Here is a 50,856-nt window from a genome sequence, read left to right on the forward strand (position 1 = left end):
CTTTCCTTTGGTTATTGGTTATGATTTCAGGCTAGAGATTTGTGTTTTGCTTGCTTTTATTTTCAGTTTGGGAACACTGGGGAACATTAGAGACTTTGGTTATTGATTGGGCATCACGCTGAAGAAAATAAACTGCCACGTAACATTTTCAGTTGTTGTTGGCCTTTTCCTGGGTGTGCTTGGAGTTGTGGCTCATGTTACATACAGGTTTTTGTGTCGTTTTTGTGCTGATGTTGATGTCAGAGGAGGTTTAGAAGTCTCCAGTTACTGAGTCAGCAGAGTCAGGTGCACCTTGAACTAGAAAGCTGATGAGCATCCCTGAGACTTTGATAAGACCACAGAACAGCTTAATCTTAAGCGATCGCTGGGCCACAGAGCACGGTCGCTGTGTGGAATCCAGTTTAATCTTTGCACTGCAGAGTTTAATTTGATTTTTGGAAGAATTCTGCACCCCAATCAGTGATTTCCTACAACATGGTCATGCTCTCTGTGGATGACTCTTTGACGTACCCAGTCTTAAATTAAATTAAAAGTCTGTGGGATGTTCCACTGGGTGTTTCTTTATGTAAATCAATGCATTCTATACAGTTCTCAAACTATTTCAGTGGGTTTGAAATGTCCACTGTCATTGAATAAACCACTCAACAGTGGCTAAAATTAGCTCCCTTCACCGCCATGTGACTGATCTCTAGCCGAGCATATCATCATGAAGAAAATGTGATGTCGAATCTCTTTGTGGGATTTAATAACAGGTTTTAAAGGAGTCATGTTCAAATGAATGTATGGCTCGCTGAACATTTCATACCACTAAATACAATGATGCTGCTAAAATAATGGAATCAATGCAGGGCTGTGTGCCAAAGTGTTTCCATGACTACAGAAAGTGTCCAGTCCCATTTACAAACTCTTCACCACTTCATCACTGAGGTTCCCCAGTCTTAATGCACTGATGGCACACATTAGAGCAGGACTACGTGAATGTATGAACTTGGTGTCTGGGGCAACTTTCCAATGAGGAGACAAAAAGTGGCACAACTAGGAAGTTATGGCTTCCAAATCTGGAAAGTGTTAATTGCAAGTTTCTAATGCTTTTAATGAAAAATAAAGTGAATAAAAAGAGGAAGCGAGGGTGAAGACGTCAGTCAACAACATCTGTGTAGTTTGCATTTATAAGAATAGCTAATACAGTCCCGATCAAAAGTTTAAGACCAGCTGAAAATGGCCAAAAATCATATTTTGCATGGTTGGATCTTAACAAGGTTCCAAGTAGAGCTTCAACATGCAACAAGAAGAAATGGGAGTGAGACAAAACATTTTTTGAGCATGCAATTTATTGAAAACAATGCTTAAATTGATCAAACGTTTTTTTTAAAAACCCGTAAAACCCCCAAAATAAAAAGTTTCAAACATGAACCCGGTAAAGTCTAGCTCCACTGTTAATGTTGATCACTTCAAAGACTCGTTGCGGCATGCTGGATACAAGCATTTCCATGAGATGAGTGGAAACATTTCTCCAAGTGGTGAAGACAGCCGCACTAAGGGCATCTACTGTCTGGAACTGTTGATCATTTTTGTAAACTTCCCTTGCCATCCATCCTCAGGGGAACACGCAGGATGGTGGAAAAGAGTGATGTTATTCTCCTGAAAGAAGTCCCTCGTCCTGCAGCATCTCAGGTGGGATCTGCTTGTCATGCCAGTAACATTGGAAACCATCAGGGTTAAACTTTCTTCCACCTTTCAAGTGTCCCATGTTTGGTGCTCTCTTGCAAAGTCCAAACAGCCAGTTCTGTGGCGTTCAAGGAGACGAGGTCTTTAAAAACATTTTTTATTCTTGAAGCGCTTCAGTCTCAGATGCCGTCTGATGGTTGTGGGGGACCAGTCTTAACCAGCCTTAATTTGGGTCAAGGATCGTCCAGTGTCTAGACGGACAGCCAATTGGCTCAGTGCTGGTGACATTTTTGGGGTCTTCCACTTTACTTTTCTGTTCCATAACCTTCAGGATCATTTAAGAAATTGTCTTACTGCGTCCCACCTCAGCAGCGATGGCGTTCTGCGAGAGACCCTGCTCACACAGTTCAACAACCTGACCACTTTCAGACCATCAGAACATCCTGACAGTGTGATTACCTGACCTAAACTTTTGATCAGCTGTAAAACAGCCTGTTTCAATTTAAGTGTTGTTTTTAATAAATTCCATGTTAAAAAATGTTTTGTCTCACTCCCATTTCTTCTTGTTGCATGTCGAAGCTCTACTTGGAACCTTGTTAAGATCCAACCATGCAAAATATGATAAGAGATGATGAGATGGCCTTTATTTGTCAGTTGCAGGTCTTTTGCCCACAGATGACAGACCTTGCCGACCGTACATACAATACACAAACATCACATTGGGGAGACAGGTCAGGCTAGGTAGCGAGGAAAAAAACATCGAAATGTGTAACACAGAAGGATAATACAGGAATGCACAGATATCAACACACCATAGCACAATAAACACAGACAGCAACATGGGAAAGAGTTCCAGTGTGTACATCTGATCTGGGACCGCTGCAATCTTTGACTGTGCCTCCAACTGACCCGATGTCCACATCAGAGGGGAGGTAAGCGTTGGAGGTGGCGTTGGATCCGGGGTAGGGAGGGTGATGTGTCGGTGAGTGCTTATCAGTATCAGTATATGTATGTGTGTGCGTGTCCAGAGTTCAGCTGAGACAGTGTCCTTCGCCCTGCCAGGCTAAGTAAACAGTCTTCCAGCCAACCCAGGTGGCCTTGTAGGGAACGGGAAGAACAGACTCAACACAGTCGTTATCAGGGAGTTTTTGTTGAGCTCACAGCTGGCGCCAAAGGGGTAGCCGGATTATGATGGTATTTTTTCTTTTGCAACAACTCAGGAGAATTTCAAAGCTGTTCCTTGACACTGGTCTCGCAATCTCCCGTTGGAGAACCGCGAGCTTCCCCATGATGGTATCAAACTTGCTGGTGTTTTCATTCTTTTGCCCAAACAGCCGATTCTGAGAACTCACGACTGCAGTGAGCTGTTCTACGATGTAATCCAACTTTCGCTCAAAGGTGTTATTTTGAGCAGGCCTCTCCTTGATGTATCCCAATATACGTTCAGAGGTGTTATTCTGAGTATTCACGGCAGCTGTAAGCGTCTCCAAGCTCTTAACCATGCTGCTTTCAATGAGCCCGTTCTGAGAAGTCGCGCCTCGTCCCATCGTTTCAATCCCAGCGGGCATTGGGGGGGTTTGAATAGCCGGTTCCGCTTCCTTATTTCTCCGATAAGTCAGGGCCAAGCCAGCTCCAATCAGCAAGAACGCTGCTATCATGGTTCCGAATAGGTAGATATCTTCAGCGTCCTCGATCGACAGTCCCACCAGGCACCCGACCCTCCATTCCTGCCACCCGTCCATTGTGTATCCGGCAGGGAAAGTCCCTCCAGGGCACTCGGGCTCTCCCGAGCCCAGACTTCTCGTTGAGAAAAGGCTGTCAATACAGGGCTCTAGAGTGCGACCAATTTGGTCGCAAATGCGACCAAATTTTTCAGTGGTGCGACTAAAAAAAAATATTTGGTTGCACCTGTGCGACCAACTGTTCAGGTAGCAAAAAAAAAAAAAAAAATCTGCAACCTTCCCTGTGGTCAACAACAGACACACATTATGCCCCTATCGTGGACTAAACCAATCAGAGATAGTAAGGGGCGGGACCTCTCTGATTGGCCGTGGTCCAGTTGAAAGTGCAGGTGGAAGAGAGAGGTGAGTAGCTTGAATAAAGCGATATCAATTCATTAAATCCTGAATCGACTTTTAAATATAACTGTGTTTTGCCAGAAACGCCAGATTCTCAGATTAAAGCTCACAAAACCATTTCAACAACAAGCAAACAGCAAATGAGAGCAGGTGCACGGATTCCACACAAAGATGTAAACACAGAGCGGACGCATCAGAATCAACTTTGTCTTTCTCGGCTTTCTCACCCGACGGCTCGTACACGGACACGCTGTCGGTGCTTAGCGATTCTAATGCGTCCGGTCCGCACTGTGATTACGTCTTTTTGCGCTGATTCTGAGCTGCAGGTTTTGTCTCTCCAACCAAAATTCACCGAGCCAGCAGCAAAAGAAGCAGCAAACTGCGCTTCACATTTGATCAATGTCGTCATGAATTTTGCTGTTTTGCTTCCACCATGATAAAAATCACACTCCATGCACAGCTCTCTCTCTCTCTCTCTCTCTCTGTACTTCAAGAACAGTTTCCCGTCTCCAATCTCTGTTTTCTGTATTATTCATTCGCCTATTTTTTCTGTTGTTCAATACTGAAGAAATTTAAACTTTATATGCAGAACATTGTAGAATATTTTTAAGGTTATCTGCTATAAAAAGCCAGGCCAGGAAAATCTCCTTCATGTTTTTCTGTGTTTTATTCTCAGTTACTTTCACACAAAGGCATCTGCTGTGATGTTCACAATTCTGATGAAGTCAGTATTGATAAATGATCAGAATTATAATATTTCTGACTGTCTGAGGCTAAGTTGAATCGAATCGGGACTTTGAAAACCGGAATCGAATGGATTATAGAAATCCGTGATGATACCCAGCCCTAGTGAGCAGCCTAGGCCCGACAGAAGTGGATGTAGCTGTAATAGGAAAAGAACTATTGCTAACTTTTCTGTTAAGTTAAGGCCTGATCCTTCTGAAATTCATAGCATGTGTTCTGACACGGTGTCATCAATCTTTGAATGCTGAAAAAGCACAGTGTATCCAGAAAAACACATTATATTATATAAATTATTATAAAATTTGTGTGCGCCTAACTTTTGTGCTGGTACGCCTAACTTTAAAAAGTTAGGCGTACCGGTACGCCCATGGCAAAAAGTTAGTCTAGAGCCCTGCAATAGCATTCAGAGACCAGTTGATCTAATCCATATTTCTCTTTAGGTTTTAGAAACAGACTGTGAGAGAGTGTTCCAGGGAAAGTAATACAAAAAAAACACGAGACTAGACAAAGACATAAGCAGGGAAGATAAGGGAGAGGAGAAAAAGTGTGTCCTCCTCCTCCGAGAGCCAAAGAGAAAAATATGATTTTTGGCCATTTTCAACTGGTCTTAAACTTTTGATCGGGATTGTAGTATCTACCAAATCTGACAGAGTGCTGTTCATGGATTAGTGCAAGTCTCCACCACTGCACTGATTAAGCGTCTTCACGAGAACACTTAGTTGGGGGGGAATCAATATTTAATCAGTGCTGTACAAAAGCAAGACAAGGATATTCACTTTTCTTTGAGCACTATAGGGGATCTTCCCATAGAGGTGAGTGCAGGTCGATCTTTATGCACCCTGAAACTATAGCAAACAAGCCATATTTATGGCGAGACACTGAAAGCGCGGCGATAAGCCAACAGTATGTAGCTCTAAAATATTTGCAATGCATCTGAAGCAGAAAAAAAGCACAGTAACATTTTCAGGGTGCTGTGGAAGAACGATGGGGCACAAGAGCACAAAGAAAAGAATCAAAAAATAAAATCTCTGACTTGTAACTGTCAGTGAAAAAAAGTCATGGGTGTAACTTGCACACAATGAAATATAAAAATCTGCAGTCGGTACAACAAACCACCGGGAGATTAGCTGAACATTTTGTCATCATTGTGCCACACTATGCAACACCTGGGACAATCATAACAACTCTTTAAATTATTATTTTAAGGTTAATATTCAGGCGGCAGTATGCCAATCACAACACTGAAGCTCATTACCTGCTGCAATTATAGGGCTGCTGCATTATTAGTTGATACTTTTGCATCTTCCAAAGACAGTTGTGCTTTATCCAGTTACCACGAGCCAACTAGTCTCAGGAGCTTTGGGAATATATAATTTAGCCACATTACCTCAGGTGTCACCTGTGCTTATTATACCTGACAGGTGTCTGGAGGCAAGAAGGTGGATGCACAAAGACCTGCAGAGGGAGCAGCAGGAGGTCAGCGTGCTTCTGACGGATTAATCACACCGCTGCTCGACAGCTTACTCGAGGTCCACTCTGTGTGTACTTAACCGCGAGTGTGCTAATAACATGAATCTCAGTCCAGCCTTATATATTTTTAAAAGACCATATTCGAGAGCGAAGTGCTCTAATAGGGTGATATGGTACTACAATGTCATTAAGATAAGATGGGCCTGATTATTTAAGACCTTGTATGTGAGGAGCAGGATTTTGAATTCTGGATTTAACAGGAAGCCAAAACAGGAGAAATATGCTCTCTTTCTAGTCCCTGTCAGGACTCTTGCTGCAGCATTTTGGATTAGCTGAAGGCTTTTCAGTGAGTTTTTTGGACATCCTGATAATAATGAATTGCAGTAGTCCAGCCTGGAAGTAATAAATGCATGAAATGAGCACATATCTTGTTTTATTGCCTCTTTTACATTTAAACGGCACTATAATTTACAAATTAACATCAGGCAGTATTTAAAAAGAGTTAGAATACCTCGGACGTGTCTTTTACTGAGGTCATGAATCTAGTGAGGAGTGCTGTCGTTTTCCCATAGGCTTTTATATAATTAACCACCAACACTGTGCTGAGGGGGATCGTACAGCATTTACATTAGGTTTACCTTTCAGAATGGGACACCACGTCTCTCTTTCATAAATCACTGGACTGAAGATTGATCCAACATTGCATCAGTGATTTTATGTAAGCTCTGGGTAACATGATGCCGTGTTGAGTCTATTTAACAAAGACAATAAAACACAGTTTGACTTTAACAAAAACGTAAAATAAAACTATTTCTTGCTTGTGTTGTGCCAAATGATAAAGAGAGGACAAGAAACAGCAGAATCTTAGGTTGCTCATTAAAACAGTGTAGTCTGTCAGTGACACTTAAGGTGAGCTTCTTTCAGTGTCAGGAGTGAAAGTTGCATCAGTGTACTATTGTGTGGGAGTAAAAGCGAGTATGTGCATCTTAGAGTCGTTTCATTGTGGGCAGAAGTGACTAGTTCTGCCAAAAGAGCTTTGGTTATTGCAAGAGCAATTAGCTTTTGACCCCAAATACAGTCAAATACTGAATATTATTACACTGCACTACAGAGGAGCCATGGTTAATATTAGAATATATGAGTACAAAAACAGTGGCTTTGCAGATTTACATGACAGATATGCTCGACGAGGGAGTGGTCACAGCTCACTGACTGTGCTCCCATCTAATCACGAGGGAGGGCTGCTCATCGAGAGACTGGTGAGTGACTGGCAGGAGAATTTCTTTGCATTTCATTTCATCAAACTGTGACATCCTTCAGCGCCACGTTGACATGAAATTTACTGGAGACTGGAGGCTCAGGCTGGTCACCAAAATTAACACAGTGTAATTTCTCCATAATTGCAATAATTTGGATGGGATGATGATAACATTCCCACTGCGTGTCACAAGAAATCAAAGAAATTGTCCTCCTAGTGCTGTATTATATGTTATATATATGGTTTAAATTTCAGTTGATGGAGCTGAGGAAAAAAAACAGTTTAATTCAGCTGTTTTTAACTATAACTGAAAATGCTGTGTTAAATACTTTATGTTAAAATATATAGACTATATATTTTGTTGATTGTATTTCCTCTGTAAATTATTCTTTAATTATATTATGTAGTATACTCTGTTCAATACTGGGACAAATCTGAAAACACAGATATATGAGATAACCTTTGATGTTTTGCATTACTATCTGCTGTTTACCATATATCAATTCAATTGAGTTTCATTTATATGGCACCAAATCACAACAACAGTTGCCTTGAGATCCTTTATATTGTAAGGTAAAGTCCCTACGATGAGGAAACAGAGAAAACCCCAAAATTCATATCAGACACTTGAGACCCGATAAGGTAGGGGTAGCAAGGGCGTAGATTTGGCATGGACGGAGGGGACGTGTCCCCACCAATATCCAGCGATTATTCAATTGTCCCCACCAATAATTTGATCTCTTCGAGTAAAGAAAAACAAACCCGATAAAAAGAAAAAAAAACAATCCGTCAACGTCTCGTTCACCCAGCGGTGCAGAAAGAGTTAAATTACGTTCTCTACTGGAGTCCTACCTCATGTGACAAATATGGCCAATGTGATTGGCTGTGCCTTTCAGGGAGCTCTGTTTAGTTTTAGCAGCTGCAAGCCTGCGCTACGAGGACCTGCAAGGAGGAGAGGAGGATGGCAGCAAAAAGGAAGAACCTGGATATAAAAAAGTATTTCGGAAACTAAATGCACAACAGGCAGCACTATTAGTTCTCTCAGTCTCAGAGCAGCATTTCTAATTTTGATTGAAACCGTCAGAGAAAACGGCAGCCTCGAGCAAGCCAGGATATTAGTTTACAAAGGCTGTTAAAATTATATGTCTAACGTTAAAATGTTGGTGACACAATAATTTCATCCTAATGGAACTGACATATTCATAGGGTTAATTTTTGAGACAAAATATCATGAGGTAGTTGTGATTTTGCAAATATTCCACCTTGTAGTGCAGTTTGCACAAATTGTTTTAAAAATGCACTCACACGACAAACATTACTGACGAGTCAAGATCTGCACAAACTGACAGAAACACTGAAGCAGCTCCACATTTTATTCTTATTGTCATGTATGTCCTGTTTGTCAGGGGATAGAGAGTAATGGTGATACAAGAATCACAGGTGAAATTGGATGATGACTTGATGGTTCATGACTGTATTTGATGCACATGTGTGACTGCATGTATGTGGAATGTCTCACTGTTATTTATCAGGTGACAGAGGTGAAGAGGCGAGGTCACAGGTGACTGACTGATGATTTGGTGCTATAGATTAACTAGTATTTATTATCATGACAGTTGTTAGGCTGCTGATGTAAATTGGTTCATTAGTGTATATTTGACAAAGAATCTGAATTGACACGTCTCACTTTTTATATGGCACGAATCAATGTGTTATTTTATCAGGTGGCAATATGTCCTAGTGCAGTCAGAGGGGAAGAGCCAAAGGTGAGGCACATCAAGCACAGAATAATAATTTTAATCTGAGGATAAAACGGAGGTACTGAGGCTGAAAGAAGCTTCAGTGCTCTCAGAAGACTAAAAAGATGGCTAAGGTCAACAATGACTCGAATGAGATTAAACAATGCTGCTGTATGTCCACCAGGAGAGACTGGACAGTATAGATGTAAAACCAATATGCCAGCAGTTCATTTCAGCTAACGAGAGGAGCAGGCATGTGTTTGGCTCCTTCACACAGTCCACATTGAGTTGTTGTGTGGGGCATGTAGTCCATGTCTGTAGCTGTAACAGTAGTTCATGTTTAGAATAAAACATCACAGCCCCTATCTGATAGAGGGCAGTAGTGCCTAAAATGTTGCATAATTTTGCTGAGAGATCTTTTGTGGTAATCTTAGATGAGTTTTATGGACAAAACCCACCAGGTCATTCAGTGTCCCCTTAGTGCTAATGTGTCAGAGATGTTTGTGTATTATAACTGAAGTAATGTTGTTAAGTCTTTAAAGTCATATTCTTTTATTGTCATGACTGTATTTGAAGCTATTTTTACTTTTGTATGATACCTGATTTGTATGGAATATGGCTGAAGTAAACTAAAGCCTGAAATACTTAGTCAGTCATTTGTTTAATAGTAATTTAACATCATATAATTCACATATAAAACTATGAATTGTAATTTTAAATGGTTTAAAAGCATGCAGAATAGCATATGTAGGCAAGTATATTTCTCCTTTTATCAAGAAGCAAAAACAAAAAGGGGGAAAAAAGAAACAGGGCAGGGTTCGATGGTTGAATCATCCGTCCCCACCAATGCCAAAACCAAATCTACGCCCTTGAGGGGTAGGGAACGTTAGTCCTCGAGAGCCGGTGTCCTGCAGGTTTTAGATCTTGACCCTGGGTCACCACACCTGAATCAAATGATTAGTTCATTACCAGGCCTCAGGAGAACTTCAAGACATATTGAGGAGCTAATTTAGCCATTTAAATCAGCTGTGTCAGATCAAAGACACATCTAAAACCTGCAGGAAACTGGCTCTCGAGGCCTGGAGTTCCCTACCCCTGCTATAAGGGCTCAAAAGTCCTGGAAAAATACAGTGAATCAAAAACACCAGCTTCTCACCCATGCTTATGTAACTCTGAATTGAATCCAGTACAAAAGTAAAATGTAACCCAGGTCCTAAAATCATCTCAAACAAAAAAGGGACACAGATTTATATATTTGTTTTGGTTGAACAAGGGTTAGGTTTCTCCAGGGTTGATGAGCTCTGATGAGAGCCTATTGTTTAATTCCACTCCTCGCGTGTCAGCCAATCGGTGAAGCTCTAGGCAGCTCTTGTCCCGCCTCAGTACCAGCTCCCAAGTTTTCAGTCTCTTGCTTCTACAGCCAAACAGAGCAGGTGGGCTAAAACTTGTTAAGCTGGAGAAATTAATCTCTTAACAAGTTTAAAAAACTCTTAAACTGATATTGTTCCCAAAGTATGGTTTCGCACTTGTTGTCATCGAGGTCAGAGCGAAACGGAGGGTTTACTGAGCTGTGGCGTCATGTAAACGCTGAGCATCCACTCAACAGCGGTAAGCTAAATGTGGCCAGTTAGACACGTGATGTACCGAGTGCGGTTACAGTTGTTGGGTGTGTACCCATATGGAAAAGAAATAGTAAAAACTTACATGATTTACTCATGAAAGTAGCCACTTTCTCATTACTTTCATATATTGTTTTAGTAAGTATCCAAAATATACAAGTTTCATTATATAATTTTTCAAGGGATCTTATATCTGTTTTTACTCTTGTATGCTTTTCATACAAGTTTCACACAAGACAGATACAAACTTTATAAGATTTATATATATCTTTTCCATATGGGTAGTTATGCTAGTCATATCGTTAACCAAGTCATTAACATGTGAAAAGCTGTAAATGGTTAAAGCAGCTGAAAATAAGTTTATGAGAGATAACTGTAAGCACACTTTATCCTGATACTGTTCTAATGTCAGTCGGTTATTTTACTATACTCAGTACTGAATACTTGGAGGTAACATATATATATATAATATATATATATATATGTAGTGAGTTATTTCTGCTGGATGTAATTCATTTTTACCATGAAAGTGAATTATATGGTGACTATAATTCCTGAATGTTTGAAGCCTTGTAGATCATCTTTAACATTACTGCAGATTACAACTGAATTTTGAATATTGATACTGTGAACTTTGAACCTTGATATTTTAATGTTGTACAACATGACTGAACTGATGATGACTGAGTTGATAGCTGATCTGAATAGTAGTTACTGCAGTGTGACACTAGTTTAATTTGTGAGAGTTCTTCTTAAATTGTTCGTGACATATATTTGACCATTGTTTATAGGTCAGGTTTTTATATGGGACAAATCCAAAGACCAGGTCAGCGATTCCAGATCCCAGAGTATTCCTGTGTTCGCTGGATGGCGAGCCAACCCGAGATCATAGGAGACGATATACATATACGCGCACACTCATTTGCACGTTGATGGACTACAATCCTCTAATGCTAAAGTAGTTGGGCGATCGTGGCTCAAGAGTTGGCAGTTTGTCTTGTGATCGGAAGGTTGCCGGTTCGAGCCGTGGTGTCTTGGGCAAGACACTTCACCTACCACCTACTGGTGTTGGCCAGAGGGGCCGATGGCGCAATATGGCAGCCTCGCTTCTGTCAGTCTGTCCCAGGGCAGCTGTGGCTACAACTTTATAAATGCAATCCATTATTATTAGTGCAGTAGGACATAGGGCTGTTCGATATAACGATATATATCGGATGACAATATAAAAACGTCTATCGCTTCATTTTACGCTATCGTTTGTTTCGTGATGTGGCAAAATAAACTGTTTACGGCAATATTTCTTCATTGTTTTGATGGTCACTGTAGTGGCTATATTAATTTCTTAAAGTTCTCTCTTTCTCTTATATTTAATATAACCACACTACGGACGAACAAGCCATCGCGTGTCCGCTTGTTTATGTTCCACATAAACCTTTCACAATAAAGCTCAAGATCCTGTTGAGACTTTTCAAAATAAACTGAACCACGTGAAAGAGCAGATTATTTATGGATGAGAAGTCAAAAAGAGCCGCCAGGTGCTAAAAAATAAACCTTAGACTCAAACATTAGAACAGGCTTTTCCCCGCAGCACGCCGTGTAATAAATACTCACAAAGAAAACAACTTATGTCTAAAAATGTATCGTTTCATGCATCGGTAAAACACTCGACTCCAGCTACATGACGCGCAGCTGGAAACACTTAACGCAAGTCGAGCTGCCCGAGATTCACCGAATTTACAGAAAATGTTACATTTTTGTGATTTATATCGTTATCGGGACGATAGACGTCTTATATCGGGATATGAGATTTTGGTCATATCGCACAGCCCTAGTAGGACAGACAATCACACACACACACTTCTCATTGGACGGACTCTGTTGCAATACACCCATTTGTCATGGGCCCCACCATTACCATTTAGACTTAAAAGGACTAATTCTTTTATTTGTGCACAATTTTATTTAATTCTATTTTTTTGCTACTTTGGGGGAAATTTTTATACTTGAAGTTCTGTTAAACATGTTGTAACTCTGTAGTTTAAAAAATTCTTTTAAAGGCTTAACATCACTAAAGTACTTTTAAGCCACACAGCTGTGTTTGTCTGGTTCCTCTGCCGTTAATGTACCAGAGCTTCTGATACTAGCCCAAATTACTCATTACCTTGGTTATTATCCATCGGTACTGCATATAACTCCACGTAAGTGCTCCAAAAATATTGCCTGATTTCATCACATATACTTTAGCTATCTTATACAAACACACACAGACACACAAACTCTGACAAAGTGAAATCAGAATGTCGCTGATGTAGCTGCTCATCCAGCCACAATCCATCACAATTTACAGTTGCCCGTAAAATGACAAATGCGACTACGACCTTGAGCTCAACCCATTAACTGATCACTGTGCGTGAGTTTAATTAAATCCTGACCAATGTTGTAGCGACAGGTAATCCAACTCTTAAACATTCAAATCTGGCGCAATATGAGAAAAACATTTAGGAAAAAAAGGTTTTAAATGTTAAAAAAAACAGAGTCTTTGACACAGTTTAATCCACTATGGAGTAAAACGGTTAAAGATTAAACTGATCCAAACTCTTGTTATCATATCTTTTAAATAACTGAGACTGGAAAGTGCACTCAGAGTGGATGACCTGGTGCCCTGCAAAGTCTGCAGACCGCCTTTTCTCAGGAAACACTCACAGATGTCACATGACGATGTGCTGTTCTCTCAGGACATTGCACGGTCAAGGATACATGTGGACAGAGCAATTAGACGCATTTCAGATTTTTCGGACATTTTGGAAATGTTTGTGACATTTTTGATTTTGCAGTATTCTCTAGCTGCCTCAAAGTCCATGTCTGCCCCTCTTCTCATGTCTGCAGTCTGTCTGATTCCTTTGAGGATTTTTTTCTGAGAGACACTACAGAGTTTCTTCCCTCACAAACCTACCTCTCTAAAACATGAAGATGTGATCCTTGGCCTGCAGAGCTGATGCCACTCCTGGTCAGGTGTCTGTTCTCTTCTTACTGACTCAATCTTATGTGCCATGTCCACTGTGACAATTAAGCTTTTGAGGTGGACATGTTCCTCCTCAGTGCACACCTGCACACACTCTGTGGGGTCCAGGCTGTACTCACTTAGTGGCCATGAAGGCTAAGAAGGAGGATCTTTGTGAATCCTCACAGACTTTATGGGTAGTAAGGACTGCTGGTAAGAGAGCACACTGACCTTTTGTGCTAAGCCTAAAGCTGTCTCAACAAGAGTGTTCTCGTCACTGATGGACATAGTTGCTGCTAGAGGTCACACATCAGAGTCTTTGTATGATTCTCCAATCTTTAGTGGGTCACCAACCAAGCCCTTGTACAGTGTTCTTCTGGAAAAGACAATAATAATGTGAGAAGGTAAAACTAGCCAGCGAGAAAGTCACCTGTGCGACAGGGTGATGTGCAATTCGATTAGCACTTTGACATTCACAATTCAATTCAATTTTATTTATACAGCACCAAATCACAACAGCAGCCTCAAGGTGCTTTATATTCTAATGTAACAAGTGTCACCTGACAGTTTGTTGCTCTCTGCCAGGTGAGGAGCTTTGAAAGGGTAGTGGCTGTGGGGTGAGGTTAGCACTCGTCTGTGGGAAATTCCAGAGGCGATTAACTCACTCTGGTGCGAGTGGGTATATTGTTCGGTAAGAGGCTTTTGCCATTTTGTTTGGGTCATTTATTATTGTAGTTTCTCATTTTTAATGCGTGTTGTTGGACTTTTTTAGTGTGACCACGAGTTTTAATGGAGGAATTGATCAAGTTCTAGATCGACTGCATGCAGGGAAACTGATCAATATTGTAGGTATATTGAGTGTTTGTTTTAGTTTTGTGATTTTTGAATGGTTTAAGAAAACCATGTATTCTGTCATCTGTAGTGGAATACATTTTAAAAGTAACCATCCCAACACTGAATATATATACTTAAAAACCACTGCACCCAAAACTTTCGCACTTGAGCACAGAGTACTCAAAAGGCATACCAGGTGAGAATAAAGATTTTACTTTAGTAAAAGTCGAACTAATTTAGATAAATATTACTTAAATACAAGTATCAAAAGGTACATTTACTTAGACTGTCAAAACTACAAGAAAATATTTTTCTAACGTCCCATTTTTTGTGTATGATTCCTATGAAAGCACATTTTTGCCAGGTTAATAAAACAGTATTTTTATCTTCTCTTTCTCAAACTTAAAGCTTGAGAAACGAAAGTCGACACTATACTAATGAAGAGTTTACGATAATCAAGGGGATTGGTCATGATCACTTACCCTGTGAGGCTTGATAAATACTGTCCCTGAGCTGGAACAGGTGAAAAATTGAACTGGACAGAACCCTCAACCCATCCTTTACACTTCTCTCAGCCTGTGTGGCATTTGACCTTTACGCATAGACAGCACTCGTCGACATGTCTTTGTTCGATACTGGATAAAAAAAGTGATAAGCAATCATGTATATGTCATTGTAAGAAAGCAATCGATCCAGAATGACAACATTTTCAGTCAGCTATGATAGATGTAATTGAATACTGATTTGGAGAACAAAATTACAAAGCTAATACTAAAGTGTACTGAGCTAAGCTAAAGTACATATACATACACATTCCTTTGTAGTCACATATAGTTTAAACCCCTTATCCATTTTGGTTGCAGGAGTTTTAAATGTCTCCTTGCATATGAGATGGGCATCAGAGATGCTCATCTTCAGCCGCTCCACGAGGCATTTTGTATAAAACAAGGCTATATTAGTCAATTGCTATTGCATTGCTTTCTCCTGCTATTAGGTCACAGGGCTTGCACACGACCTGGACCAAAAGGAAGTAGTTTGTCCCGTTTGGCCTAATACCTAATAAACCTATATGGAGGCTTATCACTGCCTTCTGTATCTGTTAAGGTTCTGGACGCTGGACTGGGGTCTGCATGCACTAAAGCTTTGACATCAATTCTGGGGTTTTTTGTTAGCTTTGTGTTAGCATGCTATCTCAAATCAAATCAAATCACTTTTATTGTCACATCACATGTGCAGGTACACTGGTACAGTACATGTGAGTGAAATTCTTGTGTGCGAGCTTGACAAGCAACAGAGTTGTGCAAAATACAATAACGTAAAACAAGCAAAATATAAGAATGGCTAAATCTGAGACTAATAAATATATGTACAATATAATATTGTACTATCTGCACAGATGGTTACAGAAAGCCAAACTTTTGCATTTTGCATTTGTTTCTGTCCTGGATGCCGTTTGCATTTTATGGCATATCCATCCCACACTTGTGCTTTTGTGCAATAAAACATCTGCAGTCAAGATTTGAAGACTTGTTGACCACTTCACCCTTTTGGAAACAAACTGAAATCAGCATGAGAACCTTTGTAACACGAGTAACAGCATAATTATAACTGTAATGTGATAACTGAATTCAACATTCAATTAGTTACTTAGTTACTTTTTAAAACATGATTTACACCCTGAATAGGTAATAAAGCAATAAATCTTTCAATTCTACTTTTTCTGCATAATCCATCATATAAAATGTAATCAAATGAAAAAGTCTCTTTTTAAAACTTGTTTTATTAGTTCTAATCTTTTAACTTTACGCATGAAGCAAAAATATAATTATATGCAACATTCTCTGACTGGAAGAAATTCTTTTAACATTTAAACCTATTTTCTGCACATTCCAGCACATAAAATAAAATATTTTTTTGTGTTTACACTCAGTCTTTCAAATAGATGCAAGTGAAACACAGCAGAAAATAAATAAAGTCAAAGACTAGCGGTGCTGTTGCTCTATTTTCACCTGTAAAGCAGGAGTGGGGTAGGCGGAGGTTTACCCTGGTGCAGGTGTGCCGCAGCGGTCAGTGGAAGAATCCGCGAGTTTCTCTGTGAGTTTCACATTCCAGCAGCAGCGTATTTGTTGCTTGCTCAGATGTTTAGGGTTTTTTTCGCTGTAAAAAGAAGTTTTCTTCCCACGCACAACGGACACTAATGTTTTTGTCACTTTTTACGGAATCAAACTCAAAGTAAGGTCAGTACTTCCACGCTTTAAACGCTGCACGCTCATACTCTCTCTGCACTCGATATATGATCCATTGTTGATCTGCACACAGCTGTTGTCACAAACGTCGCACTTGCTGACATCACTGTCATGAGACATTCTCGCAAAAAAAAATCACGGTTTTAGTAACGCAGTAACGCAGCATGTTTACGGGAAAGTAACAGTAATCTAATTACCTTTTATGGAATAGTAATCCCTTACTTTACGCATTACTTGAAAAAAGTAATCAGATTATAGTAACGTGTAACTGCCCAACCTGACGTTAGAAAAACATCTCTGAGCCTTAGGTCTTTTTCCTTTTTTTGATTTACATACACTGAATTTTACCAGATGTTAATTTGGTGTTTTTCTTAGAAACCTTTCAGTTACCTCAGCTGGCATTTGCATGTGTGACATTTGACTCCATCCGGTCTAATTCATCCACAGACCTCAGTGTCATTTCAAAGATATCAAACAAAAGGTGTGTTGCCATCAAAAGACCTGCGGCTTCAGACTCGAGGTTTCAGAAACAGCTCCCAGACTTCCTAAAACCCTGTTAAAAAGACAGCGTGTCATGGCCTCTTGGAGTCTCTGAATTCTTGGTGATCTATTTAAGTTTGGGTCCTAACCTTTCTGTTATTATGTCACTGAAAGTTTTGATAATACTGACTTCTTCATCGCTTTATACTGAGAGTGATCCTTGGACTCTGTGTTCTAGCAAAGGGCTTTGGCTTTGTGTTCATTACTCAGGCCTCGCGGTGTTCCTCACATGTTATGTGTGAGATGAGTTCTTTTCATTTTTGGGATGTCTTCCTCCTCCTTTTATGTGTACACTTGAGTGTCTCAGTGTTTCCTTGTCATGTTCATCTTGTATTCTCTCTAGCTTTGAGTTTTACTTCCCTTCTATGATTTTCTTGATTGTCTGCACCTCTGTCTCCTTCCAGCTGTCCAGAAATGGGTTCAATCTTATCCAGGTAACTTCAAGATTAACCCTGGATTTTCTGTACTATGAGGATGGTTCACTTCTTACCTCGGTATATCACCATACCGAGGTGATATCACCTCGGTATATCACCATGGTAATATACCATGGTGATATATCATATACCATGATATAACATAGCCTGATATGTGTCGCAGCTGCCTGCCGGGATTATCTGTCAAACCCTTATTGATGCATTTATTTATTCATTAATGCATAACAATACGATAAAATGGAATTGGATCTGGTGACAGTTTGAGGTCTCTCATTTCCACGGTACAGGAGAGACGGAGGAGATTGCAGCGATCAGGACGCAGGACGTAAAAGAGCATGCAAACTTGCACTAAAAAATCTGCGAAACAGCGAGGTGAAAGGTGAACCGCGTTATAGCGAGGGACCGCTGTAATTTTGAAGGTAAGTCACAACATACCCTTCGTAAATACTAATGTATAGAAACCCTTACCAGCAATCATTAATTTTTTGTGTGGCTTTTTTTCACGGTTTGTTAACATGCTGTGTAGGTGTGTACTTGACTAGCTGATATCGACATAACGGGGAAACATCTGGTTTGACTATTGTTCACCTGTAGTGTGAATGCTGAACATTTGCCTGTTTAAATCATGAGACCAGTCACTATACAGAGATGTGCTTCTGAATGTGGACGATGTGTCTTCTGCTGCAGTTCTGCTTGTGTTTAGTGATGTAAACAACTGATCGATCTAAACTCTTTAAACGTCAAAATTGATCATTAGATTTTTATGACACGACAGTGATGAGTGTTCCCACCTTCTCCTCTTTGTAACTTAACGCGATCGTTCCGTTTTCGAGTTTTGGACATGATTTTGGAGAATATCTTCGCAGTAGCGATTGACCGCAAAGTAAAGCTACCGGAAATGTACAACCCCACATCCGGTCTCAAACCAGGAAGTTAGCATTTTCTCGTGCACAGGGTCAATTAAACTCCTACAATCAAAAATGAGCCCAATAGTTAGTTTAGAGCTTTAGTGATCGAGCTTTACATAATAACTTGGTGGGAGAACTTAGTGCTGCTGGAGCAAATATGCTCCTCACAGAAGTTGCTGGGGTTGAAATCTCCGAGTCGCCATGCTGCCGCTTACAGTCTGTAATTGCTAGGCTTCAGGCTTTACTGGAGTGATTTTTCCGGTCATTTATACTTCACCCAAGTGCTGAATATTTTCTCAGACAGCTTCACCCTCCATACAGCTGCACCACAGCGGGGCGTCTGGGTGCACCTTCGACAAGGCCACCCTCTGAGACTTCACCTCTCTGCAATCCGTCTCTTAGTTTCCCGTTACATCTGCCATTTGAAATTGTGAGGCACCGTGCAATCATTCTAATCAAGCTGCTACTAGATGCCACATGGTGAGATAAACATAAAGGAACAAAGTAAAAAGTCCCAGTTTTCTGTTAATCTTTTCTGCACCTTTGACACAGAGCAGAGCTTTAGCACACAAACCTTTGAGTGAATAGCTGCTGGATCTGGCTTTCACTTCAGCTGTGCTGCATATGCTTACTCACTTAAAGACCGCTCTTTACAGCACATCTTCCTCTTTTTTACATTTCAAATGCATGGTTTTCACTTGGAGCTTCTCTCTTACCCTCAATCCATTTAATAATGCACGCACTTTAGCACAGCCTACTTCCATGTCCTTAAAATTGTACAAAACCAAGAAGGAGATCCTTTGAAATGCTACTGAAAGGAAGGCCAGCTTCACTGCAACAATCAGTGAGCGTACCATTGCACTTAGTGATGAGGTTCTGCTCTTGAAAATGCAGCTCAAGTAAATCTAGCTGAAAAAAGCTTGCAGAGGATGATGGGAGAGTGCAATTAAGCCAGCCGGCTAAGCAGGTGTCAGTGGGTTGTTTGTTACCAAACAAGCTGTTGTTGCTGACCATGTCCATCCCTTTATGGCCACAGTGCACCAATCATCTGATGGCTCATTCAGGATAACATGGCACCAAGCTCAAATCATCTTAGACTGGTTTCTTGAACAAGACAGCTGACTTTACTCAAACGGCCTTCAGTCAGCAGATCCCTGCAGAGGACCTTTGGGATGTGGTGGAACGGGAGATTGTCATCAACTGGCAAATCTGCAGCAGCCGTGTGACGCAGTCACGTCAATGTGGAGCGAATATCTGTTTCCAGCAGCTTTTTGATTCTGAAGGCAAAACCCAGCATTCACAGGTTGTACCTAATAAAGTGTCTGGTGTGCATCTGAATGCACAGATTGCTCTAATGAAAAGGAGGACATGCTGTAAAGACCCCAGAGTCCCTGAACAGCGCTACAGCAACATGAGGCTCGGTTTGCTCCTGCCTCAAAAAACATCACTCCTGGTTAATGTATTCAGGCTGCTGTGCCTCAATTTGGTATTTTTCTATTTCCATATAAATTACTTATTTGTGAGTTTTCAAAGTGCAGCACGGTGGCACGGTGGTTAGCACTGTTGCCGCACAGCAAGAAAGTCCTGAGTTCAATTCCAACATCAGGCCGGGGTCTTTCTGTGTGGAGTTTGCATGTTCTCCCCGTGTTTGCGTGGGTTCCCTCCGGGTACTCCGGCTTCCTCCCACCGTCCAAAGACATGCAGCTTGTTAAGGTTAATTGGATAATCCAAATTGCCACTAGGTGTGAATGTGAGTGCGAATGGTTGTCTGTCCCTGTGTGTTGGCCCTGCGACAGACTGGCGACCTGTCCAGGGTGTACCCCGCCTCTCGCCCTATGGCAGCTGGGATAGGCTCCAGCGCCCCCCGCGACTCTGAAAAGGATAAGCGGAAGCGAATGGATGGAGTTTTCAAACTTCTCAGAGAACTTGAGATTTTTGCCATTTTAATTCTGAATTTGTCCATTTTTTTGGGGGGGGTGGGGGGGGGGGGGGTCCTTGAAGCAGTCTGTGGGTTTGCTCACAATGCAAAGGTGTGCTTGGCAAAGCGTTTGGTACCACTGTAGCGACAGTGAAGTACTGACCCCCAGTGGTGAGATGCATTTTAAATCAAAGCAGAATGTGGTTCATTTTTCTCTCATTTATTCATGTAAGTGTGCAAAAACACTGAGTTTAGAGCGTCATTAAAACAGAAACAATCTAGTTAAGGCAAAGACGACCTTTTCTGCTTCATGTTCAGATCATTTAATGTTGGGGGCATGACTCACTGCTCGTCCACCTGGACTCACACTGAGCAGCCTCTTACCAGTTCACCTGTGCAGGACTATGAGTGATTTACATGCAGGACTTGTTCTGAGTGCCAACCTGGCCAAATCCCCCCCCAAGGAATTTGGCCAGGCTTTTTTTGCCAATGAGGCAAAAGTGAAGCTTTCAGCATTCTCACAGTTGAAGTCGATGGAGCGTGATGTCTCTGAAGATTAATGAGGGGAGCTTCTGCTGAGCGAGCAAGGCGACAGGAAACATGATCAGGAGAGTACTGCATATTCTACGGATCCACCCACCCAAAAAGTGTCTAAAAAGATAAATCGCAATCCTGTTATTTAATTTTTTTTATTGAAATATAATCGACCCCTGAGGCTGGAGAAGAAGGCCACAGATTGTGCCTCGTCTAGCGCCTCAGTCTGACACAGCCAGTTAGAACACAACGGACCTGCCAAAAAACACGTTACACAACTTGTAAAAACTCCTTTTTTGCAAACCAAATGTAAAAGTTTCCACCTTCATTCACTTACAAAGTTTCAGGATGTATAAAACTGAAATCAGTTACATAATTTAAACAGAAGCTCTTCATTTACTCACAATCGCCCTTTCAGGATTCCTCAGGGATTTTGATCAACCCGAGAAAGGCAGCAATCAATAAATGTTTCCGGACAAAAAACAGATACCAGCAGGTAGTTCGCTTCGTTTAGCACGAGCCTCACCAGGAAATTTGAATGTTTCTGGGACGCAGTAAAGCAGAGATCCTTATGCCTTTTCAGCTCAGGACCAAACAGGTTTTTCATCTTGGTCCAAAATATGAGACTCAAATGTGAAGAATCTCCAAGATAAAAACAAACAAACACAGTGGGGAGCTTTTTTTTTTTTTTTTTTGTCCAGGTCTGGGACACACTGAAGTAACAGACAGTAATAAATTATTTAATTCCTTATAAAACACACAAGATTCATATCAATAATACAAAATGGTATCAAACACACATGATGCAACATTTTCAACACATTCGGTTTTTCTTCTTTTTTCCTGGAGTCTGTTGCTTCTGTAATAGCTGGAGTCCTTTTCTGGAAACTCTGAAGCATCCTTTGATCAGTAAATGTCGATCAGTACTGTCAATGTTGTATTCCTCCTTTAGCAGAGGTCGATTCCCACTTCCACGCTCAGGTGAATTTGTCATTTAATAAATGATTTTCACAGGCAGCCGTCTTAAATTCAAAACTGAATACTGCAGAACTTTTTTTTAAATACCTTTTGAATATTTTTAGTCCCATCCTAGTTTCACTCTGTTACAATCACCACGGAGGCAACAGGCACACAGCGTTACAACACCTATCAGCTCGCTTCGTTTTCCCTATTTTTACATTCAGACGTTGTTACCGTGCTCCTCGCTTCTATTACTGATTCAGAAAGAAAACAACATGCCAATAGGAAAGTGAGAAATCGTATTAAAAGTGCAAAAAAAAAAAAGATGCACTCCTTCCTTCAAGAGTCCGCATTCATCCAGAGAGCAAAGTGTCAGCTGAAACTTTAGTGCGTTAACAGTACGAGCCATTTCGTAGATTATTAAACTGTACATTCCTATCCACCGCACGACCACGAGCACCGAGTCACTGAGCGTGTTGTTGCTTCTAGCGTGCAGTTTCCCTACACCTAACCTGTGGCTAAGCTAACATGGCTTTCAGCCCTGGGAGCGCCGCGCCGCCGACACATTCCCAGGTTACCGTTTTTACCCCCCACACAGTTTTATCTTATGACGTAGTCCTGAATTCAGTGGTGCAGTCTGAACAGCCTCTAGACTGAAATAAAGTGACATCACATGGTTTTGGTTAGTGGCCAGTGCAAATCACGAAGCTCTCGTTATCCCTTATTCTATTTCATGAAGACTTTCCTGGAGAGCTTCTGTAAAACGGCACTGAATCCGTTTACATTGCCACAGTTTGTTTTTTTAATATCAAATATAATCATATTTTTCTGTAATATTTCAGCTATAAAAACACGGGAGGAAAAGAAAAGTATCAGGACAGCTGATCGTACAGTACTTAACAGATTGCACTCCTTACCGACGACGACGACTGAAGAGGCAACCGAACCAACCGTCAAACACTTAGAGACAAAGTGGCTCCTGGTGCCGTCTGTTTGCACGTGACAAACTAGTCCCGCGTAAGTGTAAACAAGGCCTTTAACAGATCGTCACGCCAACCGGTCTGAGTATTCTCTTTAACAATAAACAAACACTTGCTGATCTGCTCGTAGCATTCACTGACACATGACACGTTTCTTTCACTTGCCCTCTCGCCGCCCTCCAAACTGACATTTCCAAACCACATCACCACAATGTTCACGCTCACTATACTCACTGGGCTCACCGTCCACTTATCGACGACACTGCACAACATCTATTGTCACCACTCTCGTCTTCGTCCGCTCTGCAGAAAGAGAACAGATCCAAAGCCGGCCTATTCGGGCATCACGTCGGAGCTTTTCCCACCGGAATTGAAGGTGCGCGGGGACAGACAAACACCGCTGCTTTTCCTTCCCTTGCTCAAGAGGACAAAAGGTTCCAAGTCCAAGGTGATTCTGACCTCTGTCTTTCCCGGACAGTTTGTCGTCTTGTGCCACGTTTCATAGTAAGTTCATAAATTAGATAACTGTATTTCAGGGACGAGTACAGATGGGGAGAGGTTCTCAAAGAAAGAAGAAAAACCTTTGAAAAGGACCATATAGTGAGGGGGCAGGCGTAGCACTCAGTCCGAGGCATCGTGAGGGGCCGAGTCCAACATTTCAGATCAATTTCATCCTTCCTGGATCCATCGAGTCATTCCTCAACCAACCCCCAGTCCCTTTTGTGCTCCCGTAGTTTGACCACTGCTGGGGAGTTCCCTGACATCCAAAGGTTTGTGTGTGTGTGCGCGTGTGTGTGTGTGCGATAGATGATGGAGATGATGAGCTTGGTCACAATATGGCGCAGTGGAACCTGTGGGAGGCCGTGGAACGCTCCGCCCTCCACTTCATCTTCTTTTTCTTCTTCTGGTTCCTCTCTGGGACCTGTTGTCTGCAGGCAGCAAAAAAGAAGAAGAAAAAGCATAAACCTCTTTTTTAATTATTTGAAAGCAAAACTTTAACTTTGTACTTATACGTAATTATCTCATAAATGATCATTTTTCTCCAGCTCAGGAAATCATCATTTTAATCTCCAAATTTTACCCACAACGTCAGTTTCCCAAGTTTTACTTTTGATTTCCATTTCTGACGCTGAGTAGTGGGAATCAAATTTAAAAACAGCAGATAATTGCAACGATCACCCTAAACTAGTACATTACGCCCCTTTAATAAAACTTTTTTTATAACCTTTGCACTGTTTTTATTGAGCTCCAGGTTTGTGTGTCTAATGTTTTCCTGTTCTCATGTCTCCAGAAACGAGACAGAGCCGAGTCCACTGCTATAAAAGAACCCATAAGTCAATGCGCTGGCTGTTGCTGATTAAGTTCAGCATTTCATGAGTGCTCAGGGCAGATCATTCAATATTCTGTAAACCTCCCTGATGACTGGATGTCTAAAGTATGACCACAGGAGGGCAGTGTTGATTCATCGAGCTCCAAATGTGTTGCAAAGGAAGAGTTTTCTCATGAGTCAGCTACAAGCTGGCAAACGCACAATAAGAGCTTTCCACAAGTCTAGTAATCTTTTTTTTTTAATAAAGTGTGAGAGAACGCACTGATCTCCTGCTGTGAAACGAGCACGAAGCCCCGACACCACGAGAGGGATTACTTGTCGCTCTTCGGAGTGTTCGGCCAGACTTATAAACAGGATGTGACCACATACAAAACAAACCAAATTCTTCTGAAATTACACGGGTCAAGACAGGAAGTGGCTTTGGTCTTGTTTCCCCCCCCCCCCCCCCCCCCCCCCTTTTTTTTTTTTTTCATCCGCCCTAAAAACACTTTCACAGTCCAGCGTTGCGCTGTGTTGCGTCACTTTAGATTTATGGCCAGCTGATGCATTTTTACTGTTACTAGATATGAGATTTCAGCTGCTCCAGAGTTTTGAGGTTTTCTTTGCCGTGCTGTTTGTTATCGGTGTCTGCAGATCGGCCCAGACGCCTTTAATTAGAGCTTCATAGTCATGTTTTGGTATCGTCTATACCTCTTTGATCCAAAACCCTTTTACCAAGTTTATAATTAACAGCACCGTCACAGATGTGCAGATTAGCCATGGCATTCAAACTAATACCCCCTCCACACCATCTCACACACGCCTTTAGGACAGAGCGCTGTTGTCGGGAGGATTTTGTAAAACAAACCTCACTTCATCTTTAATGAGACGGGAACACGTCGGCGTTCCTTTGCAGGTTTAACCTGCACTCACAGTCGGTACTAGAGATGGACCGATCCGATATTACGTATCGGTATCGGTCCGATACTGACCCAAATTACTGGATCGGATATCGGCGAGAAATAAAAAATGTAATCCGATCCATTAAATATCAAAAAAGCACCTCACAAAACTTGCTACACGGCGTAACTCCGCTCATAACCGTAGCACTTAACAGCAGTGTGCATCACATGATAGAGCGGCTGTGTGTATTTGTAGCCTTGCTACCAAACCAGCATTTCATCTATGAGGACGTTTTCCCAGAGAGAAGTAAAGCAAGTGTGTAAGTTCATCTCTGAATGTCTGTAAAGCATTCCCACGTTAAGCTTAACAACCATACCTGGAGCGACTGCCTCTCTCTCTCTCTCTCTCCTGCTGCTTCAATCGTGAAACAGATCAATGATCAGCTGATCGGCTTTTCTGTCGCGAGTCCGTCTCTCTTCTTAGTTTTTGGCCCACTTCTCACCAGAAAGAGGAAACCAGCGGCTGAACAACAGCAGCATGTTTAAGCTTGATAAGCTGTTGTTAGAATTTATTTAATATTACTTTCTACACCAGGATCTTTTTCTACGTAGCTGACGGCTGGTAACTGTGCAGGGGCGGATCTAGCAAAGTTTAGCCAGGGGGGCCGATAGGGCATGAACAGGGAAAAGGGGGCACAAAGACATACTTTTCTTTCTTATTCTCATTTAAAATGTCTAGTTTTTAATAAATAATTATCTGACTCTTACACCCAAAGTTTTAATCTTGTGTAAAATATATAGAAGTCCATTACTGTATATAGTAACTGTTAAGTCTAATATACCCTAGTAAGCTATAGTACTTTTTCCTTTGGGAAGATGCCATCTGTGCAGTCTGCAGTTCTGTTGAAGAAAGATGTTGAATCTATTTAATTATTCTTGAAAAATAATTTATCTTTGTGCATTTTCCCCCTGCATCAAATTAAATTTGATTACATCGATTAAGCATCATGAGGTGGAGGGTGGTTCCCTATTTTTTTTTTTTTTTTTTTTTTTTTTTTTTTTGCTGGGAGTTTGCAACCCTATTAGTTAGGTTGCTTAAAATTTCTTCTAAGTACTCTTTAAAATACCAGAATAGGGAGGATGGGGTAGGTTTAACTTTATTAGATTGATCAGTGTTGCTGAACTATGAAATATTTTGGACGCAGCGTATTTTTTATTTTTTTTATTTATTTTTTTTTTTTTTTTACATACAGGTATAACAGAATAGCTTTAGTGTTGTTATTTATTTAAACTTGAGTATAAACTTATACAAAATGCAGCAAGATATTAAAAAAACGTTTTGTTGATTAAAAAATACACTATATCGGATTCATATCGGTATCGGCAGATATCCAAATTTATGATATCGGTATCGGACATAAAAAAGTGGTATCGTGCCATCTCTAGTCGGTACCATGATTTTTGTTCCATCAGTTTTAATGAAGTGCTGCCTTTCACACAGTGGTGACCCATCTTTACATAAAGTGCATCCCTATCCCAACATATTTATTTCAAACATCCTCAGGTTACCTTATAACACGAACCAGTTCATGAAAGGCTTTGTCCACGTTCATTGGGGGGTCCTTGGCACTGGTTTCAATATAAGTTATCTGAGGAAACAAATATGAAACATGAGCAGCTCAGTCAGGTGTTTAAGTTTACAGTAATGTGCAGTTTAAGTCTGTGATGGTTCTGAAAGACCAATAATGATTAAGTCTTAATCGCATTCAGAACTGTTGCCTGTCTAAACAGAAGAGAAGTAGCAGCTTGCAGGCCTATAAATGCCATTTGCTCATTTCCTTGAACGCTGGTCTTTTCTACCCCCGTACACGTCCTGTGTTTATTACAGACTAACATGAATAATTCAAAAACCCTGATGCTGTTTGTAGGCGGTAATAAGTCATCAGGGACACGTGCTTAAGGAAAGACTACTTACATTATGCTTTGCAGCCATCTCCTGCCCCTGGTCAGTTGTGACTTTTCTTAGGTGGACCAAGTCCACTTTGTTTGCGACCAGCACCATGGGGAAGGCCTCCCTGAGACGATAAGGACACAGAGTCGAGATGCAATGCATCGCTGTATTACTGAATATTTTATCGATGCGTACAGATGTTTCAAACAGCCTTGAATGCTTAGTCATAGGAGGATATGACTAATTCTCGCTTGCATTTTTGTATTGTATCTTTATTTATTTCAGACATATACAGAAAAAAAAACAATATATACACAACTACACATACGTGCATTTACAAATATGAATATATATGTAAATACACACACGTATGTGCTCAGATAAAACAAAAAAGAAAATAAATAAAATAAAACAGAGTCTAAATGACATGAAATGACAATTATTAGGTCTGAAATGGAGTAGGAAGAAGTATAACATACTTATTAATCCCTACCCCATTTGAAACACTAACACACTAAAAAACAGGCCATGTTTAATTTGGGATAGATCAGCTGCAGTTGAGCGCCACCAAATTTTGACAGACTCCAACTCGTTCAGTTCCGTTTCCCCCCCCATTTCCTGCGTGTGACTCAGTTTTATTTGTCAGTCACGGTCGAGAACTGACGACGACAGATTTCAGCTTTGGAAATAACTGATGTTCCGTCGGTGTGAGCAAGAGCGAGGAAAGGAGGACACCTTCATCTTCAACCGCCCTTAAATCACATGATAACCATACCCCTCAGCGTGGACCGAGTCAGCGAGAGCAAAGTTTGGTCTTTAATGAATATGATGAACTACTTCCTCTTTTGCTATATTTAACAGAGTGGTTCACACAGACTTTCAGCTGAAATTTTGGTGCTTTCCGAGACTGCTCGTATAGCTTTTGCAAACAAACCTTTTGAACTGCGTACCCTTTGTGTTCCTAAGGGCACACTAGGACAGAGACCAACTCTCTGTACGATAGCATGTGCCTAAAATGGAAAGGGGAACCTAATCGGAGGCTATATATGACATCTAAGGCAAAATTTACTTCACAACATTTCAGTTCTTTGTCTCCGTTTGGACCCAACATGACACCGACAGCCCTGACTGCACATTTATGTCACCATCTGACACAGATCTGTCTGACGGCGTAATGAGACATTTATACTGAATGAGATTAACAGTATAAATAAAAGGTTCAATAAAATAAACTACATACAACTTGCCTCCAACTTTCACACAGTGCGATCAACGTCCGTGGCACCGGTGGTTTCAAGCGTTTCTCATGATTAAATACCTTCTCAGGTTGCTTGGCACCATGTTAGCAGTAACCATCCTCTGACTGAGGACTTCTGAAACACCCCCCAGTCCAGCCAAAGCCAAGAAACAGGTTCAGTCACCAACACACTAAAAAGTGATTCTCTCCACCCAAAAAATACTATCCTCTCTGCTTTCATGTAAGACACTGTAAAAAAATGCCCACACTTTTCCAAGTGTGTTTCAAAAATGTGGCTTGTATAAACTGCCTATATATGGATAAACAAATGCCTATAATGCACTGATACAGTAAGCGCACCATGCATTCATTTCTTTCTCTGCATATGTATAAGGCTCACTGTTATGACGTAGTCAGCTAGTTACTAAAGCTATGTTTTAATAACTAGCTGCAAAACTTGCTCCAAGAGAAACAAAGACAAGAGGGGCTGCAAAGGACTTTGCAAGAATATTTTATTTTGTTGTCCAAGTGTTTATTTTTCTGCTCCTACCTGTCTTTGACCCGTAGTATGAGTTGATGGAATCGGTCAACGTGTTCAAAGCTGGCCTTGTCCGTCACCGAGAAGACGATCAGGAAGCCGTCTCCCGTCCTCATGTACTGCTCCCTCATTGCACTGAACTCCTCCTGACCGGCCGTGTCCAGTACTGTGTCCATGTCGGGACAAATGCATTAATACACTGAGAAGGGTTTCGAGGCTCTTCACTTAAATCACACAAGTACACAAAATACTCCCCGAGCATCATCTGACGCAAGGATCGCACTTTGAACATGCATATGTTCATTAAAAATACATCAGACTAAAACAAAACTGATCCACACATAAACATCCGTAATATTTAAAATGTGATTTTTATCAGAGCCACTGTGGACGTCCTGTCACTACAACATGTGAGTTTTAGTTTCATGCCCCCCCCCACCAGCACAATCGCTGCACACTGGGAGACAGACATTTGTACATCTAAGTGGGTCTGTGGGCCACTGTCCTTATCTTGAGTGCTTTCATGGCTTAGCTACACGCTTGCGTAACAGTTGCATCACAAAGTGACATTTTCTCTTTGCAAAGGTCAGAAGTTCACTTATAAAAGACTGAACATATTCAATGATAGAAAAATTTAGAAATGATCTGTTTTTCAGGTGTTTTTGCATACTTTAAATATAAATTGAGTAATTATAAAGGGAAAGGATAAAATTATGGAATTGTACACAGTTTCTCTCACATGGAAAAACCACAGCTGATGTTTTATATAAAGCTCAGTGCAGACAGCTGCCGCAGGATTGAAATTACACGCAAAAGAAGAACAATAACAAATGTTAACTTGTGGCACGATGATGGATGTGTTGTGCTGACTGAAACAAAAGGAGGAAAAAATAAGAAGCATAGAAGATTAACAGGCTGTCTGGTTCTTTGGAACTCACCGTCCAGTATGGCCCACTGTCCGTCTATTTCTGTGTGTTTAAGATACGAGTCCTCAATCGTGGGATCGTAGTCTGGCACGAAGATCTTCTGGAAAAACTGGATGGTGAGGGCACTCTTCCCGACACCCCCATCCCCCACCACCACCAGCTTGTACGTTGGCAGGTTGTCACTTGGCACGGCGCTGGTTGCCATGGCTACCCTCTACAGTGGCGGTAAAGGTGGGAAGTAGGTAGGATAGCAGGTGGCTGACGAGACGCACCTGGCTGGCTGAAATGCAGAACCAAGTAAGGGAGACGAGGGATTGACAACAGAGGGAGGGAGGGAGGGAGGGAGAACAAGCCAGAGATGTGTTAAGATTTTTATTTTTTCCCCCCCAGGCTGGTTTTACATCACCATGGAGACAGAGCACAGCCAGGAGATGTAGATCAAAGCAGAAAGAGGAAAAACAAAGATGGGAAAACTAGGGCAAGAGAGGCCAAAAGGCAGAGTTCAGCTCGGCTCACGCTGGATTATTTTCATAGCTGAGTAACAGTAAGTTCGTCCCAGAGCTGCACCCACCAGTGGAACGAGCTCAGCGGCATGTGCTCACGGGCTGAAAGCCCAAAGCAGCGACAACACAAGGTGGATTTACACATCGGTGGGTTACAGCTAGGGCTGGGTATCGTCGCCGATTTTTATAATTGATTCAATTCTGATTCACAAGCTCCCGATTCAATTTTGACTCAAATGATCAGAGTTATAATATTTCTGTCTCAGTACATGTCTATATTTTTATATCCACGTATAGAAACAAAGCTGACACGTGTGAGGTGTGAGCATCACAGCAGATGACTGTGTCAAAGTAACCGAGGATAAAAACATGAAGGCGATTTTCCTGGCCTGGCTTTTTATAGCAGATAACTATATTAAAATATTCTGCAGTAGTTAAAACAACTGAAGAAAAGCATGAATCAACATACGAACATTGAGTCACTTAAGCAGCATCAGGTAGAGCTCTCTCTCTCTCTAGACACATACACACAATCATCACAACATAGGCGAGTGCTTCCTTTGCGAGCAGCTAAAACCACCACACAGGAAAATCCCTGCCAAGCAAAATACTGGTTTCAAATTAAGAGCTTTCCTCTCAAATTCAAAAAAGAAAATGCTGTCATTCTGCTGCTGCGTGAAACAGACGACCATTAGAGTGTGCATACGGCATCTTTGTAAGCTGGCACATTTTAAATCTAAGTGGGAAGCGTTCCTGCGTGTGGTTCACAAGTCAAAACTAAATGAATGACGACAACAAAGCCACAGAAATATGACGGCTCACACACAGATGTACAGCTGGAGCTTCTAATTACTTTTTAAGAACAAAAATAAACTTCAACATTAATGGAAGAGGCGTCCGTGCTCAGTATATCAAATCATTCAGAGGCATTCTGCACTTAAACCACAGGAGAACAGCCTGTTTACTCAGTCGTAAGATTATGTGGTTCGAATCAGGCATCGCCTTGTTGCTGGAGCTTTAATATCCACCGTGCTATCTCAGTCTGTCGTGGCAGAAAGTTCAGACCACAGCTGTCCTCGAAGCTTCCAAATCTACAAAGAATGAGTCACGAGAGGAGAGCGGGAAAGCGGGTGAGAGAAATCGGAAACAGGAGTGAGGCGGAGGAAGTCGGGCCATACGAGGACAAAGTTGACAGAAATGTTGTAGTGTGGTGTTGAGTCGCTGCACAGAGAGCCGCTTTAGTTCGCTTCCTGTTTCTGATGCGTGACACTGACTGCTCTTAACTCCAGGCATACAATTAAAACGGTTTTTTAAAAATAATCTGAGCAGACAAATAATCGCACCACACTTCCTTCATGGAATTAGATCTGCACAGGCTGGAACCAACTTGGCCTCATCATTCACAACACCCAAATTACAGCCACAGTCAGCCCAGACGCCGCCAACCTTCAGTTCAACCCAGAGCCATCGTAAGCTTGGAGATGTGTGTGATAAATCTGGGGTGACCAGAAACAAGTCGATCAGAGGGACCGCTTGGCTCGAGCAGTTTGAGGACAAAGTTGGAGGAGGAAAAGATGACGAGCACAGAGAAGCTTCATGGATGTAATGAAGGAGGACATGCACAGGGTTGGTGCGACAGAGGCACATGCTCAGGACGGGTGAGCTTTAATAAATTTGCATTGCATTTTCCTCTACGTGCCCTTCCTAATGCAACCCTCCCATTTACCTGTGCTTGGAACCATTACTAGGAGTGACCAACGCCCATGAGACCGGGTTTGTGCGTCATCCCCTCCCAAACCTAGAATCTTTCACATGTCAGACAAATAACCACCACACCACGGAGCCCCAGAATTTCATCACAGGCTCTACAGGTCGCTCTTCCAACTGCTGCTTATAAAGAAAAAGCATCTGCAATCTTTTAAGAGTGTGCATGAAGATAACCTGCCAGATTCATGTCAGGAAAGAGCGTTGGAGTAAATCTGCAGTTTGATCCTGAGGGTACAAAGAGCAGGCCTTTTGAAACAGAACAATCAGAGAGAGTCGTTTTGCCAGTACCTGAAGCATGACGATAGAAAATCTTATTGTTCTGGATTGTTTTGCTGCCTCTGGACAACTCTCAGTCATTGACTCAACTATTCGTTTTTTGTATTGGGAAGCATCTGAGGAAAATTTGAGGCCATGAGTATCAAAGCTGACGTTGAACTCCAAGTAGAGCTTGTAACAGGCTAATGATCCTAAGCAAATCCACACTGGAATGGCTCAAAAGCAAAAAAAAGACCCAGTTATGAATCTCATTAGAATGTTGAAACATGAGGCACGTGCAGGAAAATCCCCACACAGCTTCAAACTTAAAGGATTTTTCCACAGGGGAAAAAAAAAAGTGTGTCTGCTGATGTTAGAAAAGCTGATTTGATGATACCAGCACCGCTAATCTGTAGATACCGAATATTTTTTTTAAAAATGAACAATTTTAAATGGGATGTACCTTTAAAAACAACAACACACCACACAACAACAACAACAACAACAAATATTATGCTTTTTGGAGGAGTTTGGGGGCGTGAGCTTTCCTCAACATAAATAAAAGAAATTATCCAAATGGTTCTTATTATTCTGATATCCTTCCAGACTCTCTCTTTGGCTAGAAATGAAACAGCTCCAATGTTCATAAAGAGAAATTTGCTCCAAGGTCATTTTATTGGTAACATTAAGTATATGAAATTTTATTGCAAAGATATTAAAACATGCACCCAAAGCCATCAAAATACATATAACACATAAAATTAAAACCAGACTTTCACATTACAGCGAAACCTGCAGATTTACAGTTTTAATTAAACTGCAGCAAGAGATAAAAGCATAAAAAAAAGAGAAACATTCACCCACTAGCATCAACACTCCTACCACCCACACACCCATTCCTCCTCCATCGTGCAGGAAACAGCTGTCAGCTGGCTAAAGTCCATCTTTTCCTGCAGCACAATGGAGGGAAGGAAGATGTTTCCTTCCTTTGCAATGCCAAGCCAGGTTAAGCAAAAAGATTTCTGAGTCAAATTCCTGATGTTAAAACAAAAAAATAAAAATAAACTCTTTAGTCGTTTAGATGTCAAAGCCACAAAATAGGTGTCTATTCCACTTTAAAAGCCATCTATGACTGAAGGAAAACAAATAACCTCATGAAGCACTCTGAAACCACAGCACACATTACAGCTGTGGTTTTTACACCAGTCATACATTTGGTGTTCTCGATGAAACCAACTCACATCTAAACCTTATCAGGTTCATCTTGATTTCACTCTTAGACTATTTGGTGGCATCTCCCTACAACTGCATCTGCTTAGAAAAACAGAATGACAGGTGACAACAGAAACCAATGTTTATTACAAACTAGCCAAACCACTTAACCCCAGCACAAAAGAGACAATTAACCCTTAACCGTCGCCTGACTTTTGGACAATAACATGCATCGAGAAAAAGAGAGTGATAACATGAGGACTAAAATGTTTGATGTGTTCAACAGAAGTGTGTTAAATTTGTAAAATAAGGACAACGTGTTACAAACCACCCAAAACAGTATCTGCTGACACTTCTGAGTTATCACTTCACTTTAAACAGACTGTACTTGTGTTTTACTCAAACCTGGCATCAGCTGCAGGACAGAGATGCTAACTAGCCAACTGTAGCAAAATATAATATAATATATGGCCGAGAAGCATTAGCATCAAAGGGTTTGTTTGTTTGTTTAAATATAGATTTGTCTGTCTGTGAGAACGTCATCTTCGACTGCTAACTTAAGTGTTCACACGTTTTCCAATCAGCTATGCGAGGCCCTTCTACTCTCCATTCTTGTGTATTTCTGAGCAGCTCGCTCACTGGTCGGGTTGTTGTTGCGACAGTCCTCCATCATCTACCTCCTCCCTCAAAACCAGTTTTGTCCTCAGAGCTGCAGAGCAGGAGGAGTTCAGGATGAGAGACTGTCTCAGTAAGGCAGCTGGTTTACTGCCTACTCGTATTAAGTAACAAAGAAGAAACATAAAAGTTGTGCTCAGATCACACATGCATTCCTCTGTGGAAAACCATCCCTGTTGTATTTATAACATTATGATTTTAGGGGAGGAATTATGCTAAGAAAGCAGTCATGGTTTATAATCCTTAAGAAATCCTAGAAGGCAGCGTTTAAGGTTTAACAATCCAACTCTAACCCAAACTCATGCCAGTTTCCCACTGTGCTACATGAGAAAGTCGTTCACTCCTTTAATAGATTCTTTCAAAATAAGACACCTTTGAGTTCTCACTTGTTCTAAAAGCATTTCCTCCCACATTCATTCCAAGTTGTTAAAAGTACACCTAACTGCACGTTACAACTACAGTTTTCGACTCATGTGTAATTCCCATTACACGAGTCCAAAAACCACAAAATTAAATCACAACAACTATGATTTCATTAAATACCCTGTGGGACACAAACAGGAGCACTCGCTCATGTCTTCACCGAACTCGGCAGCCCCAGCTGACCATAAAATGCTGTTTTCCCCCCTCATCCCTCACACAGCCAGTAAATCTGCAGCACATCTGCTTACACTCTGCTGGTGTGTGCATTTACACAGAAAATGGATGAAGCTGGTGTGTTTTTAGCCTCATATTCTGCCCTCGCAGAAAGTCTCCCTGGGCTCGAGACGTGGCTAGTTGCTGTTGGGAAAGGATCAAGGGATTTCCCTCTTCACGTGGGAACAAAGCAGCTCCATAACTCACAGAAGGAACACAGCAGTGCACGCCCCGGTCTGTACTGTACTGCTGATATCAACACTCATCAATCAGATCAAGTGTTAAACCATAATTCACCAAGTTAAACACGCGATAAAGTCCACACAGATTTAACTTATCCATTTTGAAATTTTAAATTTTGCTGAAGTTGATCAAGAATAAAAATTCTTTATGTTGAAACTAACTTTTTGTTGAGAAACAGGGTTCAAAAAGCAGGAAAAGCAATAATTCACCATAGAACTGCCCGCCACTGAATCCATCCACAGATAACTGTCCCCAACGGAGGGAAATCAGTGCCCGACCCATATTAACCATGTAATGATCTAATCGCATCAGTTTATAACAGCCAGTTATATAAAAACTTTTTGAATATAAGCTGGGAAAAACTTCCTTCAATCGTGCATGTTTGGAAAGCCATAAAGACGCCAACCAGCTGATCCGAGCACAGAGCAGCAGAGAATAAAGCAGTGCATAAATAACTGTGCGTTAAAGACAGAATATATTTTATATATTTAAAAAATATATTTTTTTAAACCCTTAAAACTAACAGCTAATAGCTGAGAATGCCATTACCTCTAATTAGAAATTACAGTCTATAATCAGTCGGCTGAAAATAACAGCAGTGTGGATCTCACCTGTTCAATCTGGGAGAGAAGGCACTGCACAACTCCCACCATTTATATTGTGTGACAGTACAAAATAATAACATCACGCTGCAAAAAAAACAAGTGCAAACAGCCAGTGAGTCTCATGTTAACACTGTTAATCCTCAAACAGGAAACGCTAACATTATTAAGGTAACGCCACAGTCCAAGGACAAGCATCACGCCGACTGGTTCAGGACATATCTGTGGCTCGAGCCTTTAATGGCCGAGCGAGCTGCTTGGTTGGTAAAATACACAGCGGTGTGTTACCTCACCACCGTCTACTTTACCAACCAAGCAGCTCGAAGGCAGAACGAACAGAGCAGAAATGAAGATGAGAGAAAAGTGAAGTTAAAGCCATGTTATAGCTGGAGGAGAACAGCGATCTGAGGTCAGCTCACAGGTTACGTTCCCACCAGTGAACTGATCCCCCCGGGTGGGGGGCCAGGGGGAGGCGAGAAGCATTTAAGGGGGTGACTGCGGAATAGTCACACAGCCAGTCATGTACACTGGGCACTTTAAAATGTTTGTGTGAGACAGACTGGGTGGGAGTAGTTGCAGTACAGGACTTTTCTGGAAAGGGTCGTGTAAGGGGTGTGGGGATGCTGGGAAGGATATGTAGTGACTGACACCATCCAGCCAGGAAGCACATGAGTAATGGTTTTCAAAAGACTGTCTCTGCCCATCAACACTAAAAACAAGCTCTGTTTTCAAGCTGAAACTGGCTCAGCACCATTTCCAGAAGAACCTTTTCCAAAACGCTGGACTCGTGCAGACGCAGCAAAAGCTGCACAGAAACAGAACGTGCAGCCTCCGTGTGGAGTAAGATGCTATCCCCAAGCCAGCGTCTTATTGCACAGCTGAGACTGCTTCAAAGTAATGATTATTTAAGCAGCAGCAGGCTTTGATAATTACACTTCACAGTCAGATGCTTTAAACTCATTCTGGCAGTCGGTGTTTCACTGTACGACTGCCTCCAACAGGAATAGGGATGGGTATCGTTTAGGTTTTATCCGATACCGGTGCCAAACCGGTACTTTTGAAACGGTGCCGGTGCTTAAACGGTGCTCAAACCGGTGCTTAAAGAATGGAGAACACAAAATTGGTCCAAAAACCTCTCATGTTCAGCTGTTTTTTTTGTAAAAAGATAACAATGTTAGCCTTTTCTGCAGCTATGGGGCATATATGGTATCACTCTTGGCTGGAAGCAGTGCTTAAACAATGGAAAAAACACACTTTGTCCAAAAACCTCTCATGTTTAACTGTTTTCCACTTTTTCTTTGGTCATTTTAGCCTTTTTGGTCAGGGTGAAGGGAGTATCTGCCATCAAACAAGAAGACAGCCGCATGTAGCTATGATGATGTTTGCTAGTTCACCTTACATGCATTAATGTAATAACGTGGTTAGCCTACTCAACGTAAATTACACATGAACAACATTAAGCTACTCACGCAGAGAAGAACGGCTGCTGCTGCATCATCATCCTCATCATTTCTGCTACACTGGCAGGGCTCCGGGTCGATAACAGGCACCACACGCGCAGTAGATGTGCTCGGTGTGAGGTCTCACAGCAAGCTATCAAATACGGCGCATTTCTCGGCTTTAAAAAAAACCGCTATGTCGCCAGGTGTTTCATCGGATTTGAGGTGTTACCTCCTTTGACAGTATCACAGTATCAGCTTAAAGCACTTGTTGCAGCTGCTGAGTTTGCATATTTTGCTGTGAAGTACAGCCAGACTTTTGACCGCTTCGTCTTGGGCATTTTAATCTGTAGCTCTGCTCTAAAAGAACGTACGCACCTGGCCCCGCCTACTATCCTCGGAAACGTAAAATGATTGGCTAGAATCTAAAGTGTATCACAGCTCAGGAAAAAAAAGCACCGAAATAAAGCACCGAAATGTGCGCTGCTTTTCGGTCTGGTTACTACCGTTTATGTCAGAACCGATGCCATCATGGCACCGGACACCGGTACCCATCCCTAAACAGGAACACATCAATCAAAGTCTCCCGCCTTCGACGCATTTCCTCCAGTAACACGTTTCACGCTCAGATCTCCAACACCCCACGGCTGAGAGGACAAAGTGCGAACAGCTCGCTAAATGACTAATCACATGATTGCAGGTCACAACCACTTAGCAGCCTCTGGTCTCAGAGCATTGTTGGTGACCCTATTTAAACACAAACTGCATAAACAGATGATGTGCAGCCTGAAAAAACAAAATAATCCATCAATTTTCAACAATGTGTGTCAGTTTGATCCAGAGTCAGTCACTCCCAGAACAGAGACATGCTCCTGTCATAAATCAAAGCAGCTCCGGGGCACGGCGGCTTGGTGTTACCATAACAGAGCATGCAAACTGCTGTCAGGGAGCAGCTTTAAATGTGGATGTTTGCAGTGCGTCTTTGTATTAGAAGAAAGATTAACTTTTCAAAATGCTTTTAAAGTTTGTTTGGTTTTTTTAAATATTTGATCACGCAACAGTTTTAGAGGTCACTACACTGCATACAGCTCATGAAATAGAAGGGCGATCTCAGAAACACATTAAACATAACGTTGTCTGTGCTTTGTGATGAAATTTGTCAATATAAAATGAGAGTATCTGTGACTATAATGTCACCGCCCATCAGTTAGTTAAGTCCTGTTGTGCAACCTCACGAGTGTTTTCAACATCACCTTCTTGAGGTTTTGAAATCATATGACAGAGCAGGGAAGTGCTTCAAATAAGACTGGGGAAGTGTGGCCCAGGTAAGAACTAAACTGGTTTGGGAAGAGTCATTACATCCCCCATTTACCAGTAATACCTTATTTGCATACCTCACATAGTAAAAATGATGGATAATCTGCAAATAATGCAGATTACAGCCTCAATAAACTGCATAAAATTGTGATTTTTATTTTAATTGTGCAATTCTTCCGTTAAATCATGAGCATAAAGAGAAACTCGGGCTTGTTTTTACACTCGTGTAGCTCCCGTTTCTTCTCTCTCAATACGACTTAAAGTGTGTGGTAATCTCTGCGCTTCAGTACAGGTGCATCCATAAATCAGCACATCTCCAGAGGCGTGCTTTTCCTGCAAGACTCGATATTGTGAAATAATAAAACATCCACGAACAAAAATACAGACAAAACAAGTTACTTTCCAAAGGTTTTGTTCACTTCCAAGTACTTTTTTATTCTTTGTCACTCAATTTTATTAAATCCACTGACATGGAGTGCCCACAAGTATTTGGACTTGTCTTTAACACACACACACACACACACACACTAACACATACTAACACACACGAAAGCTAAAAGAGGATTGTCTTTCATTTCAGGAATAAATCCTAGTTAGCTTTTTTTTTGTGGAAGCTGTGATGGTGATACTGTACATGCACACCGCCTCCTCACTTTTACAGTCTCTCTCTCTCTCTGTTCTTTACAACTTGGTGGCCACACACAGAAAACAGCGCTGTGTATTTTTATCCTTAGAGAAACAATGGAGAAACTTGTAGTTTCTGTCTCAGATCTCCTTTAAACGGCTGCTTGGTTTGTGATAGATCAACGCATCCTAAACTTTGAATATGTTGCAAAAGCACCTGAATGCGCTTATTTCGAACACTGAATTTAAAGACAGAGGATCAGGCAGGAGGTGGCTGATGTTAGCTGATGTGATATATTTATTGCATTTTCAGCATTTTCTTTTCATTTGATTTTAGTTAAAAGTAAATAAAATACAACCAACTGTTGAGCATAGTTCAACCTTCTGAATTCTGACCTAAGTGACTTTCAAACTTTATGCTGAAGAGACACCAAAAAACAACTGCAACGACATCCATAACAATTTCGTCTCGTCGGCCGAGGGCACTTTTGAGCGCACCGCCTACGATGACTTTGTCTTGCAGTAAGCTCCAGTAGCATATAACCTGCACTTTCACACACACAAGTTGCTCTCGGAGAGCTCTGACTCTTTAGCTTGCATCAGTTCACTCAGCCCAGTAAATGAAACCCTCAAGCAGAAGTCTGACCTGACAGTTGTGTGTGTGGGTGATTTTGGTCTGAGTTTTCTCTACGGAGTCAAGTGACCAGCTACATCCTCATTATGGCCTTTCATGCACTTTGTGCAGTTGCAATCATTTGGGAATCACTGCTGGACCTCATCAAGCATGAAGGATACCATCTCAGTACATGACGGGGACATGTAGGCTGTGAAGTCCCACATAAAGCTGGACACCCGCTCACTCTAGTCTGCAGCCATCTGAATGTAATTTACCTGCATGAAACGTCACAACACTGTTCAGAAAAAGTCAGAAGAGCATCCAGCACTGTGCCCACCATCACCACCATCATCATCCTCATGAGGAGCAGGGGGAGATGGAGAAAGAGAGAGGAGAAGGGTTTGGCCTTTCTCTGAAGTTCTGATGAAAAGATAAAGAGGGATCTGTCTCCAGACAGCCTAATGAACTGATGATTTCACTTTGCTATTAATAGTGGTGTGTGTGTGTGTGTGTGTGTCTGTCTGGTGCTTCTGAATGATCTCATCCTATGATATGATGTATGAAGAACCTCTCTGTTCTCTCTGTCCAGCAGTTAAATCTGCACACAATTTCTGCCTCACAGCCGGACACCACTGTGTGTGTGTGTGTGTGTGTGTGTGTGTGTGTGTGTGTGTGTGTGTGTACACAGCTGCTGGAAATAAAGAAATAGAGTAAGAGAAAAGGCAAACACTGTGTTTATGACTCTTCCCTGCTGGAAATGTCTGACACACAGAGCCAGGGCCTGCCTGAGTGTGAGGACGCCGACAGTAACCGCCCCTGAATAACGGATTTCGGCTGCTTCATCCTTTTCTTCAAGTTTGCACTGAAAAAGGAAATTCCGCAAATGTGATGCGGTAGGTCGTACGCTCGTTTACAGCGAGCTAATCCCCGCAGACCGCCTGCCGTGCTGTCATTACTCGAAGTAATCCTGTGGCTGTTAGCTAGGCTACAGTAAGTTGGTGGCTTTCGCGTTAACGGCAGATTTCACCCGCGGGAACACCGACGCCCGCATTCACGACCTCTAGTGCCTCACACTCACCTACAACGAGCTTCCCTCTGGCGCAACGGCGACGTGTCCTCACACCGACATGTTTCTCCTCATCCTCCAGCTCGACTTCAAACCACCGCCGCCCTTTCGCCTCAGACTGGAGTGAACTGCCCACATCTACGAAACAATACGCCGAGTAGCTAATCTTTGTATTGCAACAGCTGATGCTAAAAATAGATGCGCCCCCGAAGGGGTGGACAATGGTTTTACTGTTGAGACGCGAAAGGACTAAATGTTGTTTTTCAGTGTGATATTAAATGTGTGTTCACGATTATTACAAAAATATAAGCCCTCTGTCTTTTCCCAGGGTGTGTTTCTGGTGTTAAAATGTATAAAAACCACGAGGCAGTGACGGAGTACCCCCTTTTTTACTGAAATGGACTGTTCCCTTCTTCAGCGGAATCGTTTAAAGGGCTAGTCCTGTCAAACTGACCGTTCCTAATTTAGGGGAAGTCAAACGGATTAATTAGAGGACTGAGTGTTGATGTTGAAGCTTGTTCGGGATTGTTGGGGGTCTAATTCGCTTATACGTCCACGTATGTGGGCCTATATAATATAGTTATATAGAGTAAAATATAATTTAATGTATATATAAAGTATTAATAAGCATTAATCATGAAGCAAGGTTTCAAATATAAGACCTGAGGGCCAGAATCGCACAATTCTTTGGACAATGTGAATCACGATATAATTTTTGGACATCGAATTGTATTTTCGTAAGGTTTGCAGCCTTTTCTCCTCATGAAGACCTCCCCCGTTCCCATTCATACTACACTAAAATAGAAATACACGACCAATGAAATGACAGAAAGTTCCCGTTTGTCACTATCTGCTGTAGAAAATTCTGATTTTCACAGCAGATTCACAATAACTTCTTTTATTTACTACAGCAGTATTTCTCTATTAAGCAAAAAGAACTGAGATGCACTGTTGAAATTACACTTTTTTCTTATATTAAAATATATCAGGTTTTAAATGTGAAATTAAACTTCTTTACACTGACAGAAAGCTGAGTTTTAATTAGTTAAACACCATGTAAAATGAGTTTGTCATCCCTGCCCTGTCGCTTTGAGCAAAGACACAACTCATCCCTTCTTGTTTACCCACTTTGTGTCGAAAATTATTTCATAATGTACAGAAAATATAACACACAATTATATTAAATACTTAAAAAACTTATAATATAATATAATATAATATAATATAATATAATATAATATAATATAATATGTATACATATTATATGATGTCTTATACAATACTGAAGGTACTGTTCCATATGTGATACCATAGCAACGAGCCAAAACACCAAAACCCTAAAACTGAAGGTGTTACTGTTGCAGCAATGTGCAGGAGTTTGACGGCACACTTTTTTCTTTTCGTTTCCGTATCCATGCCCACATACAGCCTTTTCAGATGTTAGTAATTGGCACTTGCAGTATGTTGTTGTTTCATTATATAATTCTCTCACATGTGAGAATCTCATAGATTAACTTCTTTATGTTTTTATTACCAAGTCTTAACCTCCAAACTAGGAGACAAACTGAAAACTGTGATAGAAAATATCAACATCATCCCTTTTTTTTTCATTTATTTTTATTTTTGTATCTATTGATTCATTTACTGAATATTTTCTTTGGTAATAATAATTATTATTTTAATAATGACTTGAGGTTAACCATGAATTTCACCTGTGTCATTAACATGTAGCTGTAACAGTGTATCTGTTAACAGTTTTGTGTAAACATGCCCATGCAGGAAAACAGTGCACTGTTAGCTCGTTTTTGCAAGAGGTCAATAAAACCAATCAAGCGAACGGGAGCAGGACTGTGCGTAAATGCAATGATAATGACTGAAGGTAAAGAATGTGTATCACTGAGAACAGATAACTGCACATGCTCTAAGGTTCATTTCCGACACTTAGACGTAGTAACCACTGTTTGTTTTATAGATTTTAAAAAAAAAAGACTAGAAGTTACATTTGAGCCATCAGGTTCATTCACAACACTTTGAAAAGACACCGCATGTCGTAATAAAGCGTAACTCCGAAAGGAAAGGTCTACAGGGTTGTCTAATTTAAACAGAGGCTTCTCATTAGTCGCACTAAGCAGTAGAGCTTAAAAGAGGAAACTTTATACCGTAAGCTTGTTTGGAGGAGGTGAGTGTATGCTCTCAATATCAACCTGGAGCCAACAAAGAGTAAACACTCAAAAAAGCTAGTACTGTATCTCATGAGAGAGATCGAGGCTAACATTGTTCATGAGTGGGCACATAGACTGCATATTCAAACACAAGTGTGATTACTGATGGCTCTATAAAGTAATAACTGACTTCCAGTAACCCTCAGAAATATGTGTGTGGGAGAGAGAGAAAGATGTAAATAATTCAATTGAAACGAGGAAGAAGGAGCCGATATGCATTTTACCTCTTAAAATAATCAGATGTTAGACATTTTACAACTCACATTACAGTGAGTAAGTGATGGGAAATGAAGTCGTCGCTCTCTGGCAGCATTTCCAGGAAAGCCCATTTTAAAAGCATGTACTCAGACACACACATACACACAGCCAGCATGCACACACAGTCATTCTTTCCATATGATTGATGTGGTGGTAAATGTGATATTGAATCGTTGTTGGTCTTGATAATATCTCATCAACACTCGTGGAAGGAAGGAAGTGAGGAAATGAATTTAATCTCATGTTTTCCTTGTTTTGGTAAGTGGGCTGGTAGTTAGTTACTCAAGGTACCTTTTTCTATACTTTTAAGCACTCTCTGTCACGGATGCATTAAAGTGTCACGAGCTAACACAATGATCACCCAGGTGTGAAGCACTGTAAGAGTTCAACAGATTTATTGACAAGTTTTTTTTGCACAGTGAAAAGGTAGTAACAAAGCTGATGGTGGGGCGTTTGAGTTCCAGCGGTGGCAGTCAGGCAACACAGGCTTCCCAGGGCGTGCGCACACACACAAAACAGGGCTCATGGGAGTGGGGCTTCATAGCAAGAAAGGTTACACAGAGAGGTTATCCAAGACATAAAACACACAAACCAAACAGAATCAAGGGCGTATCTTGGCTGATGCAACGCTGTAACAAGCTTGAAGTAGTTAGCCTAGTCATAGACGAGCAGCATGTGAGTCATTAGAGCTGATTGCAGGCAGGTGCGTGCCTGAAGGAAGGCGGCGAGGCAGGAGGAGCTGCACTGAGGCAAAGTGACCACAACACGCCAAAGAGAGAAAATAAGAGAGGCAGGTCGGCGCGAGAGACTCGAGGAAGTTGGCACAAAGTTCAGTATTGTACCCAAGGATGCTTCATCATGCAGGCTTCTTCTTCTGCCTGCTTCCTCTAGGGGTCACCACGGTGGATCATCTGCCTCCATCTCACCCTGTCCCTAGCTTCCTCTTCTGGCACACAAACCCTCTGAACATCCTCCATCCTGTTCCTTTGTATTTGGCCGACAGCAGCAGAAGCAGTCACTGTTAACCTGCATGGAAATCTCATCTTTTATATTCATATATGTTGCAGTTGCAGACACTCATTTTAAACATGGTCTGTGTTTGAAAACACGAGATAACTGTATGTGCATTTTAGTCCTATAACCTGTGTGCACACTGTTTTTTTTTTTTTGTTCTACTCCAGCCTTTATGATGTCAGGCAGAGTACATATCATTAAGAGCAATCGAAAGCTGTTACACAAAAGCTCCACCAAAGCTTTTATCTGTAAGAGAAACCCAGTTAGAACAAACTTGGCTTAAAAGGAGGATGGCCTTAAACAGACACCATGTAAAACAGCTTGTTTCAGACACAGGATGAATTGAGGAGCTGCATAAAAGCAGAGTAAAATTTAAATAAGGATTATTCTGAACTGTGAATCATGCAAAGCTACTCTGGAGCCAAGTTTTCTGTGACATATCAGGCATCGATTTGACAGTTTCCATATATCCTCACATGTTCACAAAGGTAAACACGGTGCTGTTCAGATCTACAAGAGACAGATCTCCGCTTTGGTCTTATCAGTGTGTTTATGAAGATGTGAGAGTCACGCCCTGTTAAAACCTAAAGATTTATTGATTAAGGCTATGGTCGACTTGTAGGAAGCAATCAAGAGGTAATAAATCGGTTGGCTGGAATACTGATTTAGTCATTAATTGAGAGGTCTCACTGCGAGCACAGGCAGCAGGCTGATGGGATGTTAATTTGATAAGCGATTGCTTTGCATCTACTAATTTTTTCCTCAGATTCTGCAGGTTGAGCCTTTCTTGTGGCCACCCTACACCTCCAGTAACACATTGCACTTAAACTGACCTCCACCACCACTTGATGGATAAACACGGATTTATTTCGGGGTCAGAAGGAATGCAGCTTGAAATTAGCTCTTGTTTATTTAGTAAAGTGAAAGGAGTTGACAGTATAGGCTCCAAGCCGTCTTTAGCCTGTGTTTAGTCCTCTCATGCAGATCTTAAATGACAATATCTGCCAGCCTAAATCTTTCCACAGTCATAGGGACGTAGCTTCTTCCAGCATGTAGTGTGCAGAAGACCTGAGGAACCACCACAGAAGGGCCGGGCATCAGACAGAGGACTGACACGGTCCTGTGTGACGTGCATCAGCATCAAGTAAAGCCTTATTTAGGGTTATAGCTCAGTAGAGGAGAATGTGGAATTCTATGTGTATCCCCCTTTAAACCCACATCAAACACACACACACACAAAGACACATACTTCTATTGCCTCCTGCCTGTTGCCATGGAGACACTAGTGAGCCCTTTCCTTATACCAGGAACAGACTGATTACATCACAATACACACACACGTGTACTGTAAAGTGATTTAATTTTACCATTCCAGTCTGTGATACAGTTCCTGTGCCCTCAATGTGCACACAAGCTTATGTTGTCATCGCTCGACAACATCTATTTATCTCTGTGTGCGTGCGTATGTCATTTATAAATGTTTACCAGGAATGGAGTCTTGTTTCCAGATCCTACAGATCCCTGCAGACAGTATGTTTATGTTTGATGACGTGCACTGGTTTCATATTTGTGTTTTCATAAGGAAACCGTTACAATAGAGAAGGGGGTGAAATTAGCTCAAAGAACTGAGAGTGATGAGGGGAAATATGAGCTTACTGTTGGGTGATTAAACTAGATATAATAGTAAACCTTATTAAGAATTAGAAAAGTAGACTGTGATTCTCTTTCAAGCTCCATGCAGATGCAGTGAAAGAGACTGAAAATGTGCTCAAAGGATGTTCTCTACCAAACTCATCGGAAGACTTCCAATAATGTTTTAACTTCTTCTCCAAAAAGTTGTCACATTGGTGGTGGAGCCTCCAACAGGGGGGGGCGACACTTTGAGCATCTGAATTAACAGGTGTCGCATACAGCAGCGGTCTCCAACCTTTTTTCCACCACGGACCGGTTTATGCCCGACAATATTTTCACGGACCGGCCTTTAAGGTGTCGCGGATAAATACAACAAAATAAAACTAGTACTGGTACCAAAAAAAAGAAGATTTATTCATAATACACGTGAAAAGACCAAGGAAAACCGAGTTAACGATAAAAACGATAACAAAATAACACTGAAAACCATACATTTCACATCTGAGCCTCAACTCTCGTGGCCTGGTACCAAACGACTTATGGACCGGTACCGGTCCGAGGCCCGGGGGTTGGGGACCGCTGGCATACAGCGCTGGTTTATGCTGAAGTCTGTTCATTCTGAAGTGGGAATAAGAGTAAGTAAGAATAGACTGTTGTCAAGAATAAACGTTGACGTTGTTGTGTTAATATGATGCACTCCTCAGATTCTGCATCAGTGTTTAACGTAATATTTGGCACTGAAGATGTTTTAGCCCAAAGAAAAAACTTGGAGTGCCTTCTTTCCTCACAACAAGTAAAGACACATTTACATAACGCTGCTCTGTATTTATTTAGTTGTTTAGTTTTGGGTTGGTTGCTTAGTGTCTCACCCCCCAAATGGCTCAGGTGTGGGGGGTGATGGGTAGGGATGGGTATCGTTTAGGTTTTATCCGATACCGGTGCCAAACCGGTACTTTTGAAACGGTGCCGATGCTTAAACGGTGCTCAAACCGGTGCTTAAAGAATGGAGAACACAAACTTTGTCCAAAAACCTCTCATGTTTAACTGTTTTCCACTTTTTCTTTGGTCATTTTAGCCTTTTTGGCCAGGCTGAAGGGAGCATCTGCCATCAAACAAGAAGACAGCTGCATGTAGCTATGATGGTGTTTGCTGTTCACCTTACATGCATTAATGTAATAACGTGGTTAGCCTACTCAACGTAAATTACACACCAACAACATTAAGCTACTCACGCAGAGAAGAACGGCTGCTGCTGCATCATCATCCTCATCATTTCTGCTACACTGGCAGGGCTAGGGGCCAGGACTCTCCTCTTCGGGTTTTTGGGGGATGTTGCTAACTCCGGGTCCGATAACAGGCACCACACCCGCAGTAGATGTGCTCGGTGTGAGGTCTCGCAGCAAGCTATCAAATACGGCGCATTTCTCGCCTTTTAAAAAAAGCTATGCGTCGCCAGGTGTTTCATCGGATTTGAGGTGTTACCTCCTTTGACAGCATCACAGTATCACCTTAAAGCACTTGTTGCAGCTGCTGAGTTTGCATCTTTTGCTGTACGTACGTACCTGGACCCGCCTACTATCCTTGCAAAGGTAAAATGATAGGCTAGAATCCAAATGTGCGCTGCTTTTCGGTCTGGTTACTACTGTTTATGTCAGAATCGGCACCATAATGGCACCGGATACTGGTACCCATCCCTAGTGATGGGTGGAGGAAGGTGACGGGGCAGAGGGCCCAGCTTTGGTCCCACAGGACCGAGGTGAAGGTTCGGCAGCTTTCAGAGTTCATGTCTCGATGTGTTCCCTGTAACTTCTCAACAAGCAAAGTTAGGACGTGTTCGAGCTGACTGACACTTTGATGGGACACGACAGCTGAGTCTGCAGAGTCCAACCGGTGGCCAGAACATCCAGTCACATTAAACAAAGGATTGGACTCAACAAGCAGGACCTGGGTGCCAGCAGCACTTTTACAGATCTTATTACAAAGATTGAAGAGCTGGTAAGTGCAGGTAGGCCGAAGGTTCTCCCAGAGAGAAGAGAAAAACAACCAAGGTGAGTTTAAGATGATTTTGTTAAGTCTTGTAATTGGATTTAATTTGGATTGGTTTCCAGAGAGGTGGAGAGGGATTCGATGGAGAGTGGAGCAGGGAGGTAAAAGGATTAACTCAGGCTCTTTAAAGCAGCAGGGATCCATGGAAGCTGAGGAGTAACTCTCTCTGGAAAACAGATGAGAGAAAAGGGTTAAAGGGCACAAAACATGAGGATGGACTAAAGACATGCGAGTCTTAAATACCACCATGGGGGTGACAACGGCCTGGGTGAGAGCAGATTTTTCCTCTCCAGACTTTTGTGGATTACATTTCATCACCGCCCACTGTCACTTTAATTTGTTTTAAGGAGTTCAGCTGAATTATACTCCAATCAAATGTCACATAATTCTCAGAAACCTAGATAATGTCCTCCCATCTGCTGAGTCCCCCCTACACTCCGACACCTCCCAGCCCTTGACATGCCTATCCCCATCTCATCTCCTGCTTCACTTTACCTCCTACATGTAAACTTGTACCTTTTGGTTCATCATTCCAAGGCTCTTGCTATTGCTTCATTACTTCATGATAAACAAACCAGTTAAAGTCTATGTTTCCTTTACTGACGGATTTGTTTGAGAGTTTATCTGCTTTCTCATTTCCTGGAATTCCTTTATGAATATTGTGTTTTTCCCTTGACTAATTAGCCATGAAGTGACTTACAGTATTCCATAAAAAAACATGTGGTTATTGGTTACTCCTGTAAAAGCTGAATGTTGAAGCCGAATCACCACATGAGTATTTTGTTCTCTGTCACTTCCTCTGTCTGTGTCTAACACTACTGCACATCTTTACCTCACAGTCGGAGCACAAACCGCTCCTTAAGAACCAAAAGCTGATGACTGAATGTGCTGAATGTAGCACAGGTGTGAAGAACCGTGGTCGTTTTATTAGGTTCAACTTTTTAACATAAATATATATTCAGCCAATCACTTGGTGCATTTAAGCATGCAAACGGGGTCAAAACAACCTACTGAAGTCCAAACCAAGCATCAGAATGGAAAAGGAAGGTGATTTAAGTATTTTTAACAAGGCTGCTCAGAGTATTTCAGAAACTGCTGATCTTCTCAGATGTTCCCATAAAAACCATCTCTGGGGTTGAACCTTGAATCAGATGGGCTACAGCAGCAGAAGAGCACACAGCTGAGAACAGGAAGGCTACAATTCACACAGACTCACTAAAAGTGAACAGCAGAAAACTGAGAAAACATTGTCTGACCTGATGAGTCCTACTTCAGATGGTAGGGTCATAAACATCTTGACAGTACGGATCCATCCCGCCTCGTATCAGCAGTTCAAGCTGCTGGCAATGACGTGGCACACATCTCAAACTGGTTTCCTGACCATTTCACTGTACTCACATGACCTCCACTGTCACAGATCTCCAACAGAGCATCTTTGGCAAATCTCCAGCATCACAGTCATGTCCATATGGACCAGAATCTCAGAGGAATGTTGAAAGCAGAATGAAGTGGACACTGAGTGTGTGGGTGCAGTTATTTTTAAGCATTAAATTAGTTTAATTTTGATGGTCACTGAGACAAACAGAACAGGATGTAAGGAGTAAAAACACTGAGGCACGGAGAGGATTTTCCACTTCAGCACAGAAAGGCCCGAACCAACAAACCTGCAACCTTTCCTCTCCGTGGAAGAGTAAAAAGCTATTTTAAGGTAAAGAAAGCTGTGCAAAATACTGGGTGCTGAACTTGAAACTAATATCTGTTATTAATCTCTGTCTCTCTTCCACAGCATGTCTTTTATCCTGTCTTCCTTCTCTCACCCCAACCAATCACAGCAGATGGCCCCGCCCCTCCCTGAGCCTGGTTCTGCCAGAGGTTTCTTCCTGTTAAAAGGGAGTTTTTCCTTCCCACTGTCGCCAAAGTGCTGCTCATAGGGGGTCATATGATTGTTGGGTTTTTCTCTGTATCTATGAAGCGCCTTGAGGCGACTTTTGTTGTCATTTGGCGCTATATAAATAAAATTGAATTGAATTGAATTGAATTGAATTGAATTGAATTGGGTGAACTGAAATAATTGTTCGGTGTGATCTCGGGCTATACAACTACACCCATCCTGCCCCACCCGAGCACACTTCCATTTCAACACCACCAGCTATCACATACAATCAGCACACAATGTTCTCCCAGCTTTGATGAAATCTCCCTCAACACAGCATGTTTTCACTGTTTAACCAACAGTCCTTTGCTAGTAGTAATAGTAGTAGTTCATTTTCAAAAGATTATCAATAAAGTTCATCACTCTATCAATTCATCACATGAAACCGACTATTTTCTCACTTTTGGTTGCACAACTTTCACTTCCTCCTATACATGGCAGCCCCTGGATGGGGAACAAGTAATGATTCAGCCTGTGCTGCTGTATTTACTGTAGAAGTACCTATCTAGACTACATTACTAACATCTGCCTGTTTGATGTTTTACGGGAATTTTCCACAGAGGGGGAACCGAATTTTTAAAATTTCTAATATTTCATAAAATTATTGCCAAGCCTCATCAATCCCAGCTCTTCTCCTGAGCTCATCTCTGCATGTAAGCCTGTTAATATTAATCAGGTCAGTATTATACCAGCAGCGTAACCGTGTTGGACTCTTCTGCTAAATATTTCATTACTTTGAATTATTAGACTCTACGGAGGGAAATGTGACCGCATACTGCAAGAGACATCTTTGAGGCTGCTTTCAGGCTGACACCAAATTCACACATGAAAAGTGTCAGCGACACATTTTTAGATGCATGACTGAGCAAAGCCTTGAATAGCTGCTGCAACATCTCCTTCCTGCCCTTGAAGTAAAGTGAGATTATCATTTAAAGCTGTCCTCCTCTTCTTAACCTGTGATCCAGTTTGCAGCAGATCCTCATCTGCTCGTTTTATAAT

The 50,856-nt window shown here is 41.5% G+C and overlaps 1 protein-coding gene across 2 annotated transcripts; it reads right to left on the reverse strand.

Annotated features, from left to right (window-relative positions):
- Nucleotides 1-21,718: 21,718 nt before the first annotated feature.
- LOC146501122 (ras-related protein M-Ras) lies at nucleotides 21,719-40,933 on the reverse strand. 2 transcript variants are annotated; one of them, XM_085136044.1, is made up of 6 exons: nucleotides 40,765-40,933; nucleotides 29,810-30,077; nucleotides 28,884-29,037; nucleotides 27,121-27,220; nucleotides 26,715-26,794; nucleotides 21,719-23,863 (listed from the first exon to the last, which is right to left on the reverse strand). In XM_085136044.1, the coding sequence occupies exons 2-6, from the start codon at nucleotides 30,000-30,002 to the stop codon at nucleotides 23,764-23,766; spliced, it is 627 nt and encodes a 208-aa protein (XP_084992170.1). In that variant the 5' UTR covers nucleotides 30,003-30,077; nucleotides 40,765-40,933; the 3' UTR covers nucleotides 21,719-23,763. The 2 variants fall into 2 exon arrangements, with proteins under 2 accessions (XP_084992170.1, XP_084992171.1); XM_085136045.1 differs by having other exon boundaries at nucleotides 21,719-23,858; nucleotides 26,710-26,794; nucleotides 40,765-40,932.
- Nucleotides 40,934-50,856: the final 9,923 nt, after the last annotated feature.

This window comes from Neolamprologus multifasciatus, chromosome 16 (genome assembly GCF_963576455.1).
Source record: "Neolamprologus multifasciatus chromosome 16, fNeoMul1.2, whole genome shotgun sequence".
NCBI classification, from domain to species: Eukaryota; Metazoa; Chordata; class Actinopteri; order Cichliformes; family Cichlidae; genus Neolamprologus; species Neolamprologus multifasciatus.

Coding starts and splice junctions, on each gene's coding strand:
- LOC146501122 (XM_085136044.1), bottom strand. CDS start 30,002: ATGGCAACCAGCGCCGTGCCAAGTGACAACCTGCCAACGTACAAGCTG. Junction 29,038..29,809: donor ACAGTGGGCCATACTGGACG/GTGAGTTCCAAA, acceptor ACATGGACACAG/TACTGGACACGGCCGGTCAG. Junction 23,864..26,714: donor GAACTGGTTCGTGTTATAAG/GTAACCTGAGGA, acceptor TGCTGCCTGCAG/ACAACAGGTCCCAGAGAGGA.